The sequence below is a fragment of the Phlebotomus argentipes genome, unplaced genomic scaffold, assembly GCF_947086385.1.
Source record: "Phlebotomus argentipes unplaced genomic scaffold, Phlebotomus argentipes genome assembly scaffold_4, whole genome shotgun sequence".
Lineage (NCBI taxonomy): Eukaryota > Metazoa > Arthropoda > Insecta > Diptera > Psychodidae > Phlebotomus > Phlebotomus argentipes.
The window spans coordinates 409,595-480,232 of NW_026776174.1; the positions used below are offsets into that span (position 1 = coordinate 409,595).

Consider the following 70,638-nt stretch of genomic DNA (forward strand, 5'->3'; position numbering starts at 1 on the left):
TCCTCGTCACACCATCAAACTCTCCGCTCTCAAATTGAGTCTCAATTGCTCTCCGTGCTCTGGCATCGCTCTTGCTTTTCTGCTTCTGTGAGGAGATGAAAATCCTCAAGGAATATATCCAGTGTGAATGAGAGACGCAAACTCGTGCCTGTTTTCCCTATTTTCCCCCACTCTCTCTCTCTGGCTGATGGTCTCCGTTTCATTGATAAATCGCCGAGAGAGAGAGAGAGAGAGAGAAAGAGAGAAAATCTCTCCTCCTCATCGCTGGAGCGCGGCTAAAACGTGTCGAACGAACTCTAAATGCACATTTCCCGTAAAAGCGACCCGAAAAAAAACCCACCCAGACGATGAGAGAGAGGAAATGCCTTGAATCTGTCCTTGAGATTTTATTCTTATTGTATTTGCCCTCTGGTTTGCATTAGTAATTCCTTCTCCATCCACAAAAGCAACTTGATGGCCTCTACATGAGAATATCACAGGCGCGACCGTTGAGATTGTGAATATAGGAGATTTGCGGCGATGAAATGCTCCATTCGTACCACACTCGCCTCTGGGCAGCGCGACGCCAGAAATTCACTTCAATTTCCTCGCCAGCCTTCACATTTACTGGATTCTGGAAGAGAGAAACAGGACATGAGAGGAAATACGCTAAAAACTCCTCCTTTCCGCATTGGCGCGAAGATCGTTCGCTAAATATTGTTTTTAATATAAAATAGTGTGTAGCATTTTTATGATAGCTTAAGTGTGTAAATAAAATTTCAAATGGCTTCATTAAAAACTCCTTCGCGCGTCAGCTTCTGTCGCTGTCTGGGACAAAGAAGCAATATATCGAGCGTATAAACAGACTAACAAATCGAAGTGCGCAAAGAAAAAAACACCCTAAAAGCTTCATTAATTGCAAATCTCTGAAATGCATGATTAAAACACACCCAGGACACTCAGTAAAACCATCTCCTGTCTGGCAGAGAATCCACGAACAGCTTTAACATTCAATCTATATATCAACACCCTCTTCTTTTCCCAACCGCAACAACAACAATCACGTTTATGACCATGAAAAAGAGATCAAAAATAGCATCGGAATCCATGGAATGAATCCTTACTAACACGACTTTTTATGAGCAATTGTCCACAGAAACCCTATCAAAATGCATTCATGAGTGGGCGAAGAAACGTTTACATTCTCATTTACAATTCTCTCATCTGAGGAAATCCCCTGATGATTTTCTCCACCCCAAACACAAAGAGAGCGATTAGAGCGATTACAGACTTGTCGCTTATCCTCAAATCAGCGCAAACTGGGATCAATCCTCAACTGTGGCGCTGTACACAGTCAGGAGTTATTCTTCTTTGTCGACACTAGCGACAATTTTTCCTTTGTGTGTCGCTCAAGCGTGAAATTTTACGATAAAATTGCGAAAATGGAAGATTTGCAGAAGCAGGAAATTGCAAGAAGACAATTTTCTATGGGAATCGATGAGCTGTTGAGGTTATGTTTGCAACAACCTTCCCTGGTCGCTAAAATAAGCAACTAGAGAATATTGGCTATCATTTAAATGCGACAAATGACATCAAAGAGTTGAAATTGATATCAAAATGTCGACTTGAGAGCCAGAATCAAAATCTCTGCAGCATTAAGTCTGCTTTTCAGGCCTTGTTCTAGAGAAAAATTGAGGTTAGATCGTTTTTCATGACACATTTCGGCAGAGAAATTAAAAATTCTTGTGTTAATTTGCATTTAGAGGCAATAAATAAATATTTTCGGCTGTTTATTGTCCTCTATGACACTGAAAACCATGAAAAACTGGGAAAAATCAATTGATATATCGAGAAATCGAGTTTTTGTCACTAATTTTGAACGTTCTGCAATTCTTTGCGCAGAAAAATTAATTGATTTGGCGAATTTCGGCAGAGCGCGCTGCCATCGCTGCTCTCGCTTATCCTCCCGTGGTTCACCCGCGAGTCTGTATCTACTCTAAGGCTAGAGTGAAGCGAGAGGAGATAATTTCTTGCTCCCCAACTTCTAATTCAATTACAACCATCCTATTGCGAAATATTGGCGAAGAGATTGGACAGACGGACGATATCAATTATTCAAATGGTAAATTTTCAAGGATCCTCTCTCTTTTTCCCTGGGAATTACGCCAAAAACTGTCTCGTCCTTGGAGCAAATCTAACGTGGATAAACTTTCACATGGAGAGAGAGAAAACGAAGAGAGTTACTTGGCATGAAAAGTCATGCGGAAAATGTAGGAAATCGAAAATGCATAGCATTTATATTTCACATCTCCTTCAAGCCTTTTGATGTTGCAGCGAAAAAGACACATTTTCCCCTGACATTCAGTGAAAAGAAGATGACATAAATAATCTCAAAGGAAATGCTGAAGATGCAAAATTTTCTCATGTAGATTTTCCAACTTTCCACTTAACATGTTTATTTTTAGGGTGGAAAATTGTTAGCAAAACCATTCAATTATATTTTTGTTTGACTGCAAAGAAAAATAGTTGAAAAGAAAATCACTTGAAGAATTTTTGTGGATAAGTTCAAGTGACATTTTTCAACAATTTAACAAAATGTCTTGAATAAATTGCCTCGATTCATGCAGAATGAGATGATATTGATTCTCATGTTCTAAGAGGCTTTGTGGGAAGGAAAATCAGAGCCTATTAACCTAGATTTCTTGAGAAATTCCACTTCATTCTTATATAGATAAAACTTATTATTCAACTTTTCAGTTGTTCAGTTTGTTCAACAAAATTGTGACAATTTAATCAATTTATATGAATTGAATTTCCACAAAATATTTCCTCAGACAGTCGTTGAAAACACTCTTGAGAAATTTATATTTCCTATCAGTGCACTTAATTTAATAATATTGCCACAAATCCAGCAAAATCCGCAACATTGAACCGGAAAAAATAACTCTAAAAAGGAATTGAGTCGAAATCCTCTGTGTGAAAAATTGTATGAAAAGATTTTTCGCTGGAAAATGCAACAAATCCACAAAAGTCGCCCCAAAACTTCTTCTCTCTTTTTCTCTCTTCCTCAAAATAAGCTAAAGTGATTTATCGAAAGTTGATTCTTTTCCACCCAATGTTCTCTTCATTCTCTATTCCAACCATTCCACCTTCGACCATCCCTCGGACATGCCATCAAATTCATCTAATGGATGTTTCATGGAAGGAATCCAACACTTTTCCACACAATATTTGGCCAACAATTTTTGCAAAGCTTCCGTTTTACAAAAAATGAACAGAAAAAGGGGGAAAATTGGCTGAGAAAAGCGAGCATCACTCACCGAAATGGGAATGTACAGGGAGAACCACGAGAGCAATCCCTTCGTGTGGGTCAACGGATGAATGCTGAGCGTAATGTCCTTGTACAGCACAGCATCGAAGTATCCAGCAAATCCATGGAGAACCGCATCGAGTCTGGCTGTGAATGTGAGTCTCTCAAAGCGATTATTGTTGATGACTTTCTCACGATTTGGATGCTGAAATGTGAACAATCTCTTCGGCTCGGCGGCAATGTAGAAGACATTCTTCATATACACCACATAAGTCATCTCCGTGATCTTTCCCTTCACGCGCTGCTGCAGAAATTGATCCTCCGTCTTTGTCACTGAGCGCACTTGATTGTACAACTTGGACGACATTATAGGTTCAATGTGGGACGAATAGGAACTGGGAATACTAATTCCGTCCTCCTTCAGATGCACCTGAGCTCCATCGAGGCATTCTGGCGAGAGTTCATTGTCACCAAAGGATCCCAGCAATTCCGACACAATAATGTCAGCTTTCTCAGGTGGTGAGAAGTCTCTCATGTCGGAAAAGATCAGCTGCACCACTTCCTGAGGCCACATTTCACGCCACAGCGCTTCCAGTGTGTTTCTGGTGTTCTGATTCTTCTCCACCACGTAAATCTTCATCTTCCGTCCCGTATTGGCGCCCGCATTGAGCGCTGAACGCACCAGAGGACCTCTGCCAGCGCCCAGAATCATCACCGTCACCGTTGTCGTTGCCACACGATCATCAGGGACTCTGTCCCTGAGTGCAGCCTCAATGGCACGCTGATAGAGGATGTACTTCACTGGATCCTTCTCGAAGATCTCATAAGTGTACGTGTCGAGGTTGTCGAAGAGCGGCTGCAGTGGAATCTCGATGATGTCATCGTATCCGTCCATCGGATCGGCCTCCTTGAACTTCTCCTGCAGGTGCGTGAGGTATTCGGCGTAGTAGCGCAGGCTGGGATCGTGCGGATTGGCTTTCACGATGAACTTGGCTTTGGTCTTCCGCAGGAAGCGCCCCAGGACGTCCTGGTGTGCCTGCGAGAGGACAGGATAGTTGGCTCTGTTGAAGATGAACACATCGTGCGGCACCACAATGTACTCAATCTGCTCGCCCAGCCACCGGAGGATCTCCTCGTGCGACGGAATGTCCGCCGAGAGGACGAGTGAGAGACGATGCTTGGGATTGTAGTCACAGTGAATGCGGAATCTATTCCACCACGTCCACGTGTCCTCACCAGTGAACGTCTCGTCCTCCTCCACATCATTCCGCAGCTGTCGCGCCACCGCTTTGGGATCCATCATGGGCACTTCAATGAGAATCACGCCTGAAAGATGCAGAGAAAGTCAGTAAGATTCCCCATCAAACAGCAAGACATCAGTGCTTCTCACACTTGCTGTACGTGTTGAGGATCCTCGAGAGGTTAACATTCTTCCCCTGCTTGAGCTTCACATAGATCAGCCCCTGTTGAATCACATGCTCAGCAAAGTCCATCTCCTGAATGAACTTCCTCTCGCTGTTCTCCCGAATCCGCGGATTGTGCGACTCCAGGTCAATCTCATCGGACACCGCGGCAATCACGAACTTCTGCCACAGCCTGGCGGTCAGGACAATGTCCGCCCGGGAGAAGACTTGATGGCGCCTCGCGAGCGGCTCCTCTTGAAACTCCCGGTCGAAGTCAGGGTACACGAGTTTTGTGGTTATCGAGTCGTACAGATTGCTCTTGGCCAGATTTATTGCCTCCCGGATGTCCACACACATGTTTAGGTACAAATTTACCATTTTCACCGCGGTATTGCTGGTATTTTCAGAGAAAAACAGAGAGAAAACAGCGTTTTTTCCAGCACCACCTGAACTTCTCTTGAACAAATTCACCACGCTGAAGTTTTCACCACTTGTCAATTGACGATTTGACAGCGAAACGCCGGCCCGCGAAAATTGAGCAAATGCGCCTTCAAAAACACCGTTTTATACAATATTCTTTAATTTCTCCTGCAATTCGTCATTCTTCTTGCACTCCAGCTGCAGTTGCTTCACTGCTGTGGCCAATTTCCGCTGCTGATCAACAAGAATGAGGAGTTGTTCATTGTAACCGTCTCTCTTGGCCTTCTCATCGTCACATTTGGTCCTCATCTGGAAGCCAGAAAACACAGCATAAAAACCATAAAAACACCTTGAAAATGATTAATAATTTCCACTGAACAAACCTTATTCTTCATCTGACGAATTCCTTCAGCCAGAGATTCGAATTGCTTGAGAAATTGCGCTCTGGAATTCGCTGAATTCTGCGTTGCGCTGTAATTCTCATAAATGGAATTCAGGAGCTCCAATTCCTTGGTCAAATACGTCTTTGTGTCCTCGAGAGTGTTGTAAAGTGTGTAGAAATGTTTCGTCTCGCGATGCTTGGCACTGACTGAAAGGAGAAAAAACTGTGATTTCAAGGAAAAACACACGAAAAGAAGCCTCTTTTCACCCTGATTGTAGAGCTCAAGGAAGCGTCTTTGGTACTGAGCCAACTCCGTTCTGTCCGGAATCGCATCGAGTTGCCTCTGAAGCGTCACAATGGCGCGATTCTGCTTCGCCAGCTGCAGCCTGAGATCCTGCAGTCTCTGTTTCTCCATCTCCACTTCATTCCTTATCGCCGTCTCCTCCTTATCAGGCGTTCTTGCCTCCGTGTCCACAATCTTCTGCTGCAACTCAGCCAATTCCTTCCGGCACTTCTCCTTGAACTCCACCTCTTCCTGCTTCAGAGCGTCATTCTGCAGAACAAGCTCCTTAACTGTGTCCAGAACACTGGAATCACTTGACTCTTCGCGACGACGCAGATCTTCAATTTCCACCCTTGTTTCCTCCTCTTCCTGGATCAGAGCGTTCCTTTGCTCCTTCAGCTGCTTCAGAGCCTCATTCAATTCACTGTTTCCATTCTCAATCTTCGCCAGTTTCTTCTCCAGACTTTGCTTCGTCACCAGAAGAGCCTTAATCTGGTTTTGCTGAGAGATTTCTTGACTGTCTATCGAGAATTCCGCCTTCAAATCCTCATAATTCTGCTTAATTCTCTCCCTCTCGGCATCACTGAGTTGCGTAAACTCCAAATAATCCTCCTGCAAACACAAAGAAAGCATTAGAAAAGCATCAATCACATCCCAAAGAAGCTAAATCAACACATTAATTAACAAATTAAGCAGAAATTAAAGAATACCTGACTGTCTTGGACAGATAAATGAGAAAATAAATGCTGAACATCACTCTGAAATGCAAAAACACCGAATAAAGCAAAAGCAAACACTCCAAACGCACAAAGTTAGCAGAAACCTCATCAACTTCCGACGCCTTGTCCTCAATCTCTTCAGTGCTGAGGCTCTTTTCGGTGCTTTTCTGCCTGTTTGTGGCCAGAAGACGTCCTTTGTCGCCAAACTCCAGCAATGTCACGCGCACTCTCGTGAGTTCATCCTCTGAACTGCCAGCAGAAGCCTTCTTCTTGAACTCCCGCCGAGGAGCGTACAAATGCGTGATCTTCTCAATGTTCTCAAGCACTCGCAAGTTCTTCTCCTTCACAGCTTTGTCCACTTGAAGCTGGAAATGATTGTGGAATTGTCCCACGGCAAAGGATTTCAGTCTCTCCGCCCTCTCAGCACGATTCTCCACGGATCTCTTCACCAACCACTGAATCACCGGGAAGATGTTGATGAAATCCAAGCCCTGAATTTGATGCGGCTCAATCAAGTGTGGACACGACATTTTCGGCAGAACAGCCACAATTTTCTCCGTCAGGGCGCTGCAAAGGGAAGAAGCACAGTCAGACACTGTTGAGCAACTGCTTCCGGTGACTCACATCTTCTGGCCAATGATGAGATTCTCACTGTACAGCAAATCGACGTCCACGTCGAAATCACAGGCTTCCATGCACCAAACCATGCCGCCGACGATCTTGTCAAACGCCGACAAGCCCTTTATCCTCGCCCGGAAGTAGCCTGCGGCCACGAGGATGTCGAAGATCTCCTGCTGCTTCAGATTTTGCTCCTCATCCTCGCGCCGTTCAACCTGAATTGTCCGGAAAGCACTTTCAGTCAACAAGTAAACATTGGCGAAAGGGGAAAAATACCTGTATTTCTCGTCCTTCAGCATCAAATCTCGTAGCCAAGTTGATATTGGGCAGATGTTTGGAAAAGATATCCTTCCCTGACATGATTGGAAGGGATAATTGCACAATTTAGGGTGAAAAACACGAAAAAAACAGGAGTTTATTTTCGCAAGATCAATTGTCACATTTACTAAATCTCCACGCGTGGCGCTCAAGTCGCAAAGGTGTCTAAAACTTCCCGCTCAAAATTCCCAGCAAAATTCTCTCTGAGGCACAATTTATTAGTAAAATGAAGTGTTTTTACCAAAAAACTGTAGCAAATCTCATCGCTGTTGGCTGTGGAAGAACTCAAGGATGATCTTGAGTGGAGAAACAGACAAACATCCAGAATTTATTAGAGTTCAATATGATTTATTACCAAATTAATGCCAAAATTAAGAGCTAAAACAGCTAAAACTCTTCATAATGCTTCAACAGATAAAGAGACACTCTGCCATTGAGATTTCCCACTGCCAGATATCTCCCTCCAGGGGAGAATCTCAAAACATTGGGCTTCGCCTTGGTCAGATTGTTGCCCGGAAAGTTGGAGAAGACTTTGGCGCTCGGGAATTGAGCCAGCTTCAGCGCATCATTGGCTTCACTCGAGCACATCGCCAGGAGTTCCGATGAGGGATTGAAGGTGGTTGACGAGATGGAAGTCACCAGGTTTTTGAAGATCTTCGTCGGCGTTGGCATTTTGCTCAGCAGCACATTTTCCGCATCATAGACGTTCACGATTCCCTGGCCACTGCCCGTGGCGAGGAATTTCCCACTGGGACTCGTGGCTATTGACGATCCAGACACACAGCCGTCGTCCATGAAGCGATGCATCATCTTCTGGGCAGTCAGATCGAAGACAGACACTTCGGAATCTCTGCTGTGCACAAAGAGCTTCCGGGAATCTGGAGAGAATGCCATGGCAGCCACGTCGTGCTCCTGCTTCAGCGTGCAAATCCACTCCTTGGTTGTCACAGTGAGCAAGTGAATCTCACCAAAGCGTCCGGCAACGGCGAGGAATTCGCCATTTGGAGATATCTCGAAATTTCTCATCTTTGTCATGCCTTTGGGCAGAAAGTGCTTCTGCTGCTGTCCCGTGATGAGGTTGTAGGTGAAGAAGCAGGACGTTTTGCTGCCCAGAATCGCCTCACTTCCATCCAACGACAATCGGGCGCATCTCAGTGGGAACTTCTTGAACTGAATGCTGTGCAGTTTGTCGCACTTTGTCTTCTCGATGGAGTAAATCGAAGCTATGCCCCTGAGCCCGGTCACCAGAGCGACACTGGACGTGGGATGGAACTCCACAGACGTCACGAGACCTTCGCAGTAAGTGGATTTGTTGAGATCTTCGAGTCTCTTGAATCCTATCGTGTTCTCGCCAAGTGCGCCTCTTTTCCCCTTCAGCACATGACCGGCCGTCTTGAGGAGCTCATCGTCATCCGAGTCACTCTCAACTCTGTCCATGTCCGCCCATTTGGGCTCTCCCACGATCTTCTGATACTTCTTGCTGAGGTATTTCTTATACTCCGCGCCAGGATCCAGCAAGAGGGACTTTTTGTGCGTCTTCTCGAGACCCTGCTTAATTGTGACCTCCTCATCGTCAGAATCCTCCCAGGCATGCTTCCTTTTCGTAGATTCTCTCTGGGATTCACTCTCTCCGGACTGTTCTTTGAGGTTCTCCAGCAATTTCTCCTTGTTCCCGAAGAGAGACTCCATCAGGAATGCCTGTTCGTCTTCTGGCTCATCTTCTGCCTTTGCTCCTTCCGCCTCTAAAGCTCTATCAACGTCATCCTTGACGACATCGGTGAATCTGAACCAGGATATCTCAGGAAATTCCTCATCCTCAGCGTCCGAATCATTTTTCTCACTGTCACTGGCTAATTTCACAAAGTCCTCATCAAATTTTGACTCCTTCTTCTCCACCACATTATCTTCCACCGCCACATCCATAATTTCTGCCAATATTGTGAATATTAGCAATGAAAAACCCTTCTTTTGCGCACACGAAAAACCACGTGAATCTGTTGTTTACTTCCGACCGTCTGACACTCAGTTTGACATTTACACCACGGCGTGAAGTTGGCAACGCGTGATGGACGCGTAAACAGTGGCATGCAAGTTCTTGTTAGTATTGTTTTGGCTTCACCTTCCAGGTGTAAATTTCCCATTTATCCCCGTTTTCCGTGAAAATATCAGCTTGAAATGTAGTGCAGATCGTGCATAAGTAATCTATGTCCTTGTTGATGGTGTGAATTTTGCTGTTCGTGCGTGATCTTCAGTGTTATCGTGAAAACATCAAGCGAACCCGAAAGTGGGGTTATTTGAAGGAATTTCCCGGTTGACAGCAACTTGTTATCCTGATGCGAGTGAGTTGTTTTTCTTGTTTTTCTCAAAAATCTTATTTATTTATAATGATCTTTAACTACAATTTTCATACAAAATAGACATTTATAACTACTTCATACAACGATATTTACAGTATAATTTTTATTGCTACATTCTTAAAAAGAAATTGGTTACAATAAATCGGCAAGTTTTTTTTTTCCTTCAATTTGTCAACAATTTATCTTCTATTTTCTTCGCTTGTTCTTGATCTTAAAAAACTCCACCTCCTACATTTCATTCCTCTCGCTTCTTCAACTGGGATGACAAAATAATTATAGATTATATAAAAAAATTTCTAAAAGAGATTTTACAGACGAGTGGAAATGGTGTTTTTTTTTGTCTTGCATCGCGCGATTTGCTTTGAATGAAGTTGTGATAATAAAATGGGTCAACATGAGTAAATAATTTATTAAAAACAATATAAAAAAAAACACTTATGAAATCGAATGAAATGATGACACACGAATTAGTTTGAAAGAAGAGAAAATAAGGAGTTGAAATAATTATGAAGATAAGAAAAAAAATACTGAAATCCACAGAATCCCTTTTTTGTGCTCGTTTTTGTTTGCAACTTTTCTTTTGCCTTGTTCTTTTACACACATTTTTCTCTCCTCGAAAGGGGAGAGAAAAAAAAATCCATCATCTAATTAATAAGTTGGAGTATTCTTCGTTGATTGTTTTTATACTTCTTTATATCCTTCAATTGCACTCAAAACCATTTGAATATCAACTAAATTTCCATCTCTTCCTCCTCTCCGTTGGCGTTTCCCTTTTCTTCTTCTGCAAACAAAGAGAGAGAGAGAGAGAAAAGGGATTCCGATCGGAGGATCATGGGAAGAGTTTTTGTGCTCGAAAGGAATTTTGCACACAGTTTGAGAGAAAATGAGACAAGTTTACAACTTTTCATTAAATAAGAGTTAGTTCTTTTGTGCATTTTGTTCACCTAAAAAACACTCCTTCGCCGCCCGCTTACGACGTCGTGAGTTGAGGCCTGGGTCGGATCATCATTGTGGCCTTCTTCAGGGTGTAATCCCAGCCGCGCCAGCGGAACCACACGATTCCCTGTCGCGCCGTCAAGTCTTGCGGATCGTGCAGATACAGACCGTTGAGGCCTCGGCCGCAGGACTTCCACCACCAGCCGCCCTGCAAAGATTGAGAGTGTTTTTCATCCATTTCCTCCGAATTATGGGTCGTTGCGACTTTACAGCTTATATTGACGGCCGCCCGGCGGCGCTAGTGTGAAGTACGAATGAAATACGAACGAGAAGGCGTTGTGAGGCCAAGTTTGGGTTTATTTAGTACGAATTTAAGCTGTCAGAAAAGTTATTTCATTGCGTCTAATTTTGAGGGTGTTTTAGGACAGAATATTCAAAATTCTGTCCAGTTTCTGACCATTTTCCTCCATGGGGAGGTTAAGAAATGTTCTTCCCTAAAAGAAGAATGTCTGGAAACACATAACCTCAATTTGGTTAATTGAAATGTGCTCAAATGGCCAGAAAAACCCAATAAATATGTTGTTTATTCTCATAAAAACATCATTATTGTCTATTTCCTTGGTTTTCACGTGAATTTTCCGGCTTTTCTTGTCTTAAATTCCTCTTATCAGTAAACAATTACGAATTAATATTTTTGACATCTTATTTAAAATGTTATGAAAGTAAACTTGCAACGACGAGGCCTTAATTCGTCTAACTTTCAACGGAAGACAATTCTCTTGAACTTGCTGAACTTCCTCGTCAAAGGACAAATTCATATTTATCAATTAGCTGAGATGGCCTCAAAATTTTAGAGTTATTTCACACGAAGTTGCTAAAAAATGCGTGAGAAATAAAAGTGACAATTTATGCCAATTGTTGAGGTATAATTTTAGGAAAATGCAAATTATAGAAAAAAAAGGTTGGGCAGCATTCAATTTTTTGCCTATTGTCGCATTAAATTGAAATGATTAGTGTGATTATTGTTGATTCTCCAAAAGGACTACCTTGTTTTTTTTTCATGTAGGAAGAATTAATACAATGCCACTAATAATATATTTCTATAATTGCTATTTTTGTCAATTTTGGAAATCTTTTGATGCGAGCCGATTGTGATTATTCGGTTTTTCGTTAATTAATTTTTATTAGCAATTTGGTGGCATTTCTTGAGACACATTGCTGATGAATCACAAGAGCAACATAAGATGTGTGGAATTTATGTTGATATACGCTGATCAAGAGAATATTTGAAATTTATGCAAATATTTTCTGCCACATCGTACATCATTTCTTGATGCTTTTCGCACGATCTCTCAATGATTCTCTAATAAGACAATATAAAGTCGTGAGATATTGGAATATAAAATCCATAATCGACAATATGAATTCTCCTCATTTGACTGATGAGGATGAGAATGGCGAGACATTGAGAAATAATGGTGTATATATATGTGAGAATTAAGGTAATAATTGAATTATTCGGATATACAATATAATAATGTAGTTAAATTTTTATAATTGAAAAATTCCATCCAAATAAGACGCGCATTTTTTCATCACCTCACGTTGCAAATAAGTCACGATTTTTTGGGCTTCCATGAGTGAGTTTGTGTGTTTTTGTTGTATAAGAAGATTTCTGCAAGTTCCTCATCTTCTTCGGCATCCTATTGTGTTGTCATTGGGAGCCGCTTTGGACACAACAACAACAGCAACAAGAATTGTCGGCAGCGGAGGAGGAGGAGGGCATTATGTGTATATTTGCGGACAATCCAAACAACTCACCTTGAGCATACTTGCGCAGTTCAGGGAACTTCTATCATTGTCACGATTGTATGTGGAGAATGGACTATTATTGGATCCGTACCACGGATCGTTCAGTGAATCACCGGCATTGCCTTCGTATCCGTCAATCTCGAGTTTGTAGTAATCAGCTTCTGAGTGAATCTTGAAGTGTGAATATTGCGCGTATCTGAAAAGACAGATGATTATTATCCGTTCGGCACGATGAAAATATCAATTGTCTTGCCTCTTGTTTCCCTCAAAGTCCTCCAATTCCACACGCAGAGCGTAATCTTCATTGTTTGTCAGCATGTAGATGTTTTCATTGCCCAACCAGAATTCCTTTGATGGATCGCCAAAGCCATTCTTGTAATCCGCCCAATCGCGATTGAAGTTCTCGCGGGGTTCGCCAAAGTCGTCACGCCGCTGAATTACCTGATAATTCGAGGAGGGAAAATGATTAACCGAAGTCTGAGAGAGAGAAAACACCCGAAAAGTCGATTTTTCATCTTTTGCGTCTTGTGTATTTCATGAATGTTTCCTAAAATGTTTCTAGACTTTGAATTTTTTAATAATATTTGTGATATTTTCATTTTTTCCACTCGAAAACTGTAAAAAGGCATAAAATGGTCTCTTTGACAAAAATATTAATTCTAGATTTTCCAAATTTTCCTAAAATATTCTTAGAGTTTAATTTATTAGATTGTTTGTCATATTATTGAATTTTTTACTTGAAAACTGATAAAAATTCACGTAAAATATGAAAATTTGATTTTTTAGAACTCATTTGAATAAAATATACTCAAAGACTATTAAAAATCGACTTTGGAAAATAGAAATTTCAATAAATACCAACAAAATCAACTGAAAAATTCACAAAAAAATTATTACAGAGAAATATTAACACTTTAATTAATGATTTGGTGTTTTAATGTAAATTTGATACAATTCTCAGCAATATTGACGCGAAACTTTCAATTTTCTCTCTTGAAAAAGGACGATTTTGACTTTTCGTAGTTTTCGATTCACCCTTTGGTATGCAAATTTCTCAACACACTTTTTGGCTGAGCTTCTCTTTTTCATTTGAGACTTTCCATTACACGAAGGTGGTAGATTTTCCCATAAGATACATTAAGCAACCACAACAGGCAATCAAGGTGTTAATGTACTCTCTTTTGAATCTCCCCCGAAAGATTATTCTCAAGAGAATATTATATCAGAAGAAAAATGAGTAAAAAATTTCTCACCGTCCATCCGCCATCGCCGATCTCTTGCTCGCAGAACACTTTTAGGAACCAATATGTTGTGCCACGAATTTGCAAATAATAAACTCCAGATTGTCGCATTCCAGCATTAAGTAGGTCCACGCATGAGAAACCCTTTAATTATATGAAAGAGGGAAAAAAAAGGAAAAAGCGTATTAAAAAGTAAACAATGAATGGGTATTATGAAAGCATAAATGAGAGAGAGACAGAGATGGCTTGTGTTCGTTGATGGGGAGAGTGAAGAGTGGAAGAAAGTCTTAATTATTGGGCGGCTTCTTTATTTAATTTTTTACCTCTGCGCACTGTTTAAAAAAAAAAACCTACAAGAACGCTTTTTGTACGTCGCGGGGGCTTTTTTTCTTGTTGTTGTTGTTGGTTGTTGCTGGTCAGGCATAAATTGAGAGGATGAATGTGATACAATTATTTCATTTAACATTCTCCATTCAATGAACATTTCTTTCACATTTTTATCTGCTCGTGTCCGATCATACATTGTATATATTTATATATTATACTTATTTATGTTATCTCGAGTGTGTGAGGCCTTTTTTACTGCTCTTACAATCGATTTGAAAGCCAGCATTTAAGAGCTGTATATTCACCAATGTATCAATTAACTTTTTTATCGGGCGGAATTGAATCCCTTAAGCACACAATGTTGCCAGTCAATGAGGTCGAAAAATGATCCAATTGAGGATGTTAAACCGCAAATCGACGGGTGCCTCGAAAACTATAAAAAGTCAAAATCGCCATTTTTCAGCAAAGCGAGTTCAAAATTTTGCATTAAAACAGCTGCGAAATTTGCCAAATTTACTTCAAAATACTCAAAATGCCTTCAAATCGTTCGTTAAAGTGAAAATATTGCTCTGTATTTTTTATTTTGTAAATGTTTTATTGGTATTTATTGAAATTTTTCACTAAAATGTGGCAAAATTAATAGAAAATCTGAAAATATTACTTTTCAAAGTTAATTTTTAATGGTTTTTGAGTGGATTTTATACAAAAAATCAACTTTTCATATTTTACTTGAACTTTTTCTTAATGTTTTCAAGTGAAAAAATATAAAAGATATGAGAAATATTCATTTAAAGTCCAGAAAAAAACATTTTAGGATAATTCTGAAAATCTACAAATATTTTCTAAAAAGACGTTTTTATGCATTTGACTGCAATTTTTGAGACATTTTTCTTGGAAAAATTGTACAGCGTAAATAATGAAAATTCGACTTTTCATTCGCAAAACATGACAATTTTTTTCCATTTGTGCTTTTTCATAGTTTTCCATTCACCCGTCGATATATTAAGACTTTCATTGTACACTGCTTTTTTTCCCAACATTCTCTTCTTCTTCTTCACGTGAATTTCGTCAAAGACGCGGATTTTTTTCCCAAAAGCAAAAATTTTTTCGTTTTAATATTAATTGAGTGATTTCACGATGAAATATTGCCTTACTTTGGCATCATCGTGCGCTCGCGCGTCAGGGAATAATTTTGGGGCACACATATTAAATTGAATTATTCATGCTATATAATAATAATTCCGGAGTTGAATTGGAAAAAAGAAGGTCTAATTAGCATTTTCTGTCTTCACTGGCCAATTAAACTGCAATGTATTATTTTTGTAATTAAAGGCGCGCGCGCGCGACTATTGAGAATTTTGCAACCGTTTAGCAATTGAAACTATTAATGATAGTAGAGTGTCATACATTAAATTATATTCCATTCCACCTACTCGAGAAATATACACAGAGAGAATCAAGAGTTGAATCATAAATTCTTGAAAATGCATATAATATTTATTTGCAAGATTGTGCAGAGAAGAGAATTGCTTGAAAAAGTCTCTGTGCTCTAATTGAAAAAAGAACTTCTCTTGAAAATTGATTGGAAAATAGTTGCAAGTAATTTTATTTGATTCTAATGGATTTTATTGAGTTAATTTAGAAGTCATAAATTTGTATTGACTCTCTGAACTCCTAAATTGTCGCGTTGTGTCTTTTTTAATCTTGCTTTCTCCCTCCTCCTTTGGTGTGTTTCGCTTTTAAAGTTGTACATGTGAAAGAAAAAAAATTCAATGTACTGTATTTTGTATGGCTAAAGCACAAGAAATTTACATAATATATATAAACAAAGTTGCAAAGCGCGACAGTCACGATGAAACCGTAACAATTTGTCCATTTATTTGCAAATTGCAAGCGAAGAAGAAGATAAATACATGTCGACGGATAAATAATATTGTCGTGAAAGATGAAATTAATCGCATATTCTTCATGGATTTTTCATTTTCATTGTCTTGTGAACAAATCAAACATGATTATGGCTCAATTACTATTCTTGGGATGATTTTCTTGGGTGTCATAAAGAATTCTTTTTTGTATGACAATTTATTGAAAATTGGATGTTTTGTGTTGCTTGACTTTTACGAAGTGAAAGATGTTCCTGCTTAAAAGTTGACTCTCAATGACTTTTCTTCTTCCATTTGGAACGTGTTTTTGGAGTTTTCTCTGTGCGCTCTTCGTGTGTGTCTCGATGGTAACTCGATTTTGGAGTATATTGGGAGAGAACTTGTTAGAAATTTGCGTGATTTCTTAAACCAGACTTAAACCGGCTTCTTTATTTTACCATAATAATCAATTGTTAATAAATTATTGTGTGAATAAATATATACATTTAGAATAATCGACCTAAGAAATGCGATATTGAATGCAAGTGAAAGAGGAATATTTAATATTCTCCTCTGTGTCATGCTTGGATTAATTAGAATTGCAAATCTGTGTGAGTTTTTTTTTGCGGCTGCTGCTTATTGAAAGAATTCAGTGACTTAAGAGTGTGCTAAATATTATCTAGATTGAAGTGTTAATTTTCCAGATATTTCTCTCTCTTCTGTCTCTCTCTCCTGATTGGGGAATTCATAATCATGAGTACATTAGAAGTCTTTAAATTCTCATCTAAGTTGATTAGTCATATTTTGTGGTAAAAGAACAAGAATTTAATAAGTGTCTAAGTGGCTTGAATGCGAGAAAGAGAATGATTACCTTGACATCCTTAAAGCTCAAGATATCGGTAGTAAAGGTGGTTACCACAGATGGTTTGTTCTTAACACTTGGGAATATTATTCCACCTTTTCGTGACAGTGGTTTGGAGGTGGTCGATGAATTTGACACTGAGTTCACCGTGTTCACAGTGATGCTCGGTGAGCTCTGTGTTGTTGTTGATTGCGTTGTCGTTCGTTGTGTGGTTGACGTGCTGGCTGAAGGATATGTCGTTGTTGGTAAAGCTTCTGTGAAGTCTTCCACGACGGAGTACCTTTTTTGAGCAAAGAAAAAATATTGATGATGTTTCAATGCTAAAAGAAAAAGGGGGGAAAATCTCTCCGCTCACCGATTAGGATCGTATTCAACGAGACGATCAATTGTGGGATCCATGAGGAGTTCAGCTGGAACGGGTCTCTGTGCCAGCACGGCAACATCGTCCTCTTGCTTCTTCAATCTCTTCTCGACCATATCGAGATTTTCAATGATGAGATTCGTCTTGGCCCGCAAATCCTGATGAATTTCACCTATGGCACGCTCCTGACGCTGTGTATTTGTGAGGAGAGCATCAGATTTTGGCACGAGATCATCCACTGAGCTCTTTGTGCCCACAACAACGTCCCACACTTCGTCCATCTTCTCTGACACGGTCATAATTGGGCGCATTTGGCGCACGAGAACGTCGATTTTGCTGGCTTTTACCAGCGGTGGTGGGGCAGTTGTGGTGGTTGTGTTGAAGAGTGGCATTGGGAGTTCCTGCTGATCGACAACAGCTTCGTGGATATCATTGAGTTGTCTCAGCATTTTGCCCAAATTCTCTGAGGCGATATTAATGTGGAATTGCAATTTCTTGTCAATGGACTCGGTGGAGGTGCGCAATTGATCCAATTCCTTGGACACGTGCTGAATAACTTCGGCATTCATTGATTTTGTTATTTCAATCACATTCATGCTGATGGGCTTCTTTTCGCTCGCCTCGGCATTGATATCGTCCACTGGTAGGAAATTGGAGTCTATTTGATTCTTCAGCACTTCAAGCTTGCTGTCGATCTCGAGGAGCTTCTGATCCAGCAGCAGCAAGCGTGTGTCCAATGCGCTCCCCTTGGCGGGTGGAGTTTCGCCTGTCTTGCCGTCAAAGGCCAATCGATTGTCCAGGGAGAGTAATTTCGAAATGACAACGTCATTCTTGTGAATGTTGTCCGCAACACGACTATCGAGCGCCTCAACTCGTCTCATTAGATGTTCAACCGCTTTGTCCAGATTGTCGATTCGCTGCAATTTTCCCTCAAGTGTTGACACCACGACTTCAAACACGTTGAGAAGTTGCTGCTCCCTGGAATTTGTCGAGAGAGAGAGAGAAAGAAAGAGAGATGTTATTATGAAAAAAAATTGTTCTCTTGTGAAGCTCTATGAGAGAGTGAAAAGAATTGCATACAACGAAATTGAATGCAAATCTGGGAAAAATGGATGATTTTTCATGATGGTTGAGTTTGGTGAAAGAAGATGTAGAAATGAGAGACACAAACACACCACAAGGTGGGTGTGAAATTGCTTATTTCTAATCCACTCGTCATTTTCGTCTTTCCCCATCGTCAATCCATTTATCTTGTGAAATGTGACTCTCTTGGGCTTTCACAATAACTCATGAAAACTGCTCATAAGATGATTTTTATGAATATATCGAAGAAATATATTTCTTTTGTGCATTTTTTCTTCTTCTCTCTCAACTCTTCTCCACCCTCAACTCTCATCTATATATATATTTTCTCTTTTTTCTCCTCTGTGTGGCCACAGTAAATTGTGTGCGAAGTGAGATGTCACGATATATAGCGATGGAATGTAGCGCGAAGAGATATGCTGGAAATTGTATGAATTTACTATATGGCGAGATTGGGTGATTGATGAATGACACGCCTCAAAATGATTTTTCACACTCATGAAGTGAAAAGAAATGGCTCAAATTCGCAGTGCGGTGAAAAAAAAGCCACTTAGACGAATTCCGATTAATTTCAACTCTTTTTTCTTCGTCGTCTTCTTCTATTTTCTACCTTCATGACAACTTTATGCAATGCATGTCGAATTCTTCTTCCTCTCTTAAAGTGTGCAAAATTTGTGTCCAAATTTGTGTGGCGGAGAAAAAGTCGTCTTTTGTTAAATTCACCCACGTGAATCGATTTTTATGTGTTCAATAAAAATTTTTTTGTGTACAATCAAATGTTAAGATAAGGAATTTTAGATCAGTTGCTTCCTATTGACAGTGTAACATTTTTGTAAATTTGTAAATTCAAATTGGCATTTAAATACGTTTTATATTTTTTATGTGCGAATTGGAGACTTGAATTAGAGATTTACTTTCGGAAAATATCAAAAAAAATACCGCTTTTTCCCAAAAAATAGACAGAGAGAAAATAAAATGTGTCACAACTTTTATGAGTTATAAAAGATTTTTTTTTTCACACGCCTCACCTGAAAAGCTATTAAAGTTCTGTAAGATCTTTTATTTAACACACGGTGGAAAGAAAATGGACAGAGTGAGATTTGTGAATTATTCAATCACAACACAGATAATGTATTTCTAATGAATTTTAATTTTCTCTTCTCTTCTTCGGACAAAATTTTCCCTCGCCAACTAATGAGGTGCATAAGATGTTCATTTTCTTTATGGTATGTAGAGCAATAAATTTACACGCACTATTGTACAATTTTTTTTTTCTTTCTTCATATAACAAGAGTGTCAGTCGGAATGTGAGATGTATTTTCTCATCTTCAATTTGCAACATCGGCATGTTGATGGAATGCTCAGCTGATGATGCCTTTCTGTTTGTGCTGTAATTACTTGATCACTGTCGAGGTTGAAAAATTGTATCTCATAGTTTTTTTTCCCTCTCGATGTTCTTCTAATTGTTCAATTTTGTAGGCGTTAATGCGATAATGTCACACATTTAATTTGTTTTTCCTTCACAAACACAGCAAACAATGGAGGTTCTTTTGAATTGATCAATTTTGCCGCTGCTGTTGAAGCTATTGTCACATGTGTGATAAAATATGTATGTATATTGTGGAAAATGGGTTTCCCAACCCATGAATGGTGCGACATTTGACCATTTATTGCTTAATTAAACATTTATTTCAATAATAGCTGTGGTGAAAAATGTCTAAAAAAAATCACAGAAGATACAATGAATTTCCATTGATTATTTGCTCAATTGTTCATCAAACGGTTTTGTCTGTTAATAAGAAATGCGCGCAGGCAAAATGCAAAGATGAATTGTGTTTGACTATTAAATATTCTATTGAAACCTTTAACAGATTATTGTTCAGTCGAGAAGGTGAACGAGTGGAAGATAAAAATTGATATGGTGTGTGAGTCAAAAGAGCACATTTTCAATGTGACTGTGGAAAAGTTTTTACAGAGGAAGGCATTGGAAAAGCTGAAAGTCTCTTTGGTCTATCTAATTCAGTGGCACACTTTATCTAATTAATATTGTCGAATTTAATAAGTCTCGATTTGTAATTTATGCATATGAGAGGGAGAAGAAGAAAAAATAAACTGAGCTTGATTGAATGTCTCAATCAAGTGTAAGAGTGTTTAATGCTCTAACCCAGCATTTTACCTTTAAATTGGTATGAAAATCGAGATGGATTATTTGAGCAAGACTGATTCGCTTTCCAATATACATTTTCTCGTTAGTTTGCGAGTTGAACCACAACGAATTTTCCTCGAAAAATTGATTTGTTGTGGCAATTTTGCTGAATTTCATCCTTGAAGGAATCAAAATTTTTATATAAGCCTTAACCTAGAATTCACGTGTCTGAGGACAAGTGGAATTTATGTAACAATCTGGAGTAAGTGGCCGAGTCTAAACATGTTACATAATGCACCTTTTTGTGCCTCTCTTTTGAAGAAGATCAATGGTCTGTGATCATTGATTTTTGTGTAATCGCGAACACACAGTGAAACCTAACTTTGGCCATTGTAACCTCGACCGACGCTTTGAATGCGCGCGCTTCCAATTAATTTGTACGAAATCTCTTGAGGTGATGAAAAGCATAAACGGAGAGATTGAAAAGAAATTAATTTCCTGTCGATTTCGGTGAAAAATCTTTCTCGTTTTGCACTCATGTCAAAAAATCTATACGCTATGATGTGTTATGAGGTGTTAAAAGTCTGTGATTGAAAGCTCAACATGAGGCTGTATTTTTTCTTCGTCAACGAAACTCTTCTTCACACTTTTTTTTCACGCTACTATCACTCTCATTCATGGTGTTGTCGTCTCTTTGGTAACTTGAGAGTGTGATATGTTTTTCTTCTTCTTGTCTAATTACATATCGGAGTTGATTTGATTACTATGGCAGACGAGTGACGGATGAAAAGAGTCACACCTGATTGAGAGAGAGAGAGAGAGTATGTGTTTTTATCGGCGCAAATTTATCTGCGTCTGCTTGAGTTTGAGGAGGAAGAAGAAATGCCTTGAAACGTTCATTTTCCATCATGTGTGACATGGTTGCACATTGATTGATAATTAGAGAAAGTTTTTACCATTTGTGAGGTCTATTTTATGACTCCTTTGCGAATCTTACAAAATGTCTTATCGAATAATTTATAGGCATATAACATTCTTGAGATTAATTTTCAATGCATGAACTGTGCAAACACGATTATTGTATAGGGAAAAATTATATACAGAAGGGAAGAAAATTTTATGGTTGTGACAATTTTTTTTCTCCTTCTTACTCAATTTCCTTCAACTTTCCAACCGACAAACATCTCATGCCAAATAATACATATTGATGTGTGGTGCGTGAGGATATAATAAAGAGAGGCATTTTCAGATTACATTCATACAAATCACGGCTTTTCATTCAATAAATTCCCCCCGAGAGAGTCGCTTGGAAATGAGGAGGAGGTGGAGTCATAAATTTATGCTTCACCCCAAAGAGAGGAAGAGGTGAGGAAGGTATAGAGGGAAAAAAATGGTACCTGATAGAGCAAAAGAAAGGCAATTGTAGCATGTCTGTCGTTACATAAAATCTCCTCAATATTATTATTATTTAATTTTACAATTTGAGATAGATACGGGAGTGAATACACTCCTCTTTATATAACACGCAAGCTTATAATTAATTGATTTTCCATACTTCCAATGCGGTACCCACATTGCCTGTGTTGTGGTCCAGTAAATTAATTCTTGGATAATGTGTACATATGTTGGTAAAATACACCGTGAACACATTGTGCGGTAAATCATGTGTATATGTTCCGAATGACAGACAAGACGATGGCAAAGAGAGTTGGAAAATGACAGAAAAAAAATATCGCCAATAATTTCAAACAATGTGAATATTGAAGGAAGGAACAAAAAAGATGATTTTTTCCTCTGTTTTCGTGCTAAAAGTGCCATTTTTGCCTTGTTATGTCAACTTCCTGAATGTTTTGAATGTTTCGCCATCAAATGATTGCAATTTTTTCTGTTTTTTTTTCCTCTCAAAGAGGTGAATTCACTTGACGACGTTTGCTTCGCTTTTGCTCGATGAGCTTGAAAATTGTCATGTTTGTCTTATCTATAATATTATGGCTATGAATATACAATTTATTTCAAATTACCGTAGGGAATATGATTCAACAGAGAGGGATTTCAATATTTCCTGCCACTTCTCAATTTTGTCTGTTTGTTTTGTTTCTCAATCAGAAAGCGCAATTCACTTAATTGCGTCCAATGCAATAATTTATTCTTATCGGAATGGTGCCATTAATTTCACACCAAAGTAATTTTTGGGTCACTTTCGGAGTTTCACCGAAAATAATAGTGAATTTTTTAACTGCCAACAATATTTCAAGACATATTCGTGGGAAACTATAAAGTTAAAGACTTAATAAAGCCCTTTATCAATATATAAATTGGGGGAGATGTGTGAAAATTGATTGGAATCAGACAGGAATGGTTTTTTTGGAAAGTGTAACTCGCAGTTTAGATTTTTTTTTGTCTTGCACTCTTGGACAATTAATAAATTTAACCTTTAACAGTGGCTCATGACGCGCGTGAGAAAGAGTATTACAAAATATTCACACAAACAGCCACACAAACACCTTAATGAAACGTGCTAAATATTTTTATTGAGCGACGCGGTCTTTTTTCTCGCCGTATTGAGTCCCCGATTTTTTTTTTGGCCATAGATCTCACACATCATTTGATGATATTGAATATCAATAAGGAGAAGTCGCGTGTGGAGATGTCGAGAGAGAGAGAGAGAGAGGGTGGGAGAAATCTTAAAATAATATGAGATACAGCGTTGTGGCTGAGCAGCGAATGCATCTGAAATGAGACGCACAGCGAGAAGACTGCGATGATGGCTTTAAAGAAAATATATACACACCATGAGATGTGCAAATAAAGTCGATGAGAAGAGTATATTTTGACTTTCTTCTTGTGTATAAAATTAATTAATCCATATGTGGAGAGATTCAACTCTATGACCAAATGACTAATTACACAATTTATAGACTTGACTAATTAATATAAATAGCCAATCATGGCGGGGGGACACAAATTGAATTTCCTATAAGGCGTTCGGCTCTTGAAGGCGGAAGTTATGTTGTGGGGAAGTCTCCTCTTGTGCCAATGTGTGATACACAAAGAGGAGATGAAGAAGAAGAAAAAAAGCGACGACAAACATGGTAAATATGTAAAAATTTTTATCTTCCACTGTGATTTTTTGTTTCATTTCACACGAATTTTACGAACTTTTTTCCGCCACCTGAAGCTTGAGGAGTAATTTTTGGATGGAAATTATCGATGTTGGTGGCCATTGTAAATGTCTTATTGATCGATACTTCTTCACGAAGAAAAAGAAATACAAGTGAAGCGACTCAATGTCTGGCAAGCAAAAGTGCATGAAGAATTTCCGAGGTGCCTTTCTGTGTGTCCTATTAAGTGTCAATTAGCAACATCTTTGGTATGTCTTTAGCTTTGTAATCACACACTAATTAGCGTACACAATAAATTTATTACAATCGTTTTGCATGGATAAACTCGCGAAATGCCGCGGTTTTTCCATCTTATAGAAATAGGTTTTAATAATCTCAGATGTTGCTTGAGGTAGGAAAAAAGACTTTCCCCACACCAGCAATTATCGCAATGACACTTCTTTTCCTTTTCGCGTGGATTTCGTGGCTTTGTTTGTTTCTTTTTCGCGTGAACAAAAAACAGGTGGCACGTGACGTCATTTATGATTAATTATAGCTGTATTACCTGAGAGAATTGCAGAAATTTGTGTGATATTTGACCTTAATGTCGTAATTTTCAGATATTATCACTGGGTATATCGAAGTCTGTATCAGAGTGTCTTTTTTTATCGCTCACAATTTGAATATCTCAATCTGCATCTTTGATAGTGTTGAGAATTTTTTTTTCCAACACCTTCAGTCGCTTTATAAATTGAGTAAGCTTTCCAAATTTGCCCAATAGAATTAATATTCTTCGATGTCAAATGAGAGACTAATTTGAATAATGAGATAGTTATCCTGATTTGTGAATATTGCAATTTAATTGTGACGATTTCAATCAGCAATTTTCAGACTAAAATGTACTAATAGTGTTTTATAATTCATGCTGATTTCAATGCTTTTATATTTATTTCTTCCAAATTTTCGCATGTCGATCAGAAAATGCAAAATAGGAAACTTGAATTGAAACGGAACGAAGACAAGAAATTCCAAGAGCAAAAATATGTGACTCATAAAACTGTATAATATAATGTTAATTGAGATCTCATGATAATTCAGAGATCATCGCGTGGTGTAAAAAAAATAAATAAAACGCGATCTCTTTCCTTATGTTTCGACAAGGCGTAGCACAAAAATTCGTGGCGATAAGAAAAATATTTTTATCAAGCAATTTCCTATTTTTTTGCACCATAAAATTGTAAGTGTGATTTTATGTGGTGAATTGTGAAGATTGGCATTGTTAACAAATTATGCTAAAAATGCAATTGTTATTGATTTGCATTGATCATTTTGCAACACACACAATTTGCGAGCTTCGACAATTGTTATCGCGGGTTTCTGTGGTGCTGCTACACCCTCAACATCTGGCTAATAATCATTTAATTGCACATCAAAGCGCTATGGCAAGGGGATTTCCTTCTTATGCATTTCTGCATCTCATGCTAGCAAATGTCCAATGGGCAAATACCGCAAAATCGCATAATAAAATCGTGCAGTCGGACAAATGGGGCTTGAATGCATGGGAAATTGCATGTTTTCAGCATTAATTCAACTTTAATTCTTTTCAATATCACACATAATCTACTGGCAAGAGAGTGCAAGATGGTGAAAATGTGATAAATTTAGTTTATTTGTGGGTTCTCCGCCATATAGCCGGCTAATATTATAATATTTTACATGAAGGTGGGTTTGGTTGGAAAAAGTAACGAGGTTCAGTGGAGGAAAGAAAGTGAATTTTAGTCATTGAGAATCTAAATCACTAGTTTTTCAATAACAATACGCTGTAGGGGAAAATTTGCATGGCTTTTACCGCCTTCTGTCGTTTCTTTTAGAAAATATTCATAACATAGGCTGACAAGGTAAATTATATTTGTTTGACGGACGGGGGGAAATTACAGATATTACCTCGTGCGGTATTTTGTGATGATAATACAAGAGGAGATAGACTATGATGTGGTTTTTCATTCGGTAGTTGCGACATTTAAATTTGAAATTTAAATCTGTGCGTGTGTTTGAGTCTGACGCGAGTTCAAAGCTAGGCTTTAAATTCTAAACTGCGCAATGAAGTGAAGATGGTCAAAAATAAGTCAGCGGATTAGCATAACTTCCATGAGAATATTGACAAGTGGCCGTTGATATTTTGACTGAAAGTGGGAGGAAGAGGATTAATAAATATATGTGTTTTGTGCCTTTTTATTAAGACTCACTCGTTGGTGTTTATCTCTGTGTATTTTTTTTATGAATAAACATACCTTTTTTAGCGTAAAAGCGCACGCATTGAAAGCGATTCTTTTTTTTTCGAGAGTATTGAAATGCTGATTGACCCTGATTTTATTACTCTTTTTTTTCTCTTCATCGTGTGTGGCGAATATAGAAAAATTATATAAGACTCCACTAATACAGCGGAAAAGGCACCTGTTGAAAGTGAATTTTGATTATGCATTCAAATAAGTGTAATAAAAGTGGTAATATATAGAGTTTTTTTTCTTCATCATCAAGACTTCTTTGCTTCGCGCACGAATTCAACATCCGTTTTCTTTGGCGGTTTGTCTGTATATGTAAGGCAGTATAATCACTTCGTGGTGATATTGTATAAAAATCTAGATCAATTGGGTGTGATTTTGCGCGCTTGTCGTGGTCGTTTTGCTATTTGTTTGGGTGAGAAAATGGTAGTGCAAGAAATATTGTAAGACGACCAACAACTTTTGCATGTCCTTCAAGTGACGCTAAATTCGACTCCACCTGCTTAAAGTTCAACAGGTAGGAACACTCTGGCGGTGTGTGTTCTAATTGAACTTAAGTGTGTTGCTGTCTTTTGCCGACAATCACACGCCTTGGAAAAAAACTAGATGAGAGATGGTGAAGCCCAAAAAAAGAGCTTTTTGAAAGGCGCGATAAGTTGATTTACAAGTTTTTATGTAAATTGTTGTGTTATTCTGATGAAAAATCGTCTCAATGATAAGATAAGAAGCGCAATGACAAGCTTTGTAGAGAAAATAATTGAAAATTATGCATGTATTAATTGTATAATGATTGATCTTGAAACAATTCCATCAATTTCATCCCACAATCGAGAAACTCTCCTACTCGAGAATTGAAGTCTTTTGTATATATTTTTTGACTTCTGTATTCTCAGGGTAATAAATATGAAAAATTGATTGATTTATTCAAAAATTGTGCGAAATGGTTATTAATGTTCATGGGTCGGGAGATGAAAGGATTAAGACTGATCTATTAATAACAACAAAATATTAATGTGTCTCAAAGTGTCACTGTGAATTTATTTAGTTGTCTCAATGGGCTTTGGCCAATTGTACAGACGTCCAACAATTGACTGTGAGGAAAAAAAAGCTTAAATCCAGATTTATTTGTTGGCAAAAATTTTTGCGTATGGAAGTGAAGGGGAGAACATTTGTCAAAAGTCTTGCTGTGAATTTTAATTAATTTGAAAAGTGAGATATCAAGAAAATATTCTCAATTGGCACATTTTTGTTCTCTCTCTCGTGCGTGTCAATGTGCGCGCGCGCGCCCAGCAATGTTGGGAGAACACCTTAAGAAGTGCAATAAAATTAAATTGTTCACCATGTTCCACATTCACTTCGACAATCGATCGACCACCAGAGAGTTGCGCTTTATTTGATGTTTGACTCCCATTTTTATTTTGTTACCTTCTTTGTTTGTTTCACTTTCGAATTAATTAAATATTCTATCGACAATGTGATTGATTTTGATGTCTCTCCCGAAAATATCACTAATGCAACACTGTTGTCTTTATGCGTTGATATTTCAAGTTTGACACGTTGAGACTGTAAATGGATAAAAATTGACATCCAAGAGAAGAAGGTAAGCAGAAAAAAAAATTGCAAAACATGACAGTTTTTTTTGGTCTTGCCTTTTGCTTTCAATAAATCGCCAATGAAGAAATTGATCGTGAAATTGAGAAACTTTCTTGGGACACTTTTTTTTTTGGGTTGTGTGTTTGCACGCGGACACACTTCTTTTTATCGGTCGTCGTCGCCACACACCGTGGCGCGATGGCTAATGGGTGGCCGAGAGGAGAAGAAAAATGCAGAAAAAAGGCGGGAAAATGACAATGCATATGCAAATGAGCAGCAACTAAGAAGAAATATACTCTTTTTGGGCACAAACTCTTAATTCATTCATAAAATGCCACTTTTCATTTCACTCTCACATTGTGTGTAGACACATTTTAGATGTTTCTCAAGAGGGAGAGAGAGAGAAACCTTTGAAAAAGAGGGAACGAGAGAGAGAGAGAGAGAAGAGAAGAAAAAAACGGCAAATATACAGATGAAGAATTGAATGTGAGGAGAGAGAGACAAGAAAGAAATGAGTAAAGCTGTGTGGCGTATACAGAGTGTTACAAGAAGCTACACGATATTTATTTCAATAGCAAATCTCATTTGCATACGAACGACCTTCATAAATTGTAACTATTTAGTTCAGAGAGCATTATATGTATTGTCTTTGCATTGCTACAGTTTTGCTTAAGATATATTGAATATTGAACAGAGAGAGAGAAAAATGTCGCGAAAATTGCAAATCTCATCTACATATAAACCATATACATATATCACAGGTCTCTCCTGTCAATCAATTTCCTTGATATTTACTGCTGATTTGCTGTCAATGATGAAAATTTCCTTGAATATGTATAATTGTTGTCCATTTCTGCGCGACATTCATTTATGATCCATCATTAAATGTAATAAAGTATCGAAGCATAGCATTTGTTATTTCAAAGACACCCAAAATAAAGTTTGCCCGTCACGCAATTTATGAGTTTTCATAGTTTTTGGTATTTGTCAGAGCAATTCGACGGGTGAATGGAAAACTGTGGAAAGTCTAAATTGTCATTTTCAGGAGAGGAAATTGAAAATTTAGCTCCGAAATTTGCCAAATTTACTTCAAAACTCTCAAAACATCTTCCAATTGGTCTGTAATAATTATTTTGTGGATATTTCTGTTGATTTTTAACAATCTTCGAGTTAATTTTATATAAAAAATCATCTTTTTATTTACATGAATTTTTCTTCAAGGTTTTCACGTGAAAAAATAAAAAAAATATTAGAAATATTCAATAAAAGTCTAAGAATATTTAAGAATAATTCTTAATATTTAAAATTATTTCTCAATGAGGCGTTTTATACGTTTTTGACTACAATTTGAGACGATTTTCTTAATAAAAATATGCGGCATAAATGATGAATAGTCAACTTTTGATAGTTTTCGAGGAACCCGTCGATTTGTAGAGCAATTATGCGATGGAAAATGAAATCGAAAAGTCATGTTACGAAATGTTGTCGCGAGATAAAATTCTGAGCTATAAGAAATTATTCCAGAATCCTGTTTGCGCCGAGCCGCGGTGGAGTTGATGCAAAACATTCAGTAGGAAATTCACGACCATATTAAGAGCAAAAGAGTGGGAGAAATGACATGCCCTAAAGTTGAATTGAGACTATAAATGTGCGCATTTGCATGCGCGGAGAAGCATGGAAAAAAGGGTTACAGAGAGGCAAAGGTAACTTCTTGTTGTTATGCCAAGTTTAAATTGTTACGTACGTTAATTACCATTTGAAATTCACGATTTATACAAAAGATTGTGGTGTCTTGTGGTCCTTTTGCGCGCTGTTGGCCTCCTTGGAGCGCCACGTGGTGATTTAAGAGAAAATATTTCAACTAATAGACCCATAATTCTCTTGAATATGTTACATGTGTGGCATTTTCACGGTGTTACACTTGATATGTCTCCGAGGGATTTCAGTGCGGTGCATTATAATTTCACTCTCTGTGCACTAATTTGATTATATTTCGATCTTTGCTCTTTTCCCTCTGTGTCTTTTTTACCATTGGAAAATGTCGTTGGATAATTTTGGTGTTTTTCGCTCTCGTGGGAATTCTCATGAATGTCTAACGAGCAAATTATTTTAATCAGTGATTGCAAAAATTGAGCAATAATTACCAACAGGTGCTAAATGGGTGTTAATATTGGTGCCAAAAATCACCTTTTATTTTTCACTTTGCAATAAGTTGACTTCGTGAGTAAATTAGATCGTGTTAAAGCGCGCTCTGTGCCATTTTCGCCATATGGCGAAAGGAGTTAGAGTTTTTGCCAAAAGAGGTTCACGTCCTAAGCGCTCGCGGTCAATGGTATATATGAGATTTTTGCATATTGGAGGAGTATAGCAAATGTATTTCTTTCATTGGCATCTTAAAACATCTTAAGCAAATTAAACGCGTTGTTACTTTTTGGTGAAAGCGAAACCTCTTGAACATGTGTATTTTTATCAGTACTTCTGACACAATGTTTATTCCATCGCTTAACAATTTAATTAAGCCTCTTTTGAATGCCTTGAAATATACTTGCTGCCAATGAATCAATGGTATTTTATCGTTGTGGCAAAAATGTTGACTTCTATCTCTTTGGTGTGTGTTTGTGGAGAAAGTGATGGATAAAAATCCTTAGAAATCTTTGCAAGTCTACCAGTGTCAATTAAATGTGAAATTACTTATAGATTTTCGATGGCTGCAAACTGTGGAAATACTCCTTGTCTTTAGCAAAGTGAGATATAACACACAATAATAATGAATGAGTGTGGTCAAGAGTATATCATTCATCTAATGTGGAATTCACTGCGAAAGTCCGCAGTGGTGTATCTGAAGCGGGAGATGAAAATAATAAGCAAAACTCACGAAATGTGCAAGTTTTTGAACTCATAAAGTCAAGCTCATAAAGCTCAACACCTCACCCATTTGCAAGAGATTTACAATGTTCAATAAAACTTCTTATATTCTTGACACAAATCCTTTTTTCCAAGATTGTATCGTGATACGTTAACGTGTGCTAAATGGGCATTTGAGGTTTTGGAATTGCTGGGGCTTGAAGAGAGTGTTTGAGAAAAAGAAGCTGCGAGAGCGAGAGAGAGAGATGAAAAATTTTGCATCGCTTTCCGAGAGCTTATACTTTGTTTAAGATATAATTGGCACAATGTCTTATTGTTATCCAACTTTTTTTTTCGTTGATAGCCTATGCAGATTTTTTCCAACCATTACCACACTCGTGTGAATTAAAACAGTAAGCAGAAATCCAGACATATTCGACAGCGCGATTGTTGCCTGGGTTTTTTTTGCTATTCATCTATAAATCAGAATTGAAAATGTTATAGTTTAACTTTTGAATTGAAGTACACCGTGATGTCCTTGTAAACAAAACGATGGCTTTTTTTGCAAATATGTTCATACAAAATATTCTCTTTGACGATACTAATTAATCGCGGACGAAAAAGATCAAAAAATTGAATGCAATCAAGCAAAGAGACAAGGTGAAAATCGTGTGAAACTGGTAATTTTCCCCCCGCGTTGCACGGTAAATTTGCAACAATTGCTGCAAATATTGGAAATCACTCCTCAATAACTTAATTGTCCCACTTTCTATACTTATTTCCTCGATTTTAATCTGAGACACAAATATACAGAAAATCCCCCAACGCCATATGTGCAGATTTGGCGTGGGTGGTATGATAAACTTCTATTTGATCCAACATATAAAAGTCGTGTGGTATATATTTTAAATTCACATCCGCTCTCTTCACTTTGGCTTCTATCACAAGACGTTATATTAAAAGTGAATGAAGCAGAGATATATTTATATATGTATTTTACTTCAGTGAAGGGGAAATTGGCAAGTCTATAAAGAATCGTTTCGGCATTGCATAATGTTTTGGGTGATTTTATTTTGTCGTTTGCACCCAAACTCATGTTTCAAATGATAAAATGTGAAATTTTTCAGCGAAAAATTGGCAATTTGTTTGTAGATTGGGTGGGAGAGATTGGCTAAAAATTACCTTGATCACGATCTTAGCACCAAAAATATACTGTATCGCGAGTTCTTGAGTAGGTATAAATAAAATGTGAAAGAATACTTGTGCTGGTGCACTTTTGTGTCAATTCTCTCGCATATTGAAGTCTGAGAGTGAATTTTGCAAGAAAATACTCGGTCAGAGAGTCACGAAGGTGTATTAAATACAAGGCGATATTAATCTTATTACATCCATTGCTTGAGCTTAGTGAAACACCTAAAATTGATTTTTTTTTCCTTCTTCTGCATAGGCAGGCAAAAACTCAGGCATGTTAGACATTTAGAGGCACGATCAGTGTGATTTGAAAAACTGTATCACAGAAGGGAGTTTAGAAAAATGTGGTGAAATTGCGAAAAACAAGAGTATGAAATTGAAGTTGAGTCAAATTTGTCTTAATTTTGACTTGAGACATTTAGTGAGAAAGAAACTCTATATCAGTTGGCTGCACAGAAGGAGCAAAAAGGCTGTTTCATAAATGTCTTTTTTTATTGTCTAGCCATTTAACAAATCACTTCATTTTTCGCCTCCAGTCCAACACTATTTTAACTGCGATGTATTACAACTCTCAATGAAAAATGATTGTGTGAAAAGTAGGTATCGGGTTTTTTTTCTTCTGGTCGGCGTACGTTATTTCTAAATTTCATGGCAATGAAGTACATCTTATTTCTAAGTGAAGATGCTAATGTGCTCATCGGCATGTTCAATTTGCTCATGAGATGCCATGTAAGCAGAAGGTCCAGTGATTGAGTGACTTGAAGTGTTAAATTTTGTATTTTAATATGTCTATTTTTTCCAATATCTCAACACACTGGGAAGATTAAACAACTCTTGCAGCATCACTGAGAGAAATTCTCCATTATTATTTTAGTTAATTTACTTCATAAAAAAAATCAGTGAATAGGATTTGGGCCGCGGTTTACGAAAGGAATGAAGAAATGATACAAAAGTGTTAAACGGTAGCTAAAAACATACAAAAGGCAAGCTGACAAGTCCAAATTGTAAGTTGAATTCTTTGTATCAATCGACAAAACACCCAGTCCTGTCCAAATAGTGTCCCTGGAAATCTTGTGGCGGGAATGCTATTGTCATGGCGGCCTTCTCCTTCTGACGAGAATCTCGCTGTTAGCATTTTTTGACGGTAGGGGCACATCTCCCTGCATTTTGCAATATTTCGGCCCCAAATTGAGATATCGCTATGATTTTTACGTCATTTGAGAGATCATGAAATTCAGATCATTTTTCGTCTTAAGGCAAATGTCTTGAAAATTGAAAGAACTATCGAATTTTTGGCGCCAAAGGGGAAATTATCCCAATAAATTTTTTTATTACTCACTTTACGTGAAATTTATCTCAGTGATCGTGGATTAAAGTGTGTTTGAGAAGGTAAACGATTGTGATTGTGTGCGAAATGTGTAGAGATATTAGAAAAAAATGGTGTATATGGAAAATATCGGACAAACAATACTTAAAGGGTGTATTGTCTCGACTTGTCTTAAAGGTTTTACTTTATGACTGCAGCACGCATATCGATTACAACACCTTTTCCTCCTTCATTCATTTGAATATTGAGAATTTTCACATCAAAACACCGACAAACAACATGAGAGGCAGCAAAAGCAAATAAATTGAGAGGTTGAGACTCTGGGATGGAGTGTAATAAAAAAAATATAGTTCCAATAATAATTGAGAAGGTGTTTCTTTTTCTCAATCAGCTGAAAAGGAGACATGGTGAGTGAGAAAAGGTACATTTCTCACCTCAATCACTTGTTTTACCATAATATTTTGATTTACTGACTTCTTACTGTGCACCCTTGTGCCCTCGCGCCTCATGCTGAGCCTCTCTGAGTGTGTGTGTGTGTGAATAATGAATGGAGGTGGCTTGATGTGTAAAAGTACAACGTGATAATTTTTATTGAGATGATATAATTCATTTACTACTTCTATCCACTCGTTATGGCTTCAACGCATCATCAGGAGTGCTTTTGTGCCCTCATTTGCTTCATCATCTTGCTAAAAGAGCAATTACTGTAATTTCCCCAACTTGCATCATCGAACTGTGGATTATGCTTAAAGAAAATGTAATAAATTGTTTTTTCAATTGAAATTTCGACTCTTAGGCCGTGCCTAAAAGTGGTCATATGGGTAATTTTGACTATTCAAAATTTTTCAGCATTTGTACCTTGTGCGCACATGGTCAATTTTTCCCTATTTACACAACAATAAAATTGTGCTTACTTGCACATTTTTTTCAGCCTCTTATCCATCAAGTCTAATTGCTGTTTAATTTGCACCAGAAAATGTGCACCGTTTTTATTGTTATAATCGAAAGACGAAGAAGAAAAAAAATTGTGCGAACGTTAATGTGGAAAACCTTGAAGATTGTGATCAATTTTCTGTTTCCATGATCTTTCTGGGTGTCTGTTATGACAGATTTAGGTCTCAGCAGAGCGTCAGACTTTCGATCCAAGTTTCTTCCTGCAGCACAATTTCTGCGTGGTTGGCATAAAAGTTGTACATTGAATGTATCGATACATTGCTCAGGTGCAAAAATGAAGAAGATAGAGTTGAAGAGAGTGGTTTTCTTAAGAAACGCTTTTTTGCTTCGTGAGCATTGCATACTTGACTGGTCAGAAAGTCATTTGCGAATCGCATTTTTCACTGATCGTGGGCAATTGTGAGGAGGAAAAGGCTGGTAATTGGTAAAAAAGTGACAAGGGATTTGACACAGTCTCTCAATTGATTGCAAATCGACATTCATCATTACAATTCAAATTGGATAAGATGAGTGCTATACGATCACTGGTGATGGCTGCAAATGGGCATATATGTGAGAATCTCCAAAGGCAATTGAATCTGTATAAGATTTTTAATCTTGCCACTACTCCAGGTCATTAAGAAACATGAAATATGCGTTCATATTAAAGTGACGCTCGGTAATTGGTGATTGGATTGTTGCGAAATGCGTGTGTCTGTGCAAGAAAATGAAGATGAGTTGAATTGGAGTGTATCGCGCGCGCGCATGAGTGAAAGATGTCTTTGAGCTCTTGGTTTTTTCTTCTTCTTGCCCTCCTGCGCGACTCTTGGTAACGTGAGAAATACCATACAAAAATAGACACCAGAGTGGAAAAGAGTTTCTCGGTGGCATTTTGTCCAATATTTTGTGTGTTTGCTGTCGTGCTTTTGATGCAAGTGTTGAGATAACGCGCTTTTTTTTTGGGGATAGTCAATGAGGCGAGAAAAAATGCATGTAATGTTGGTATAAATTAATTTAAATTGGACAGTGAGAAAAAGTCTTTTCTGTTGGCACCGGGAGAGGAGTTAAAAGTAAAAGTGGTGTATATCTTTGAAACTTGATCATAATTAATGTAAATGGAATTGTTGCGATATATATTGTCTCGCTGATTGCAAATTTTTGTCACAATTACTATAACTATATGCTTTTGTGGGGCAAAGAGATTCCGCGCAAAGGAGTGAGCGATAAAATAGATGAAAAAGCGAAAGGAAGTTAATTAATTGCTGGATCTAATTTCGCCAGCAATTAATATCTCTGTGCTTCTTTCAGTTTTTCATCTCGAAAGACAGTTTTTCACACGTGCTGATGAGGAGGGAAGAAAAAATCATCATGTAATCTAATTATGAGAAAGAAATTGAGAATTCTACAGAGCGGGTCAATTTGATATGTGAAATTTTTTCGAGAAGAAATGCATTGTTTTAATTTTCATTCACTCCACTAACCGAATGTAATAAAGAAACATATGTAGAAGCATTTAGAAGCTTATATAAGATGTATAATTAATAAGTGAATAGATTGCAAAATTTCACACTTTAATTATCCCAACACAGTCATATTTATGTTGCTGACAATTTTTCACTTCTTGCATTAAATAACAATGTGAAATATAATTTTTTAAACACTTTACGATGGTAAAAAGATACTTTCTTGTGGACAATTCTTTTCTCTCCTCTCTGGTGAAGGAAAGGCGAGAATTTAATGAATTAACTGAAATGCTAAAAGTATTTTTTTGTGTAATATTTTAATTTCTTTCTCTCATTATTGCCATCATAAAAAAAATGGCAGCAATTATATTATTATAATAGGTGTCTCGAAAAAAAAAGAGAAATGAAAATATACTCTCACAGTGTGATGTTTGAGGAAAAATTAAGCTTTTATCACGCTTTCATAAATTTAAGAAATTCTCCCCCTTAAGTATTTCTTGTTGCATTTTCCACGCCAATTTCTGCTTAATAACATCCAACAATGCAGCGCGCCTTCATGCAAAATGCATGTCTGGCCAAGGGAAGGCAATAATTCTATGAAAATTGCTCTCAATTGTGATGGAACGGAGAGAGATGCAACTCTCTCGGAGTTTCATTCGCCTCTTATGGGCGAGAAAATGAAATTTATGATGGCAAAAAAGGTGTGATAAATTGATTAAGGCTGATACTTAATTTTGTGATAAATTTTGTGTCATATAATTCGGAAATGATTAAAGGAATCACTTTATCATGGTGAAAATTGCTTCAATTAACTTTCATCATGTCTTTTTCACCTTCATCGAGGATGTGGAAGTCTTCACACACACACAACACTTGAAGACTTTTTAGCCATGCTAATTGCTCAGGAATTTTTAAATTTTCCGCTTTATGTTGAATTTTGATGAATATATACAGAGAGGAGTGCGACACAAATTCTTGGAAATGTACATAAATTGTAAGGGCTTTTTTTTCGGCCCAAACCGCTCAACTCAATAGAGTACAATGCCTTCATCTTGAAGATGAAAAATTTCACTTTCTACCCATCGTGTTGAATTAAATAGTAATAATTATATATGATAAAAAGTAATTTTCTTACATGTACACGGAATATTTTCCACTCGCTTTGTATGGTTTGCCAATGTTGTTTCTTGTTTTCCCAAAGATTATTTAATAGTGGTAATTTCTATGTTTTTATTCCTTAATTGATACTAATTGATAATATTAGGAGAATTTAATTTTTTACGATGCGTTATAATGTTTTTCTGTTTTTTTTTGCTGTGGAACTTTTTTCCTCCTTTGTTTTCCTACAAAAATATAACTAACATCAGCATGTTGATTGGTGGTTTGAAGAGTGAGAAAAATATTGGCTTCACATAATAAATTTGGACGAGAAATGAGAAAGGTGCTAAACGTTTTTACGCCACTTAATGAAGTTAATTTATATTGGTGTTCAATATATCTTGAATGTTGATGAGTCCATGAGATTTCTATGGTGCTTTTGAGGGACGCGAACCTCATCATTAAAGATGTGGGGCAAAAAGTGTTACAAAATCTCAAACTCAATCAAAAGTTGCTGAAGTGAAAGATTCTTTGGTGGCTTTTCAATTGATGTTCTGACAAACACTTCGAATTAACTAATATTTTCATTAAATCGTCCCTAAAAGTCAATTTGAGCTTTAGTAAGAAGAGTGTTATGTAAGTTGATGTTTCAAAAATTTAAGCAATTTACATAAAAACATCAGCATTTTCTCTTCTAAATTGTGGTTGTTGAGTTATTGTTTTTACAAGATTGAATCAGTGTAATTGATTATTGTAAACTACCTCTGTGGTCATTTCTGTAACCAACATAATTTAAATTACCCGAATTATTTCGGGGTCTGAAGTGTCGTCATGCATTTAGTTTTTAATCCCGAGTATTTTGCAATGTCTCGGCAAGTGTGCGCGAAGTGGAAGGTCTGCAAAGGGAAAATGCAGTACTGAAGTTGAGTTGTTCATCGCGTTTTGAGTAATATAATTCAAATATTTCTCAGACAATTTTCTCCTCCTTGTTTTATTTTCTTTAATAAATAACACATGAAGAGTGTGAGTGAGTATGAAAATCATTGATGGTGGATTTAATTAAAATTCGTGGGTTTGTCATCGTGTGTCATTGTGTTGACTTTTTATTCAACTATCCTTCTCACTGCGTGCTTTCAACTTGTGCCTAATTATATGACAGAAATTATATTTTTAAGCATATGTATTGTGAGATAGTGTGTAGACAGAAAATTGGTACCTTGATCTACTCTTTTCATTGCTCAACATAGAAAAAAGCGCGAGAAAGAGAGGAAAGAAGTAATAATAAATTGTCTTTTAATAAGAGAGTGTTTCAATGTCACTGACTTTGAGTGAGAGAGAGAGAGACTGCATAAAATAAAAGAATTAAGTGTTTTTGCGCTCTCATGACCGACTAATTAAACTTAAAAATACAGTTTTGTGACTGTCTGGTTGATATTAATTCAGTCTCTCTTGACTTTGTGCTCTTGTGCACACTTTCAGATGCTAGAAAGATCATGGCAGATTTGAGATCACAAAGTGGAATTCTTTTCACCTTCAAAACTCTCCTGTCAACTTCCTATTATTATATTGTTATAGTTGCGAATGTCTCGTGCCCTCATTTCACGAGGAGGCGCATAAATTCATAAATTTTGCTATTATACCTTTGCTTCTCACGTTTCCGGAAGTATTTTTCGACAGTGAATTTATTTTTAGAGCCACTTAGTGGGTGATTTTTGTTGAAAATTGCAACCTAAAGTAACCGAATTTAATTGAATTCATGATTTTATCTACCTTGATAACAGTGTATGAGATTCTTTTTACACCCTTGACTTGTTTTGTGCGGAAAACTTTGCTGCAATTGTGTAATGAAATATATATTTTCCTTCCTGATGCTCACGATCAATCGTGATCTTCACCATGTGATAAAATGTATGAAAGTTCATTCACCGTGCGTCTGAAAATTAGTAGTTTTCTGCGAAAAAGACAGGTGAATTTCTGAGAAATTGGAGCATTTTCGCGTGAAATTGCCATGAATAAGTTTCAAGAGAGTGAGAAAAAAATGGAGAAAATATCACAAGTTTTGCGAATATTTATATTATCATATTGCTATAAAACATTATTATATTATACACATCTTGTGTATAGTTTATAAAGTGCCTTGGTGTATTTAATAGCAGTCGTGAAACCCACTAAATTGTCATTAAGTACATATAAAAATGTCCCAGAAAGGTGTGAGTGTGGATATATTATGTGTATATAAAGTTAATGTATGAAATTATAGTATGGTTCGATCGGATTTTTTAAAGGCCTCTTTTTAAAAACATCAAAAAGAGCTACAGCCGCTCCGAATAGAAAAAGAAAATACGCCGCATGTGTGCGAGTGAGAGAGTCTCAGCGGCAGAGAGCATATTATGCAATAATTTCTTGGGTGATCTTATTTTTACTCTTTTCTCTCTTCATTAAACTGGTTGCAATTTATTTGTGGTCGCGGCTTGTTATTGGTTATGTATGGTGAGATGTGAGACATGCTCTAAAATCATATTAAAAACTTCTCTTTTCGGACATTTCTCCTGAGGCACCGCCAATTTTTCACCTGTGTGTTCACCTCACATGTTCCCAAATCGAGGAAGTTGTGTCTATAAATTCTCTGATGTGGTGTTGTGTTGTATTAGGGGGGAAAATTTATATGGTGACGCGCCGCAAAAAGACACCATTGAAGATGAAAAAGACGAAGAAAGTGAATGAGAAGGAGACAAAAATCGGTCAACATGTTGTTATAAAATCGTGGTAGCTTTAATTGCTTGATTTTTTCTCACATTGCCTGATTTAAAAATATATTTGAGCAGCAAAATTCCAGAATCCCCAATGAAATTGCCTTTAGTTGTATCTTTGTCTATCGCATTTTCTTGTCTGTTGTGCGAATGAAAAACATGTAAATTCTCTCCTTATACGTAAAATTTTAATTAATTTCGCTCTGTGACTGCACCATATCAGCTTTGATTTACAAACTTGCTGGCTCTTGCCATGCACTATAAGAGCTCTAGATAAATGCTGAACTTTCATGTACGCTCCATCGATTTATCCTTTTTCGGTGGAGTTTTCCATTGCACAGCTTCCAATATTGCAAATTGAAATGCAGTCTTTTTGTCTCGCCTGACATATCAATTGAACATACACACAGGAGGAAATGGCTGAATTGAGTAATTGTGAGTGTCTTTTTTTTGCATTTTCAATTGGAATTTCTGTGAAATTTCACTGAAGAAAACAAAAAAGAAAAAGGCGCTTTTTTTACCAATTAAATATTCGCATAATTTTTGGCAATTGCTTGAGATACACGAAATCTGTATTAGCGTGTCGCGGAAACGAAAGAGTTGAACGCCACTTGAATAGGAAGGAAACCTGACTTTGTTGATTCCAATAAATTTCCCGAATTGATTCAGCACTAATTCAAATATTAGCTGTGTCAATTGAATTTATCCTCAATTGCATTTTATTTCCTCAACAATTGTGCGCATTTTCTCTCTTTCTCTCACTTTTGAGAAAATGTCATGCACGAAATTTCATTCAAACACATAAATAAACTGCTAATAAGTGTCACGAAATTGTCACGGCTATTATTCGGTTTATTTGCCATGGCTTTCATTTAGGGCTTTTCTTGTCTATATGTATGTTCCAACGATATATAGAAGGTCAGGAAAGGATGGAATTTCGATGGGGTTTTGTGACTCTAAAAATGTAGTGAGTTATATCAATTGGAAAATTATTGCGATCGTTTTCGTGACTGAATCACTGTTGCAACTCATCATAAATGGTCAATTATTCAAGAGGTTTCATATACTTGCTTCTCTTCTGTCATCAATTGCGCGATATGAAATTTAAATTCTTCTCCCATTGTCTATTAAACTCAAGTTGGCAAAATGGAGATCGAGTTACATTTGGGCGGCAAAATTGGTCAATGTGAATTATCTTCCGTGAGATGGAAAAATTGCGATGACAAGCCATTGACTAATCATTAGGCAATCGTAAATCTATTGAATATATATTGAGCAGCAAATTGCTCTATTGACAAATTTGTGTGAATTATGGGATAGTGAATTTTATGTAAAACTTCATGTTTCATGATTTATGTCGTGTGAATAGCATGAGTGATGGGCAAAATTGGTAAAATATAACTTCATGCACATTCTTTTCTTTCACCTCAAAGTATGATTATTGGACAGTTTCACCCGCAAATGTGGGTGAAATTAATTAAATTTGATACGACGAAATGATACGTGAAGTGAAAAATTGCGTCAAAGAAATTAAGAGTGGGCTTTTAAACTTTCAGCTCTGCAAACAATTGTAAATGAATAATATGATGTGACGCCATGGCATGAAATGTGGAGGGAAAAAGTGACACAAATGATGAGTCTTCTCAATGAGTTTTGAAGCTGAGACATTGCGGACTTCTTTGATATAATTTCCCTTCTTTTAGCCTCTTTCACCTTTCTCTCTCTCTCTCTCACTCTCCTCAAACCATCTGTCGCAATGGATTAATTGCGTAGCTCCAGATGTGCCGCAAAATGCATTTTAATTAATGACACATAGGTAATTACTTGAAGAAGTTAATCGTTGTCGTCGCATTTGACCATTAAGATTATATGTAAATGATTAATTATGATTATGTCGCTGTTGATTTACACACAAATTGTCTCTGCATATAAAATCTATATCACACCGGATTGGCAGATGATGGTGTGATTGCGCGGTGAAAAAAATATATATTCAACTAAAATATAATCCAACATGTGGCGATTGCTATCGCGCAAAAGTGGTCATTTCTGCACTGACTCACTCTGCTGGGGGCTTCATATAACATGGAGTTTTTCTTAAAGAAGAAGAAGAAGGAAAAAATATGTGTAGCTATTCAAGATATTGTGTTAGATGAGAAAAAAAATATATGAGTCAAAATAATGATGATAAAAAGAGTCTCTTGTGGATCTTATGCAACTGTTGTGAAAAATGATGTAAAAAAATCAGTTTTTACAATAGTGAGATGCAGTGGTTTGCTTCATTTTCCGAAGACCCAATTACTTTTCTTCAAAAGACAATATAACACACAGTCTTTTATCAAGTGATGCGCATTTAAGTTGTGGTGAAGAAGAAGAATTTCATGTGTGAAGAGTGAGAAAAAAATGAAATCAATATTTTCGCACTAAAGCAGCCCAGACGAGGTGAAAAAAGAAAGAGAGTAACATGCGTAAGCATACATATATATATATATATATATTTTTTTTTTTTGTAAAAACATAGTACATTATATGTGCAGTAATATTGAATTATATATTTCACCCAAGTTGATCTAAATTAGTAATTAAGTAACGAGGCAAGTCTATCGGCTCGCCATACGTTTATAATATCATTAACATGGTATAATATTCATCTAATTTGACTGGGTCATTAAGGGAAAATGAAGCGAGAAATGGAATTTTGTACGTGTTCAGCTACTTTATCAACAAAAATATCTTTCGAATCTGTGAACAACTTTTTTTTTCTTAGATTAAATTTCGCAAATGCAAAAAACATACACTCGAGGGAAAAGGAGGAAGATGACGAGTGGCAAATTAATTAAATTTCACGATCGATTGTATGCTATGTGAACAATTCATGATGTGGGATGACCAAGAGTGGGTTTGTGAACTTCTTTCACTCACCTTGTTCTCAGCGCTTGCCTCGTGTTGTTCTTGGCCTGCGGTGGTGCTTTAAATCCCGTCGAGTTGGCGTGCAGAAGTTGACTTGCACTGGTTCTTGGGAGTCGTGGTGATGGATTACCTGTGCCTGGCCGAACTGGACCAGCTGCTGACACTAGCGCGAGGAATCCAAGGAGAACACTGGCCCTTAAGGCCCACATTTTCATACTTATTGAGGATGTAATTTTGTCACTATGTTTTTTCCGTCTGTCTCTACAATCCTGACTTCTAGTTCCACTCCCTCTTGGCTTACTCTTCCTGCTGTCTCTTTAGAAGTGGAATCAGTTTGAATTTGTCAATTGAAAATCACACGCCAAAGAGAGGAATTATTAATTGGCAAATATCGAAAGAGAGAGAAGTTAAATCTCCGACTATAAGCAAAAGATATATGAATAAAAGTAATATGTGTAAAAAAACATAGGATTTCAATTGATTTTTTGCAATACGCGCTTGTAAGTCAATGCGATAATGCAAATTTGCATAACTCGGGGTGTTTTTTTCTCTATATATATATTTTTTTTCTGCTTCTCGCACTTGAAGAATTTTGTATTTATTATTGACGCTGAATGTGATGCGTGGTTTTCTTCTCGTGTGTCCAGATTGACCGGAAAAATGCACCAAGTTATGCACTAGATACTTTATAGTACGGTTGAGATGGATTTTGTGAAAATATATGTGTGCGCGAGACGGTGAAAACAACTTCAACACTAATTAATTATATTCTCTTTTTTCATAATTCAACTCTTTCAATTTATCATGACTCTCTCGAAACTGTTCCACTGATTTTCTTTTTATATTTTTTACCAAAACATACCATTAAGGGGGTGTTTGCTTTTGACACTATGGAATGCAATTGATTTTGGGTTCAATTTAAAAACACACTGAAACTCACGGGATTTTGCACAATATTTAGTTTAATTTAGGGTGTTTTTTTTTCAAGTGTTTTTCTTAGCGCTTCTGTTGCTGCATTGAGCATTAGTAACACTTTCGGTATTGTACGAAATATATCGGAATGGGTTGGTTGGTTTTTACCCAAGCTTCCTCGACAGTTGAAATATCCGGCTGTTTGTGTGTGGGTGTTTTAAAAGCAATTTGATTTATTAAACTGTGTGTTATTATTATTTTTTTCAATTTATTAACTCTGCTATCAACTTTCTTATTGGCCAATTGTACTTCTGCTGCGCTATGATGAATCACACTGCATAGTTTTCTGTGTTTTATATTCCGAATTTGATGGAGAAGAGAAATGATCACTGAAAAATTTTTTTCGGCACAACAGTTGTTGAGGAGTTTGATTGATTTAGGGTGATTTCTTGGTGTATTGTGAAAGACACTGAAGAGAGAAAAACGGAGGTTTCTTTTGGGTGTCTCTCACACACTTGTCTGTCTCTTTTATCCTCGGATTTTTGTCGATTGTTAAATGATGTGGTGAAGGTGCATTTTGTGGCAAGGTAAATAAATAATCAAAATGTGTGTTGCTACAAAAGGCACAGATTGTAGAGTCCAGCCACAGGAGTTGCAATATTTTCTTCGCACTACACTCTTTGATTGGTGAGAGAGCTGTGGTGTGTGCTCGAAGGCACGAGAGAGATCCCAAGCGTAGTGGCAAAAGCACAACCGTCTCGAATCGCGGTTCAATTATTTCTGTGGCGGCTGGTCAATGCGATAGAGTCTATTCCAGCGAAACAACAAAATTGCTCGATGGTTGATGGTGGTGGTGGTGGTACGACTGTTGCCGTGGATTTCATATGACAGGTAATAGCAGACGCAAAAGATACTAACCAGCGCAATTCATACCATTCATAAGCCAACAACTATAGGCGATGTGTGTAGTATTTTTTCCCTCCACTTTAAATATATGCCGATTCCGTCTCTTTTCGCACACATTCATTCAACCTTCTCTTATGGGTAGTGGTTTGTCTCTTTTTTTTTCTCTTAAATATATTTTTTCCACCCATGGTTGGGACTGTATTGCCAACAATATATACATATATGTTGATATGGAGAGAATATGGGCGCTTTACTCGGACATCCACATGGAGTGTGTGACTCCGCCGTGGAGTGAAACTCATGCCAAGAGAGCCCAAGGAAAAATGGTGCCTGTGGTGCACGTGGTAGGGCTAGATTGAGGGACTGAATGTGGTACTATTTTCCTAAGCATCAGCACTGGAATAATATGTAGTATTGTAACAAAAAGCCACAGTTGTCGACTTTGCGCCGTGGAAGAACTTTCACTAAAAATTGACGATTAAGATGACTGTGTGAGTGTTCAATGTGGTGCGCGAGTAGCAAATCTTCAACCATACTTGAAGAGATATTAATATAGGAGATGAAAAGACACTTTTAGGATGGTTGTTAGGTGGATTCGATGCAGATTTTGTGTGCAATGTTTTGTCTAGGGGGAAATTTAGATGAAAAATTCAGATAGATTTCTCTAAAAAGCAACCTTAATTGGCCTCCAGTTGATTAGGATATTAATTAGCCATTCACAATGTTCAGTGCGAATGCACGTTTACCGAACTTTCCGGATGACCTGCGCTGGCTGGTTGTGAACTCGAGTGGTCACACACACACACTTGATGAAAAGTGTGTGGAGTGTGTGAAAAAGAGAGTGTGGCAAGTGCGAAGGAGGAGAGGAAGAGGCAATATTCAATGGACTTCAAAATGACTTTTCATGCAAAGAGCGATTTAAGAGACAATATGTCTCTCTAATCTTATAAATATTGAATTTCTTCCTGCAATGAGAGACAACTCTCTAATCGCATCTCCTTTCCCAGCCACTCTCGGACCACTCTTGGTGGATAATTTTTTCTCACTCTCAGTGCGCCATTCCTTCTGGGTATTATAAGCGTCTCAACCTCCAGATAACCAAACTCTGCATATACTGTGTTTGATTTATTGAATACACAAGAGCCTCTATGGGCTGAGGAGATACAATGCAGAAAATGAATTAAGTTTTCCACACTATCTAGTGACACTTGAAAGAGATTGAGGTAAAATTGAAGAAATATTTTTGCATGTGCGTAAAGTGGAATTTTCAGTATGTTGGAATTTTCATAATGGAGAGTAAATAACCTCTTTTGAGTGCACATGTTGAGGATAAGGAGTTGGGGTGACGGCAAAAAGAATCCAAATCAAATAGTGTGGTAAATACAATTTTAAAAGAGAGGAAAAATAAAAAAGATAGAGCGACACTGTGAGTGAGATAGATACTCTATGGACATACCAAAAAAAAAATATTGAAAATGTATGGAGCGCGTGTATTAAGAATAACTATTTGAATCACGTAAGATTGAGCACCATCGCGAGGAAAATTGCCTCGAGTGATTAAGTTTTAATTTAAAATGTTATAGCATAAAGAACTGTATCGTGTGTCAATAAAATATGCCTTCAAAATGGTAGAAAAGAGTGGGAATGATATTGCAAATTTTCAATTTTTGAAGAGTGTTATAGAGAAAAACTGACACTTTTTTTTTGCACCTACCAAGTGTGCAGACAATTGAGATAATCACGCATTTTGCAGTATTGAGAAATGCCCTTGCCAATAATAAGTGTGGAAATTTTGTAACTTGTCCCTAATATTGACTTGCTGACGTCTCGATTGATCTTGAAGTTCAACACATTTGTCAAAGACATTCCACAAATTTCACTCTGGCATGGAAGGTTTTTTTCGTCTTCTTTTTCACTCTCTGTCTCGCCCAAAATTATCTCTACAAACATTTTTTTATCTATATCACAAATAATTGCATTTCTAATCAAATGATCTCTCGAATAATTTGAATTACTCAGCATTTTTCGGCAAGACAGAGAGTGTGTTTCTTTGACGAGTTGGAGAAGAACAAAAAAAAGAGGCCCATGTAGTTAAGAAGGTGTTAAAAATGTACGAGATGAAAAGTGATTATTGGGTTTCACTCTCAGTTGGGTGTTTAATTGACAAGCCAACTTACAGATGAGAGTTCAGTATATTGTTGGAAGTGAAAAGGTGAAAAGAAAAGATAAAACACACTTCATTTGTTCCGATGATTTCGCTCTATTTTCTTCAACAGCGCGCAATCAGAAAGGGTATTTAAACTTGATGGATTTCTATAAATTGCATTTGTTAAAAATTACCTCAAGTACCTGCAATTTGCCTTGTCTACATGTACATCTATTGCTACTATTACAGTGTGGTGTACAATGTTTTTATTTCATTGGCATTTCACTGAAGCTGAAGCTTCGAGAGATATACATATATTAGACTATCGATTTTAATTGCATTCAATTGATTGCGAGTGATTTCTCCGCTGAGATCTCTGCTGTTTTATTTAATGTATTGTACAGAGAATATTTTGTTGCTGTGCTGAATTTTACTAACAATGCACAGAAATGACTCTCAAAGTGGAAGTGAAACACAGAAACCTTTTATAGATCCGTTGTGTGATGATTATTACTACAATTGCACTCGAATATCCCTTCACTTGTAGAGCAATTTGCCGGACACACGAATCTTATACTAGAGTTTTTGCTGTTTCTATTTAGGTCACCTGAGCAAAGAGTGTGGTTTTATTTACACATGATGTCGATTCTTTAGGTAAGAAATGTCCCGAAATAGAGATTTCACTCTGGGTACAACATAAAGTCACTCGTTGTTTGCACACTATTCTCTTGACCTTTGTGTGAAGTATGACATTAACCTCGCATTCTTCAGGGCTTGGTTCGTCTGAGGGTTATGTATGTATGTGCCTAGCCTAGTATTTTCATCTTCCAGGAACTGTGTTATACTTTCTCGATGATTGCTTTATTTTGATACAAAAAACATGTAATTTATGGCGTTTCAAATAATTGCAACTCAATCATGAACAGTCGCGAAACTTTACGCTACATTTTGAGGGGAGGAAATTTTATTTTCGGAAAGAATTTGAGTTACTTTAAAGCCAGAGAATGCAGGAAATCAGTCTTGAACGATGTGTTAATCGACTTCACGTCGACAGTTTTGCAGTGATTTTCCTCATATTTGCCACCTCGTTTGATCACTATCGAAAGTATATACGTTGAAAATCAAAATATCACATTACTGAAGGTGTTTTGATTTTTAGCCATGCTCTGGTATTTTGTGTCTTTCTTCCTCATGCCGCCAATATATCTTGCTCTTGCACACTTTGTACTTTCAATTTCAATATTATCCCATAATGTGACATGGTAGCAGACCATGAAGGTAATTATTGTAAGTACCTGCGAATTCACATAGCAAAGCAAAAAAGGCATAAATGTATTTCATAATAGTCTAATGTTCTTTTTTTTTCACCTCTTATTCTCACACTTTGCTGGGCCATTTTTCTATGACATGCGCGCCTCGTGGTCACCCTAACTCTGCGGCGTGTGTGTGGTTTTAAGTGAAAATGTGGTTCATGTCCTTGAGCAGTTAGCATTGCTAATTAACACGAAAAAGTTCAAAATGTTTAGTTATTATATTAAATATATAAGGTTCTACCCACAATTAAATTCAAGTGTGTGCTTTTTTTTCTTGTAACACGAGGAGGTAAAACATCACATGTTGGTGTGCTTAACTCTTCGGCGCTTTTTTTTTAGGGGAATTTTTCCATCTAATCATTCATTTTTGTTGGTATATTTAATGAAGAAGTTTTTCAAGAGATTTGACTTTGACAAAGACTTAGATGAGCAGTTTTTTTTAGTAACTTTTTGTTTAACATGGCGTGTGAAAGATTACTTAAATTAGCCAAAGTCTCGAGATTCGCACCAGTCTTCCGATATAATTCGCCACTTCCCAGAATATTAGCGGGAGAGACAATAAATAAATCACATTGACTTTTGAACTTTAGAGACGGAAACAAGAACAAGAAGCGTCTGTCTTCGCGAATCACAACCCGTTCTATGTTTTATTGTGTTCTATTATTCAATTGACGCTGAGGAGAAGAAGAGTTCTGATGGAGGGTAAAAAAAATACAGTGAAAGATTTGTGAAAAAATGTGGATAAAATTGCGACTCGCTTTTCCTCTAAAATTCCATTGATCTTTCCAAAAGTTGAAGGTAACATTGGTGATCATCTTAAAGGTTCCGCATATATGATATTGATTTGTTGTGAATCGCGAGATGTTTTTTTTTCGATGTATTTCAATAATAAAAATCATCTTACGTGAATGTGGTGTAAAGAAAACAAACTTATACACACACACACGATTGAAGAAGCCCGAATGGATAACTGGGTGGGAAAATATACGCCCAAAATTAATTAAATTTATTTTTATAGGCTACAAGCGTGAGAGCACGTGAACTTGGTGCGAAAGATGGGCATTGTTTGAAGCGCGAGCACTTTTTTCTGCTGCTCAAGTCAATTTATTCAGGAAGCCAAACATGCCGAGTTGGTTGCATTAATTTGTTCACAATATTTACATAAGGCAAGTTTAGCGTGTTGACTTGCGAGTCTTCTTTTTTTTCTGCACCATCTCTCGAAAAATTTTGTTCATTGAAAATATTTTCACCGCGCGACTCTCCAGAGAAAGAGAGGGAAAGAAAGATGGTATCATCTACTTTGTACTCCATCTATTTACTCTATAACTACCTACTGTTGTATTTCCTCGCGCGCCTCTCGTCGTGTGTCGATCGGACAAGCATTTTGGTGTCCAGAGACATTTCAAAGTGATTTCTATTAGCATTTTCAAGTGGCGAAATGGCTCTGAGTTCCCCCTTTGATGCTCTGTGTGTGTGTGAAAAGCCACATTTGCGGTGGCATTAGAGAATTTTCAATTCACAGCACTGCTTAGACACTTAGCATAATCTTCATAGAGCTTTCTAACGGACATTTTCGCATAATTTATGGCTGCATTTGACCACAAGAGACCAAACATTTTAAAATGATTAATAAGATCGATGGACTTTTGAGACTTCCCTCAACATTTTCCATCTCCATATTTTACGAAATTATTGTGCATTAAAGAAGTGAAGAATACAGAAACAATGTGACGACATGCGGCAAATTTATTGAGATACCGCGTCTCTCTCTCTATTGCCAATGTGTTTTATGCAAAAATTTGCACAGAAAATAAGCGAGAGCAGTTGTGGTTAAAGTGTCATGCAAAGCAGTATATATATATTTCTAAGTATAATTTCTTCAACTCTCTGACTGGCTCCTTGTCTCATGGCACACGAAATAATTTTGTTATGGAATGTTTCATGTAATTGCATTTAATTACTGTTCTTTTCAATTTTGCGTGTTATCACGAAAATGAGAAGGTGAACAAGAAATATTTCTTTAATCAACACCAAGTGTCGATGTGGAAGCTTTTAAGTGTGTTATAGAGTTTCCCTAAAAACTACTGCAATTATAAATTGTGGGTTGTTTGTGTGTGAAGTTGCGAAAAAAGATCGTGTTGATATTTAAAAGAAATTATTGGGTTTCCTTAAATTTGACGATATATAGAAATATAAATAAAAGTTTGTGTTGTTGGATGGTTAAGTTAAAAGGCATGACTAAAAGGTGTTGTGTTGGATAAAAAGAAGTGTAATAAAATCTCCTATGTGACTTTTATGTAATGTGCATGAAAATGACGCACGTGGAACTTTAAAAGGTGTGCAATGTTTGAAGTGCTTTGGAAGCCCTCAGTGTGACTTTTCATAGTGTTGCACACGAGGAAAATATAGTTCGAAAGCATTTTATATTGCATTATGTTTCAATGAATTATAGTTATTAATTGAGTTTGAGGGGAGAGACAGAGACACTGACTGTGTCATGACACACGTTTGGCTTGATAGACAGAGAAAGAGAGGCACTTTAAGTGCACGGAAATGTGCAATTGTAAGGTACACATAGGCGCTTGTTGGGACTAAATGGATCAAGTTTCACCGACTATTAAACATCCAATATTTCAGCATATTATAGAATTTAGCATTTCAATATTTCATAGTGCGCTGAAAGTATGCTTGCAAGACATTCAGAGAGTGAAAGAGCGCGTATTGCTATTTAAATCAATAAACTCCCTCTGTCGGCTTTCAATGGATCAAGTGGCAAATTCTATGTAATTATAAACCATTGCGAATTTTCAACAATAAATATTATACATTCTGGTTGAGAATTGCCTAACAATTGAGTATATTTCTCTTATTCATCCAATTCTTGAAGCTGAAAATAAAAAAAAAGTATAAGACATGTAAGTCAAAAATTTTTCTAAAGCACACGTCAATTGTTGCGGAAATTTGAATGTTTGTGCATTCCAATTTCCTCCATTCAGTTTGCTCTATGACTGCGTATGATCTACAAGAATGGAAGTTCGTGGGAAAATAAAGCCAGTATGTGTGCTTTTTGATTTATAACTCCACAATAACAGTGTTTAATTTATTTGCAAAAAAATAAAATTACATTTATTATATGTATAATGAAAATGAATACATTTCATGTACAAATCTCTTATTTCTTTTTCCTCTTTCTCACTCTCTCGTCATGTCCAATTTTTAAAGAAAGAAAAAAACATTATAATTCGACTCTATTTCCCCTCTATTCTTCCTTTATATACCACACATTTTGTGCCATTGCACACATTTTGCCACTTTGGTGAAATATGGAATTTTTGCAGTAATGAAATTGAGCACGGTCAGAGAATTGAAAAGAAATAAAAATATTGCGAATAACAATTAATCTGGTAGAATCATGAGTATATGAAAGAAAATTTCGCTTGTGAGTGTTTAAAAAAAAAATATGAGGTGGAACTTTTTGGCGCGCGCATTCTTCCAAAAAGGCGCGTGATGTGTTTTGTAAGATTTCTGTGAATCTCCGCGCAAAGAGTGTTGAATTTCGCTCAGATGTTACTTCAAATAAATTGCACAAATATTTGCCGTTGATTCGCAATTTTCACTTGATGCCAGTTTCCCATCTCAAATATGTGCATAATCCATTCATCGTGCAAAAATCTTAATTGATTTCACGCGTGGAGGACTTTATCAATTCCACATATGCGTTTTCGCGCACACTTACTTTTCATCGATAAATATTTTTTGGCCAAGTGTGTGATCAAATTTCAATAAATATGAACGTGAAATGTCAATTAAGATGGTTGGAATTTTTGGGGTCACAGAAGAGGTTGAAATTTTCTAGATTTAATACGTAATGGTTAAATTCTATTTGATATCAAATATTTTGCGATTCAGTATATATGATCATTGCGGCGTAAATCAATAGGCAATAATAATTTTCTCTCTTTCAATATTCGTGATTCAACTTGTATATAGTTAAACACTGACAGCCGCGAAGACCATTCGATCATATTTCACGCATTATTAAATCACACACAAATTATCTCTCAAGTATTATTATTACTATTGGGTGTATTTTTTTTATTATTTTCCACTCAATGATCCCCTTTCTCACTTATTCAATACATCGACCATCACGTCAGCGTGAGTATGATCTCATGATGGATGTGGAAAAATTGATATGTCCATGAGAGAATGAATGTTGGCGTCGTGCAGCAAATAGAAGTTATGTTTAACTAAGGAGTGAAATATTTTCATATGCTGGCTTCTTCACCGGAAACAAAATGTACACAAGCAATTGACTGGCCAAGGTTGGCGATTGATGATGAATCGTGGTGTAGGAGATTTTTAATCATGAAAAATATCACACATGCAGGATGTTCTCGAGACTCCTCCCAGAAAGTCTGGAATCCACGATCGCGCAGCCTTCGTCCGGAGCTTGAGAAAAGTGATGGCAATAAGGAAAAAAAAGTGTGTAATTCAATATTCCTGCACTGTGCAAAAGCATGAAAATCATGACTATTGCTTTTATTATGTTCTTGCGAAATATATCCAATAATTGTGATGCTTATCGATTGATGTTAATTAAATTCATGCAAAAAATCCGCCATTGTGCATGAAGGGAAATATATTTTAAATAAAATATCTGCCTCTCTTGCCTTTTCGTCGTTCGAATCAGTTGAATTTATGTCGTGATTTGCAAATAAGATGAAATCATTGGGTTGGCTGATTTTGCAACATGAAACCATTGATTGATACGGCTGATCATTAAACCACTTGTCTCATTAATTGATAAATAATTGATATGGGTTGATTGCGAAGGGGGATATTTGCATTTTTTCGTCTGCATAACTCCAGAATTTATCTCAAATTACTAGTTCCACTCGACTATGGGTGGATAGAAAAAAAAAATAGCTACAGTAATAACCTTTCCACATTATATACGTGAAAAAAAGAAAACCTTAAACGCGTTGTTCTACATTCAGCCTTAAAAGACAAATTAATTGCACATTTAATTGTATATTTTTCTTCTATTGAACTTTCTGTGTCGCAAGAGTAAATTGCTCATATCAATACTGAGGCGTCAATTAAAGTGAAGACAGAGTGAGAGAGAGAGAGTGAGGTGTTTTTGCCTGTGGAAGGAGGCGCAAAGATTATAATTTAACCTATAAACACCGGAGGTGACTGGCGCTACTATTTCACCGATTTCCAATTAACTATATTATGCTGCGAATTGTTGAATCACACATCATGAGGGGGATTTCGTTATTATTATTATTATTATTTTAAAAAGAAGCTTGACAGAATCTTAGTGAGAGAGAGGCGCGCGCACAAAAACTCACGCGAATGTTGCAAATTTTGCCTCATAGTCGGGGCGATATAATTGAGGTTGAGTGAAAGACTCTATAAAGAATTTGTCGTTCACTTTGCAAAATGGTATGTGGCAAAATTTCAGCTTACAACTCTTTATCACGCGGAGACAGAATGCGTAACTAATCTCTGAAGAATGCACAATAAATTAAGCGAGAAATATTGCTGTGCAAAGAGAGCTTAAATGGTGAAATGGTTTATTAAACGCCTGGCGAAGAGAGAGAGAGAGAGAAAAAGACTCTATGAAAAGTGCCGCGCAATCCTATAAGCTTTGCAAGGGAAAATTGGTGTAAATATTGATTGATTCTCTGGATTGACAACAAGGCCAGGTGCCATTGAAATGTGGATGACTTTTGATCTTCCTTATCAGAAACATATTCTTGGTTCAGAGGTGTATAAACATCTTGACGCGAATTCGCAGATGTTCGGCACTTTTGAAACACTGATTGATCCATCTAATTTGAATGAGATAAATATGGGAAGGTGAATGAAATTTGAATAAATGTCATAAGTTAATGGTTTAATGTTTAAAAGTTCCGAGAAAAAAAAAACAACAACTTGAGAGACTCAATTCACCAAATGTCATTAGGTTGGGCTCTCTGGGCATTGCTGTCTTTCGTTCTGACAGTGAAATTTTCCTCGTGTTCATCAAGATAAAGGTGAATAGAGAGATTTGTGGTGCGAAATCAGTTGGATAAATGAGCTGACTTGGTCAAGTGTCTGAATGTTGTGCATAGTCATCGTATAATTGGATACAGAGTGATTTTCTATCACATCAAAATCGCCCACCATCTCGCGCTCCCCAAGTGTCTCACACGCTCCGCGGCAACTTGGCAGCCGCACACAAAATGCATATGAGCACAAGAACACTCTCTCAAAGGAGTTGAAGTGTAAGAATTTTTTGCTCACTCAATTCGTCGATATTTTGTGGTGTGTGCAATATAATAAGTTAAATTCACATAAGATGAAGTAAATGAGATAAAGATTCAAAAAGTTGTGACACTCTTTCTCCTCTTACATTGCAACATTGTGTAAGATATATGTATTCCAACATATGTGATCGCGACAGTCATAATCGCATCAAAATATGAGATATGACTTTGGGAAAAATGGAAGTGTTCTGTGTGGTGGAAAATGGCACTCGGACATGAGGTGGAATCGTGCTGATCGTGGGGGTTGGTGGGTGTGTGTGGAGAAAAAAAAAGGACAGTGGTGGTGAGATGGGTGGAAGATATTTTAGTGTTATGAATTTATTGCAGCAGCTGGAAATGGGGCGAACAGCAGTAATTACGTGGCCAATGTACCGACCAAATGCGCTCTGTTTATTGACCCACACAAGATTTGCGTAATGCCTTGTATTTCTTGGCTCGCCACATTCATTTAACATACGACTATGTAGGTACACATAATGTGGCAAAAAGGTATACATTATATGGTGGCCAATCTATTTATATATGGACAAACACGATCACCAATATTGCGCGCACAGCACACCACTGAAAGATCATGTAAAGTGACCAATTTAAATGGGGATTCGCGGGGCGAGAGTGAGAGTATAAGAAATTGAGTGAGTGAGACAGTTGGAAAAATTGGCTATAAAAGTGAATTTACTGGGCAATTGCATGAGATTAAATTTTCAGAGGAGGAATAAAACATTGCTACGATGATTATGGCATAAATAAATCCGTGTGCGGTGCGATCGCGATGGGAACAGTTCAGGTGGGAACTCAATGCAAATTAGTCTGATACAAATATGGAGGAAATAAAAGCATCGCGCGTCCCGTTCGCTTTCGTTCTCTCCGTCGCTCTAAAAGTCAAAGAGAGAGAGAGAGAGATGAATAATTAAATATGTTGAGGTGTTGAGGAAATCCACCCTCAAGCGCACAATATTGCGAGTCAAATGCCGGAGATTGATAAGTAAGAGCAAATTCCCTCAAAGCGCCAGATTGAAGCGATAAATTCACAACATGAATAATTCCCATTAGCATTGATGTAGGGGAATAGCGAACAATTTAACATGATCTTTTCTCACTATGCCATCAGTCGGTGCCATCAAATTAATGGATGCTTTGTAGGTAACGAAGAAGACAAATGTGCCGTGTAAACATCACGACATCTTCGTGTATATATTAATTATATGGTAAGAAGACGCTATGTGAGATGAGTATTTTCTAATAATGCTCCGCGCCACCTCATTGATGACAGTCAACCTAGACCACGAGCATAGGAATTAGTGTCAAAGGAGTTTCTTGAAGATCATCATTATGGCTCTTAAATGTAAATTTTCTACCCATAATGACTCACAAGAGTGGTGCAGAAGAGGAGATGATTTGATCAGAAGAAAGGTGACAAATTGATGCACCTGCACTTCGGCAGTCGACTTTTGTTGTCTTATTGTTCACTGGTGAACATTTAAATGACACGGATAAATACCATATTTGCATTGAGTGTGAGTAAATATAGAATTTCACATATGCAAAAGACCAACATCAATTATTTAATTTCTCATTAAAATATAACTTGTAAATCCACTGGGAGATTATATCACCTGTGAATTTGTTCGCGCATGTATTGAACGCGTGTGCTGCACGAGTGGGGATAAAAAGAACATGCTGAAAAAATGCCTTTTATTGCATATATGGTTCAAATTTCACCTGCAATCAGATGAATTTTGCCACAAAACCCACTGAACTTATTACATCTTTTAGGAGCGTGATTCGTGCCGTAAAATAAATAAATAAGAAAGAAACAAGACCGCAAAAGAGGCGCAAAACAAGTCCAATAAAACTGCGAAAAAAAAAGCCACGAGGAGAGATTCAAATTGGTGAATGAACAAGATGAAATAAATTGCAATTTGATTGGCTATGTCGCATTTAAAAGTCGTGGTTGAAATAATCCTTTCAATCTTCTATTCTGTGGTTTTTTTCTTTAATACATTTTTAATGCATTACCGCAATTTTGAACAGAAAATATCTGAATGCAGACACTAAATTTCCCATTATCCCTTATTTTGCTATGAGAAAATCACGCGATGACGATGAAATAAAGGGCCATCAATGGGGTTTTTCTCGCTTACAATTCCTTCCCCGGTGACACAATTACGATGCGCGCGGTGTGGAAAAGTTAAAGTTGTTTTTATATCCACATCGCAGTTGACATGAATCCTATAAATTGTTGTTAATACGAAGCAGAAAATGTGGTACATTTCACACTCTCAGTTTTATAATGCTTCTCTATTGCCATTTCTACATCTCATAAATAAATAAAGAAAATTTTCTTGTGTATTTGCTCAAATTGTTGCTATTCATTTTATTGCGATTGATCCAGATTTAACACTTTACAATTGTGTGTGGAACTTTTTGTGTCACATAAAACGCATTTTACCGCAAAAGGATTCAATGTGTTGTGCAATAAGCATTTGGCTTTTGTTGGACTTCCTTTTACAGTCACACAGCGCAACTTGCGAATATCTGCACTTTGGCTGGACGTCTGAATTTTTGTGATGCTAAAGAGAAAGATGTTGGAGAAGGCTGGGATAGATAGAGTAAACTAAATAAATGAGAAGTGTCTGGAGGTGCTATTGATATTAAAATTGATATACAGAGAAGCGTCTGTGGTATATCTTAATGGATATATCAAATTGAAAGGCTATTGAGTATGAGAAAATGCAAAATTGACCACATAATCAGTATTGACGTGTCTCTCTCTCTCTCTCTCTTTCCTCTGCATCATGAATATTATATTATTTTGTGTTGTGGAATGAATGGCAAACAGTGAAGAAAAAAACTTGTGCAAAATATATTTGCTAAATTATGTTTTCAATATCTGAAGAAAATATTGTCGTCTCTCTTTTCCACCGAGACACACAACACTCTCAATTGCATGGCAATTATGTAAGAGAAAATGTGGAAGAGAGGAGATGACGATGAAAGGTTTGCGGGCAAGAGTAGTACGAATTTTACACGCTATAGATGTCGAATTTCCTGGGAAATTTATCAAAATTTTACTATATAGAAGAATTGGGGTGAAGTTTTCCGCTGTATAAATTTTAATGTCTTAAGTCTCAATCAATTTTTATGACTCTTTCAGAAGAGTGGCTGTCAAAAAACAGAATATAAATTATAGGGCTTTGAGTGCTGAAGATTAATTGAAATTTTAGCAATGAACTATGAATAGTTGGAGCTAAACTTGATGGTCTGTTGTGTGATTTATGTCGTTCCGGTATAATTCTGCAAACATAAGTGAATGCATGCAGTTTGACCTCTCGGGAAAAATCACACACACGAAAAGTTGTGGAATGACTGAAAATGGCCTCAAGGGATTAGATGACGTATAAGGAAAGAATAGCTTTTGTCACATCAAATATGTGTTGGGATTTTTTATCATCACCGCAATTTTGTACAAATTTATTGTTATTGTTTACTGGATGATCAATCTCTTCCGCAATTGCGAGAAGGAATAAGTAGAGGTAGTTGCTGTGAAAGATGAAGATAATGACACTCTTTGGTAAATAGGCATCTTGTGTGAATCTCCTCTCTGGGTGTCTTTCGGGGCAGTTGTTGGGGGAAAAGAAATGCAATCGCCGAACAACAGTGATCGAGCGAGAGAGATGGAATAATGATGAAGAAAAAAAAAGTCAGCAACAAAAGGCGAAGAATGGCATACACGATTTAATGATGGTGAATTGGAGAGAAATGCTGGGTAATTTGCAGTGAAAAAGATCACCTTTGAGCTAAGAAAGTCATTTTCTGCACATGCAAAAATATCTATGATTTCGAAGGGGAGAAGAATGCACGAAAAGTGGTGGGAAAAAATCACGACAAATACCAAATTCATGCATTTTCAGGAGACTTTTATATGCTGCCTTTCCTTGTTGTTCACTTGAATGTGTATTTAAGACAGAGAGAGAGAGAGAGAGAAAGAAAAAAGCTCCAACTCTTTCTTCTAGTGGATGTTCAGACTATGTGAAATTTGCAATTTTGATGAGAATAATTGACACGATGCACGCTGAATGCTACCTTTTCCGGGGAAAAATTATCGCTCCATTGCATCATATGGCAGAGAAAAAACGGCTCTCACAGTCACACAAAATTTATCCAAATGCTCTTCTGTGCCTTCCTCTATCACGCGTGGATTACATTGTTTCAGACAATTTTTGCATGTGGAATTTCACGTATGAGAAGCATCTATTAATAGACGGTACACCAGGCGCCCATTAGACATGTAATTTATTGATGTATGAAGAAATATTGTACCCTTGGCGGAAAAATTTCTGAACTGGTTCTTTAGTCTCACGTTGTGCCCCGCGCGCAATTCAGTTTGTCCACTCTTGCAATACAAGAATGCCGTCGAGAGAGAAGCTCTTGGCATTAAACGCTCCACGGCTGGCCAAAAATGGCTTTAATCCAGATGAAAGATGGATTGCATAAGAAAGAGAGAGAGAGAAAGAAAAACCACACAAGTCAAATATCAATCAATTTTCTCACAATTGAAACGAAAGCACATTGTTAAAGACCTCTCTTGCATTAACTCTCCTCAAGCTGAATGGCAATTCAATATACTAATCCATTGGATATTTCAATTAAAAACTGGATCACATATTCGAAATATTTGAATAACGAGTCTGTAGATCAAAAATATGAAGTGATAAAATTGACTATTGACAGATAATTACTTGCACAACATTCTTCATTCACAAGAGAGTCGATTTTGAGAGCATTTTGCAGAATTCTACCCACTCTTTTGCTAGCATTCTTAACCTCTGACTTTGACGAAGGATGGCCAAGATTTCAGTGCAATTGTTATGTGATTCCCCATAAATTGTTTCAAGTCAAGTTTTATATTGTGAAATTGTGGCGTTTGGAGAAAAAGCAAAGAAAAGTCGATGGAGGGAAAAATAGAGAGCAACAAGTCATTTCGAAAATACAAAAACAAACAATTTGCAATCGATAAATGGTGAATTTCCTGGAAGAAAACACGAGATCTCACATATTTCGTAAAAGAAAAATTTCTCAAGATAGGCATTTTTCTCTCTCTCTCTCTCTTCACTGCCTAGGGTGAATTTTTCCGGGAAAACCTCTAATCTTACATTTGCTACGCATGATTGCAGATGAAAACCATCGTGTTTGTTACACAATTTATGGCTATTTATTTATCGAATAGATTGTTATACTATAGTAATTATCATGTGTATGCAGATGGATTAAATCAAATAATAATAATAATAATATGCAAATAAAATTTAATGCAAGATTAATTTTTTTGAATAATTTATTTGATGAGAAAATTCACTAAAAACTCTTCCATCATTCACCATAATTTATGACTAGATTGAATTACTATCGTCTTTGCGGCGTTTGGTCACAGAAAATATGCTGGAAATTGTTTGAAGTTGTGCAACTTAAATCGTATAAATATTTTCCTCTGTGTTCTGCATCAATGCCATGTATTTTGAAGATTATTCAGCACAGCTGGTGAAAGATCTCATTACTGTAATCTGCTTAAGACGTTCATCTGCACACACAATTCCTTTTTGTAATTAATTTTTGAAATTAACACACCGGAGATTGAGGTAAATCCGCAAAGCGCAATTTCGTTTTTCCAATTCTTCTCACTGTCATTTGGAAATTCATATGTATTTTGTGAAATTGTCCGTCAACAAACAAATCATCGAGAGGATGAGAGAGAGAGACACTTTCGAGGTAATCCCATCGTCATCTTCGTGCTCAAGAGTGCCGCGCGTGGTCAGTTTTTGCCACGAATCTCATGATCAATTCTCACCGTGCTTTGGCGCAATTGCATTATTTTGTCAATTTGCTCGCAGGAAATTCTGTTGAACAAACAAGACGACAAATAATAATAAAATCCATTTGCAATTCTTTTCGAAGCATTGAGCACATACTTTGTTGGCATTCCTAAAAGGAGCAACCGCGCACAGAGACACATTGGCAATAATAGCCATCTAATGTGTGTATGTAAAGTAAAACGTGTGGATGATTTTGCAACATTGAAGCGGCCAATAGTACACAGAAATCACGTTCATATAGCTTGCCGAGACATAATGATGCTTGGCTAGTTGAGGAGGGAAAAAAGCTTAAAATTTATCTTATAATGTTCTCGTTATGCAGCAACAGAAAATATTTCAACATTTTAATATACAACATCCTCTAAGATAAATTTCCAACTCTTTCACAGCGCCGGGGACTTTTCCAATTGGGGGGTTGACAAGTTTTTGTTGAAAGTGTTGTGCTGAGATATTTCGGTTTGGAAAATGCATCACATTTGCAATTGAGAAAACTGGTTGTATTTCTGCCAATTTATTGTCCAGAAGCCAAGATGATTTTCAACACAATTCACGTGAAGATCTTCTTGGAGTTTTCGGTTGATTTGTTGATGGAAAAATCAAGGAAATGTGCATTAAATTGATAACTTGTTAACCTCTTTGATGAATTTTTCTCCGTGCTTTTCAGTGCAACTTATTATCGCAAGAATACAAGTGCCATTCATTAGGGCATCTCACGGCTATACTCTGATGGAAAACTTGAGTATGTGCGCGCACTCAAGACAAAAATTCCACAAGAGAAATTGTCAGATGCATTAATAAATATTCTAAACTTCCTGTTGCACTTTTTACAGAGTCAATGTTTTGCCTTTTTTCTTTCGTTAAGCGCAAAGAGCTACTTAGGCTATTTGGTGTTTGTTTTTCCTCTTCTTTCCTTTATTCATTAATTAGTAATTAAATTTTATACCATATTTCGCAATCACACGCCTGTATTGATAGTTCTTTTCGTTTCTTATTACACCTCAACAATATAAATTAGGAGAAAATTTATTGCTGTACGATTGAGTTATCAAATTCGATATTTGTGTAAAGTTTTCACTGTGGCAAATGCCTCGAATCACATCGAATGAAAGTCTTCCACAGATATTAATTATGGACTTTTTAGTATTAATAAAATACCATGCACTATATGCATTTAATGAGATGCGCGCTTTATGTTTGACCATTGAGTGCATTTGATGCATTTCCATCTCTTTTCTCTCTTCGCCTTCGTGTTGCTCATCGCGATGCAGTGAAATGATGGTATCTTTGCGCAAAAGATCTCCTTGCATTTCTTTCTTTCTTCATTATTATTTTTTTTTTACTATTATTGCGCCTTCTCTGGTTGAGATTATTATTACAGATATCAAATCTCAAGAATGCCTTTTGAGTGAGGGCAAAGAGAGGTGAAAATTTATGGCAATGCTGGTCTGTCCAATTGCCAACTAAAAAGAAGTTTTTTAAATAAATTTCTCAATGCGAAAAGAGCTGCTGTAATGATTAATTGAGCAAATGAACTTTGTGCGCTTACGCCGTCTGATTCAATAAAACTTTTCACTCTATGAAATGTAAATGACATTTTTCTGTATAGTGTATTGGCAATAAGGAAATCATTAAATTTACCGCATTATTTAATACCCTCTCTTGGATATTGGTTTGGTGTGTATTTGCGCGCGCCCCGAATAGAAAAATCCACGTAAAGTGAGCACACAAAAATAACGCTAGAGACAAATTAAATTACGCTCAAATTAAGCTTGACTGGAAAATCTACTTCGGGATAAGGCGGAGATACTTTTTATATTTCGTATATTAACCACTCTTTCTCCTCTCTTAATCATTACACTCGACTGTGTTTCCCAATGTTTGCATACCTTTTTTGCACTCCGAGAGTTTCTTGACTTTGAGTGTTGGGGAAAAAATCTGCACAATTTCCTTATATTTTTTTCACTGTCGTTGCGCTTGTTCTGCAGAGAAAAGAAAGAGAGAGAGAGAGACGCTGATGTTGTGGTCAAGTGTCCAAGAAAGTAAAAATATAAAGCTTGCATGTTTGGAACAAAATGTTGGAGTGAAAACGCAAAGATTTCCGAATGAGGAAAAATGTGTGTGTGTGCATAAAAAAAAGTGTCTTTAATGGAGCGAAATGTGTTATTTTACAATGACAGATTTTTAATTCAATTTGCACCTCTTTTGTTGCAAAATCTCTGTTTCTTGGTGATTGTTTTCTTGTCCGTTTGGCGACCTTCTGGGCAAACAGTGCCTGAAGCTTTAATATGATAGACCCCTTACAAAAAGAAAATTGCCGGCTTGGCCATGTTTGAAGAGTGAACTTTGCAATTTTATCGTCATTAATTTGATGTGGTCTCGTGATAGAGACGCTTATAAAATTTTTCTTCATGGCTTTTCTCTTTCTGGCCTTTTTTTCTGCAGACTCTCAACCGTCCACGTTTTGCGCTGGCAATAGTTTGTGGCACGTTGGCGAAATGAGGAGGCAGCGCGGCGTTTCGAGATAGAATCGTGTGCACTGTTGTGTCAAATGGGATGTGCGACGACAATGGAGGAGGATTTCGCGAAGATGGACGTGATGAAAGTGTCTGAGGAGGATTTGAGGCGACGGAAGAGGGACAGAGAGAGGATGAGTGAGGAGTTTCGACATTTTCTCCAGGAGAATCTCAAAAAATCATCATCTCATGATGACAATAAATCACAAATAGAATGTGAACAGTCGCAGCAGAAAGTGGTGAATTCATTAAATGTAGCAGAAGTTGTAAGAAACTTGAATGAATCACCAAGGTCTCCACTTCGTCTTTCACCTCACGATGGCGACGGGATGAAGGCACAGCATGGGATTTCATCATCGGTGATGAGCATTAGAGAATCACCGACGAAGATGGTGAAGCAGACACCGCCGCATGGCGGGAGGACAGCTGATGAGGAGCCGACGACATCGGCGTGCAAGAAGGTGAGGAGTTATGATCCAATCGAGACGCGGAGGTATATGCGTTGTCAGCAGAAGAAGCGCCAAGTGGAGCTGAGGAAGATGCTGACGGTGGATCAGGAGCGCAAGCAGGAGATCCAGAAGCGTCTCGCGGAGCTGCAGGAGAGCACACGGCGCATCCTGGGCAAGAGTGTGAGGCAGAAATGTGTGGTGGGAAAGGTGGACAAGAGCTCGACGGGAAGTCAGAAAGTTGCTGTCCAAGATGCAATAAAAGGCAGCATCAAGAAGCCTCCGCGCACAAGTGGCACTGAAAGTATGGATGGAGGGAACTTTCATCGTGTGAGCATTGCTGGAGCGCCTAAAGTGCCTCGAGGTGTGAACACAAATGCTGTGGATAAGAATCTGGTCAGTGACAGAAATAAATCCAACAAATTTGAGGATAAATCAAGTCGGATGAAAAGTCCACAACAGAGAATTAATGTGAGTGCCAAGAGGCCTCCGGAGGAGAAGCTTGAGGTGCCGTCACACCTCAGCCTGTCACCGTCACGCGGGGACAAGAGCAGCTCCCGAGGAGTCGTCCCGCATTGGCTGCGACCCACATCTGTTAACGCACATCCCTACAACTTCATCACGGCTGTGCGGGAGAAGCTGGACGCCATCTCGCACGTCCAGCCTCTGGAGAAAGCGCCAAATGTCCAGGGAAAGAGCAGCATTGCTCAGAAGGACTTCATGATGACGACTGTGTCGAAGGGTGACAAGTGGACGGACCTCAATCGCTGGTCTGTGCAGCAGGAGCACAATGCAAAGAGAGGAAGGAGTGTCTCGCAATCCCTGGACACGCCGCTCAAGCCGTCAGGAGTGAAGAAGAAGTCAGAGACACAGAAGAGTGTCTCCGAGGGTTTGCTCACGCATCTCTCTTCGGTGTCCCTCCACGTGCCGGAGTCCAACACAATCTCAGACATCAGCAGCATTCAATCTGAGATTTTCCCCTCGAGCATCCGCCTCAGTGGCAGAAAGAACGCCGTGAGTTGTGGTGAAAGAGCTTCCGTGTCGGATGGCGGAAAATCTCCGGAGGCCCGCATGAGTGTGGCGACGGTGGCGAGTGGATCAGTGAAGGGAGTGGTGGTGACTGGTGAGTGTATTGCTCCCGTCGCTGCACGAGACAATAATCAATTGAGTCCACTGTCCACGGAGTTGGTTAATACAATGAGGATTATGTCACCGCGAGGGAAAAGAGAGGAAAAGGTGGCGATTGCGAAAGAGATCAGTGACGATGATGGGAACAATGATGGGGGTGGTGGGAAAATGGGTGAATTCAGAAGTCTATCGAGTGATAAATTCCAACCTCTTGACACATCGGCCAATAAAGTGGAAATCCACGAGGGGAATCTCACGGATTTACTCGAGGCATTCAACCGGAGTCTCACTCAAGTCATTCAAATGAATCAGGTAAGCTGCCTTTTTCTTCCCACCCACACAGTGAGGGCAAGAAGTGCATGATCACGCAGTGTTCTTTCTTATCCACACTGTGTTTTTTATTCTTTTCTTTCTTGCATTCATGAATTGGGCACAATCAAGGGGCAGATATTATTTGTTATTATTAATAATGATATTATTATTTGCACTGCAAAAGCTTTCGATTGAACAAATTGAGACATTTTCAAGATTATTTTGCGTAGAAAAATCAATTTGATTGCTTTTTTAGGTTATGTTATTGATTTAAAACCGATTCTGGCGATTAAATAACACTCAAAATCACCTAATTTGTGTTTAAGCTGGGAATATTTTTCTTTTTCTTGGCAAAATTGAGTATTTCCGTTCGAAAAAAAACTCCAGATTCGGTGAGAGAATACTTAAAAGTCAAACATAACCTCAAAAATGTCATTTCAGTCTGTTATAAGCGCGATTTATGCTCTAAAGGTGTAAATTCAACCCTATTATCTAGTGGAAACATTGTAATATTCGCCATATTTACACATTTCCATTGCTTGAAGTATTTTTAAGCCGAATTCATAACCTCACAATTTGATCAAAAATTGTTTTTTGGCATTCTCTGAAGACTTTTGTTTATCTTAGATTGCAATAAGACTGAAATCAATAAGAAAAACAGTTGAATGAGTCTAAAAAGCGATGAAAAGTCGCTCTTGAGACATTCAGAAGCTTCTGAAGTAAACAATATTCAAGGCATATTATCTCCTCCTTGGGTAAAATCGGGTACAATACATTTTTCTTGCACTGTATGTTGTGGTGCAGACAAAAACGGCGGAAAATTTTAATTGTGATTAATTGCTTTTTCTCTCTCTCACTTCTGTTTCAATTTCTCGTAATGTGTGGAAAATTGCAGCAATTGTATTCGGCACTCAACAAGTCACCAAATAAGGCTATCGCAGTTCACAATCCTGCTGAGGCGGAGGTGAAAAGTGCTGCTGGGGAGGCAGAACAGATGCATGAGTATGAGGAGTCCTTCGAGGAGGAGGAAGAGGCCAACTCGACGGTGAAGAGCGCCGGCGGGGAAGCCCGGAAGGCGTCAGATGATGCAATTGGTGGCCAGGAGAGCGCCAGAGAGATTGACAATTCAAAAGGCGACAAGAGCGGTGAAATTGTTAATTGCAGAGCCAACAAATCGAGCGAAGAGGCCAATGGGCCCCAAGCGAGAGCCATCGAAGGCAACGTGATGGATGCCAGGGAGACAAATAGCACTATAGGCAGTGATATATTTGCCGTGTTCAATCAAACCGACATGGAAGTGTCGTACATTTCATCTGGCGGCGATGAAGCCAGAGAAACTTCGATTACTTACTCAAATATTGGTCTCGTGAGTATTTTTGCCTCTATAAACTTCCTAATCACTCAATTGAGCACTCCTTTTTGGTAATTTGTTGTCTTCTTTCTCTCCGATCAGTTTGAGCAGATGATCAAGACGGAGAAGATGAAGGGCGATCGATTGTTTAAGATGATTCGAACGCGTGAGAAGGCATTGATTGATCGCACAAGAGGACAAATTGCTTGGCTGGAGTTGCAGAAGAAGAGATTCAAGGAAAAGGGTGGAATTCTCCAGATTTCAGCCATTCGGAAGAAGCAGCGAGCAATTTTGCTCAAGTTGGAGCGCGAACGTGGCGAATTGCAGCGTCAGATGCGCTCACAACCCACGTCGCCGACGAAGAAGTCGCCAAGTCACCGGGTCAGAGTGGTGGAGAAGACAATCTCCAATGTTGTGAGTCTCAGGCGATCGCCACTTCCGGCACTGGAGAATCGTGGAGCTGTGAAAGGGTTCGAGATGGCGGCAGGAACGACACTTGAGAAGTATTAATGATTTATGTCTTTCCAATGGGGATTTGTGGCTTTAATCTCTGGACTTTTCTCTTGTAGATTGCTGGAACAGAGGGAAAAGGAGCTGCAGAAGCGTCGAGAGCATGTGGAATTCCTTCTGCAGTGGCATCAGAGACTTGAGCGGGAGGAGAAGAATGTTCGTGAGATGGAGAATAAGTTGCTCAATAGTAATTTGGAGAGAATTGCTGAGAAGCAGAATCTTCAGGCTTTGACTGATGGGAATGAAGAGGAGGAAAAGAGTAGCGAAGCTATGAAGAGAGTTGAGGATATCGATAAGAGTCTCGAGATTCTGCACAATATTGTTCAAGAGAGTGGAAGTGAGGCTGATTTTGTGGCAGTTCGAGGAGCAAAGCTCAATTATCTGTGGAAGAAGCTTGTTGGGAAGGAGGAGGAGAAATTCTCACCTGAGAGTGTCATCAAGATGACTAAAGAGGATTTTTCACAACTCTACGAAGATGCGAAAATCAGAATTCTGAGAGAATTTGACGATGAGAAGAAGATACGACAGTTGATGGATGAATCTGTGGCTTCAGTCACGCGGGAATCGAATTCTCAGCATTCCACAGAAGCGGAAGAAGAGGAAGAAGAGGAGGAGAACACAGAGAAATGTGAGGAACAGCCTTTTCCAGGATACTCTACAGATGACTTTGAAACTGTTGCAGAGTCGGAAAAGGTTGTTGAAAGTGGTTTAGAAGAGGCGGAAACGAATGTAGTTAAGAGTCCGGAGGAATCATTCCAGGAAGAGTGTTCAAAAAACGATCAGACTGAGGATCAAAGTCATTCCGAAGCCACAAGAGACAGTATCAATCGTGAGGAAGCATTGATAACAGCAGAAGAATCCGTGAAGAGTGAGATGAATTTAATCAGTGAAGCTTTTTCTCCGGAGATTCTCAGTCAGGCGGAGGAGGAGCAGCTAATCAGTGAAATAACACTGCCCTCATTCAGTGACACAACAATTGCGGATGAGACGATTGTTGAGGAGGAGGCTGAAGGGCTGGAGGAGAGTGAGCAAACAGAAGATAGAAGCGACGATATTGTGGTGAATTCTGAAAATAGTCCAAATTCTCACGACGGAGACGCAGAAAATGGTCTAGATAGTGACTTATCAGCGCATTCCAAGCATGAAAATCTCGATAAGACACTCAACATATCTCAGGAGTCTCTCAACACAGCCCAAGATGTTGAGTCAGTGACCCTGGAGAGCTTCGAGGATGACGAGGGAGGCGAAGAAGTACAGTCAGAGTTGGAGAAGAGGATCATTCAAGTGGATGTGAGTTTGAAGGATTTGAGCAGCGCCATGGAGAAATCACCCATTCTGGAGGCTTTGAGTCCTCGTGAGACATCATCATCAGCATCAACAGGATCCTCAAATTCCTCCCCGGAAGCTTCTGTGCAATCCGGCGAGGAATCTCGCGCCTCAACGTCGAGTGAGAGATTGGAAAGTGTGGCAAATGGTGAGGATAATTCATCTCAGGAGAGCTCAAGTCGCTTCATTCAGGAGAATTATGCGGAAGTTTATCCTAAATCACCAGATGATTCTCAGGGCAGTGGAAGTTTCTCACAGCAGAAGATCAGAGACTACAAGATTCCCAATAGAATGCCGGATATTATCAGCGAAGCTGAACTCCTGCGACGGCAGCAAATGCAGATTGAGCAGGAGATTAAGCAACTGGAGCAATCAGTTCCGGCAGTCTTTCTCAGGGAAATCCCCAACAAACCACCGCCACCGTATGTGCCTCCTGCCCAAGACAGTCCCTTGGCCACGATCTTTCCCTCCGAAGACAGAGTGATGGAATTGGTGAATGATCGCACGAAGGAATTGTACTTCAGCGTCAACTCAGGTGAGAATCGCATCTTCACTGCCAAAAGGCTTCAAGGAAACTGATTAAATGTGTGCTTTTCAGGGAAAGCAATTGCCGAATCTGCGTCTGACTGCTCCAGCATCACGAATGTCTACGAGAAGATCGTCGTGGGCATGTGTGAAGAGATCTTTGGGGACATCAATGAGACTCTGGACACACAATATGATGCGCCTTTTCAGCGCGTGCGTCTGTATCGCAACAAACTCGCCTTCTTCAACCCTCCAGATCGTCTGGCGTGTATCCAGGATCACATCCTGGAGTCCATCGCGCGAATCCTGCCCGGCCTGGGAAGCATGCCGCGGCAGACGCTGCAATTGCCGGCCAACAGTCGACGGAAGAGGGATCAAATCGATGAGATTGTGATTGAGGAGATGCTGGAGGATGACTGGAAGTGGAGTAACTTCCAGATTGAGGAGACTGAGGTCCTCGACACGATGACCGAGACGATCTTCAGCACACTCCTTGAGGATGCCATCCGGGACATCGACGTGGCGTACACGAAGAAGTTTCCTCACAATTCCTAGGACAACAACAACGATGATGATGATGTGCCTGACACTTGATGATTTTATCCGTGTGCCTGTATTCGTCCTGTTTTTTTTTGTACTTTCCCTCCAAAGCGAGGAAATCAGACATAATAATAGTGTTTTTTATGCAATTTCCCTTGAGGTTTATTTTCTGCGCTAGCACATAACCTCAAAAACACACCGCACTGTTTACTTCACTTCCTTGACCTGCAGGCCTGGCGGCAGGGATTGCTTCAGCTTCTCCGCCTTCTCCTTGTCCGTCACCACGAGCGTGTACAGGAATCGGGAGCAGCGGATCTTGAATTTGGTGTTTTGGGGATTCTTCTTGATCTTCACCGCACGGGCGTCTTTCCTGCGCGCCTTGATCAGGAAATCCTTCACCTCCTTGATTTCACGTGGCATCCTGCAATGGCAAAGGGATCAGTGCACATTCTGCTGACGATTAAAATTCACAAACTACCTGTATTAGGGCGGAAAATGGGGAATTTTCACGAAAAAGTGAAACAGAAACGTGCTGACGCTTTGACGTTTCACACGAAAGAGAGCGCTCGCCGGAAGTGGTGGAAAAATGTGGCAAACACTATTTCGGCCAGTCACCGCTAGAGGCTTGCAATCTTTCAAAGCATTCAAATGATGCTTGACAATTTCACAGAAATATGATTCTTCGGGAAAATATTCACGGGAAACTGGGAAAATATCCTTTATTTGATGCAACTTTATATTGAAAAATGTATCTACATTTCCTTACATATCATGTGAAGGGATTTTTCGCTGTCGGGAATGAATTTCTCAAGCCATTCGCGATTTTTTCGCAGCATCAGTTACAATAGCTGTGACTCTGCCAATCTGTCCAATGCACTTTTCATCGATTTGTCGATTTCCCTTCGCCGAGTCGCGTTTCGCGACGTGTGTGTGCGATTTCAGTCGTTTTCATTCAACTGATCGGAACGGAGGTGCTTCGCATTTCACCCTAGGAGTTTACCATTTTTATTTTCTTTGCGTTTTTAGTTGAATTCCATTAGACAAGCGTGGAAATTGTGACACGGAACACTTCCACAGTATTTCCAAATATAGACACCCTTCTTGTGTGTGATTTTTCTTGGTGCAAGAAGTCTGGAATAGAGAGAGAGAAAGAAAGAAGAATTCCTGCACACACAGTCTCGTGGCTCAGCAGCGCTTTTCCGCGCGAGTGCGTTTCGAGAAAAGCCCGTCGTCACTTCCTCGAAGGGCAGTGTGGCACCCGTGGCGGGGGAAATCCGCGAAAATCGGCCAGAGAGACTGCGGAAAAGGGGGCGTGTGGATTTATTTTTGAAGTGGAATCGCGCAGTGGCGGCGATTGAACTTTGTACTGCGACGTTCATGTGTGTGCGTGCGGATTTGTCAGTGGCTGAAGAGTTGTTGCTGTTCATGTGAGGTGTGAGCAGAGAGGCGATAAAGAGGTAAATTGAATTGTGCATCAAGGTACATAATAAAGTGAGTCAATTTCTGCATCTTTTCTTCAACTCTCATCATCGCGAGGACACACACTTTTCCTCCTACGTCACTGGCGCTCGCGCGACGTCACATTTGGCAACTACACACGCAGCGCGCAGTTCCACTCATTGACACCTGATGGCGACACGCATGTGTTTATTTTTCTTTCACCTGTCTCGCCATCTCGCTCACACGCACACAATCCGCCATCGTGCTGTCTCTGTTGCACTGTGAATTGTAAAAAATCATTGACCCAAATTAACCCAATTTCTGTGTATGTCAACAATAGTGTGTAAACAAACGACCACAAAAGCACTTTTCCGCGAGTAATTCGACTCTTTCCCGGCGGCTGCACATTTTTTTTTTGCCCCAGGTCAGGAATTGTGTGCAGTTGTCACTTTCCCTCATCGAAGCCGTTGGCGTTGCAAAACACTTTTCCACCCGAATATCTCCCGTCCATCCGCGTTGCTGGCTTTGCTGGCTTTGCTGCAGTTGTTTTGCAAGACATTTTGGAGGAGTGCTGAAGATTACAATCCTTGGCTTGGCGCGATTGCAGCAACTTTTCAGCTCTTTTTTTTTGCTTGATCTCTTCGCCTCTCCGAACAAAGATATAATGTGTATTTTTTTATTTGCGATATGTGAGAAACACACAATTGACGAATCAACTTTGTACAATTCAGACGCAATTTCCAGACGTGGTTTTTTTTATTGCCTTCCCCCCGTCAGAAAAGGTGGTTTTACCTGGTCAGATTGGCACGAAAGACGCGGATGAGAAGTGTTTTTTGAGAGACAGGATTAAGAGATTTGACAATGCAGCGACAAGTTGGCCTTATTTGATAAAGTATTATCTCGATGGAACTTTTCGTCACAACATCCGCAATTAATTAGCGAGAGAAATTGTGTTATCAGAAGGATTTGAGCCTATCAGAAAAACACTGAGACGATCAAATGAATCGCATTCGAATCTTATACGAAGATTTCTTCTCAACTTGAGTTGAGATTTTGTGAATTTCTGCCTCAACTGGACATTGACCATCTGTGGAATCATTCACCTTGACCACAAGTCGTTCTGGACAAACCTTGAGATGAATTTTTTAATGTTTGCGCGTTTCATGTTC

The 70,638-nt window shown here is 38.0% G+C and overlaps 8 protein-coding genes across 10 annotated transcripts in view; 3 read left to right on the forward strand and 5 right to left on the reverse strand.

The window, feature by feature from the left end:
* Window positions 1–371: 371 nt before the first annotated feature.
* LOC132257603 (protein arginine N-methyltransferase 5) lies at window positions 372–5,164 on the reverse strand. Its single transcript, XM_059754578.1, has 3 exons — window positions 4,680–5,164; window positions 3,300–4,615; window positions 372–613 (listed from the first exon to the last, which is right to left on the reverse strand). Exons 1-3 carry the CDS (start codon window positions 5,068–5,070, stop codon window positions 461–463), a joined length of 1,860 nt encoding a protein of 619 aa, XP_059610561.1. The 5' UTR covers window positions 5,071–5,164; the 3' UTR covers window positions 372–460.
* Window positions 5,165–5,256: 92 nt separating this feature from the next.
* Window positions 5,257–7,569, reverse strand: LOC132257792 (coiled-coil domain-containing protein 93). Its single transcript, XM_059754824.1, has 7 exons — window positions 7,391–7,569; window positions 7,121–7,329; window positions 6,601–7,063; window positions 6,488–6,535; window positions 5,762–6,389; window positions 5,496–5,701; window positions 5,257–5,421 (listed from the first exon to the last, which is right to left on the reverse strand). Exons 1-7 carry the CDS (start codon window positions 7,472–7,474, stop codon window positions 5,257–5,259), a joined length of 1,803 nt encoding a protein of 600 aa, XP_059610807.1. The 5' UTR covers window positions 7,475–7,569.
* Window positions 7,570–7,799: 230 nt separating this feature from the next.
* On the reverse strand, window positions 7,800–9,446 carry LOC132257586 (U3 small nucleolar RNA-associated protein 18 homolog). The gene has a single exon (XM_059754558.1). It carries the CDS (start codon window positions 9,353–9,355, stop codon window positions 7,820–7,822), a length of 1,536 nt encoding a protein of 511 aa, XP_059610541.1. The 5' UTR covers window positions 9,356–9,446; the 3' UTR covers window positions 7,800–7,819.
* A 364-nt stretch (window positions 9,447–9,810) lies between these two features.
* LOC132257629 (angiopoietin-4) lies at window positions 9,811–42,445 on the reverse strand. Its single transcript, XM_059754617.1, has 7 exons — window positions 41,924–42,445; window positions 17,185–18,168; window positions 16,839–17,109; window positions 13,791–13,922; window positions 12,791–12,978; window positions 12,547–12,733; window positions 9,811–10,933 (listed from the first exon to the last, which is right to left on the reverse strand). The coding sequence occupies exons 1-7, from the start codon at window positions 42,124–42,126 to the stop codon at window positions 10,760–10,762; spliced, it is 2,139 nt and encodes a 712-aa protein (XP_059610600.1). The 5' UTR covers window positions 42,127–42,445; the 3' UTR covers window positions 9,811–10,759.
* Window positions 42,446–49,687: 7,242 nt separating this feature from the next.
* LOC132257793 (uncharacterized) lies at window positions 49,688–63,630 on the forward strand (the record flags this gene model as incomplete). Its single annotated transcript, XM_059754825.1, has 2 exons — window positions 49,688–49,756; window positions 61,821–63,630. A coding segment is annotated over exon 2 (1,704 nt), but the record flags the coding sequence as incomplete, so codon positions are not given.
* Window positions 63,631–63,637: 7 nt separating this feature from the next.
* Window positions 63,638–68,087, forward strand: LOC132257628 (centrosome-associated protein 350-like). The gene is made up of 5 exons (XM_059754616.1): window positions 63,638–63,777; window positions 64,673–65,143; window positions 65,231–65,631; window positions 65,698–67,499; window positions 67,563–68,087. The coding sequence occupies exons 1-5, from the start codon at window positions 63,769–63,771 to the stop codon at window positions 68,042–68,044; spliced, it is 3,165 nt and encodes a 1,054-aa protein (XP_059610599.1). The 5' UTR covers window positions 63,638–63,768; the 3' UTR covers window positions 68,045–68,087.
* A 79-nt stretch (window positions 68,088–68,166) lies between these two features.
* On the reverse strand, window positions 68,167–68,620 carry LOC132257630 (large ribosomal subunit protein eL38). Its single transcript, XM_059754618.1, has 2 exons — window positions 68,508–68,620; window positions 68,167–68,450 (listed from the first exon to the last, which is right to left on the reverse strand). Exon 2 carries the CDS (start codon window positions 68,447–68,449, stop codon window positions 68,237–68,239), a length of 213 nt encoding a protein of 70 aa, XP_059610601.1. The 5' UTR covers window position 68,450; window positions 68,508–68,620; the 3' UTR covers window positions 68,167–68,236.
* A 269-nt stretch (window positions 68,621–68,889) lies between these two features.
* The window catches only part of LOC132258155 (carnitine O-palmitoyltransferase 1, liver isoform), a 14,499-nt gene continuing 12,750 nt past the window's right edge, over window positions 68,890–70,638 (forward strand). For 2 of the 3 annotated variants that reach the window (XM_059755292.1, XM_059755295.1), the window contains exon 1: window positions 68,890–69,486. The gene's annotated coding sequence lies outside the window, so the exon portion shown is untranslated. The remainder of the gene's footprint in view (window positions 69,487–70,638) is intronic. The other variant, XM_059755294.1, reaches the window with a different exon arrangement.

Coding starts and splice junctions, on each gene's coding strand:
- LOC132257603 (XM_059754578.1), bottom strand. CDS start 5,070: ATGGTAAATTTGTACCTAAACATGTGTGTGGACATCCGGGAGGCAATA. Junction 4,616..4,679: donor CCTCAACACGTACAGCAAGT/GTGAGAAGCACT, acceptor TGCATCTTTCAG/GCGTGATTCTCATTGAAGTG. Junction 614..3,299: donor CCCTGTACATTCCCATTTCG/GTGAGTGATGCT, acceptor TCTCTCTTCCAG/AATCCAGTAAATGTGAAGGC.
- LOC132257792 (XM_059754824.1), bottom strand. CDS start 7,474: ATGTCAGGGAAGGATATCTTTTCCAAACATCTGCCCAATATCAACTTG. Junction 7,064..7,120: donor CTCATCATTGGCCAGAAGAT/GTGAGTCACCGG, acceptor TTCCCTTTGCAG/CGCCCTGACGGAGAAAATTG. Junction 5,422..5,495: donor TTCGTCAGATGAAGAATAAG/GTTTGTTCAGTG, acceptor TCTGGCTTCCAG/ATGAGGACCAAATGTGACGA.
- LOC132257586 (XM_059754558.1), bottom strand. CDS start 9,355: ATGGATGTGGCGGTGGAAGATAATGTGGTGGAGAAGAAGGAGTCAAAA.
- LOC132257629 (XM_059754617.1), bottom strand. CDS start 42,126: ATGAAAATGTGGGCCTTAAGGGCCAGTGTTCTCCTTGGATTCCTCGCG. Junction 12,734..12,790: donor GACTTTGAGGGAAACAAGAG/GCAAGACAATTG, acceptor CTGTCTTTTCAG/ATACGCGCAATATTCACACT. Junction 10,934..12,546: donor ACTGCGCAAGTATGCTCAAG/GTGAGTTGTTTG, acceptor CAATCTTTGCAG/GGCGGCTGGTGGTGGAAGTC.
- LOC132257628 (XM_059754616.1), top strand. Junction 65,144..65,230: donor CTTACTCAAATATTGGTCTC/GTGAGTATTTTT, acceptor CTCTCCGATCAG/TTTGAGCAGATGATCAAGAC. Junction 67,500..67,562: donor GTACTTCAGCGTCAACTCAG/GTGAGAATCGCA, acceptor TGTGCTTTTCAG/GGAAAGCAATTGCCGAATCT.
- LOC132257630 (XM_059754618.1), bottom strand. CDS start 68,449: ATGCCACGTGAAATCAAGGAGGTGAAGGATTTCCTGATCAAGGCGCGC.